Below are 53677 nucleotides of genomic sequence, written 5' to 3'. Positions count from 1 at the left end.
TAGATGGGTGTATGTATGTTAAATATTTATGGGAAAGAATGTTTAGCAGCAGAAGTATCCTGTTTAGGCTCTTTATGACTTTTGTGATCCAAGCTGGAAAAATAAAAAGTTACTGAAGAATACAGAGAGATCAAAAATCATTACAAGTGATTTGGGATATAAGAATTTACAGTGCTGCATCTTTTCCACTTTTTAATTAGTTATGGGTATTACAGAGGGGCATGAATTATTCTTACAGAAAGCACCTAACTGACAAATGAGATTATATTATTAAATGAAGAAATTTTCATTCTTCTCTCTATTACCCATTACTCCTACTTTGAAAGGATGCTTACACTTAAAAAGTCTCACTTAACAGAACTTATCTGGAGAAGAATGAAATAAAAGACAAATTTAAAATCAATGATTTCATACCAAGGCCCTCAGAGTTAGTATTTTACATCTGCACTTAAACAGATAGATAGATTTGTCAGGTGACAGCAAAGAAGCGTCTTAAAAATCAGGTAATTTCTTTTGCTGTGAGAAACAAAGTAATGATCTAACTTGTGACACCCATATCGTACAATGTTCTTCTAAAATTAGATTCCAATTGGATTATTGAATATAATCCAAGAGAAAAAATGTGTAAAAAGCAAGAAGTTCAAATTTTACTTGAGAGGAATAAGAAAAGCATAAAATACACGTGCACACATACATGCACATACACATGCACACATTAGAACATTATATATACACATATACATACATATGTCTCTATATATGTATATATCTATATATACATACGCACTTTATGCAACTAGCATAAGATTTCCTAATGTAAGCATCAGAGAGGTCCTTCTTGTTTTGGTCTCTGCTATACTGGTATCTCTATACTGCACTATATGAAATCAAGTTTCAGATATTCCCATAACACCTTTCACATAAAAAAAACAAGAAGATTTATATATATATCAGATACTGTGTGTTTGGACAGGTACAGTTCAGTAGAATATTCCAATGCTGTGAGAAGAAAAATGTATAGTGTAGTATTAGAATGAGTAAAAACTTTGTGTTAATAACTTTTTTCTTTCTTTCATGATACCTTTAATCTACTTGCTTTACTTAATGTGACTTCCACACATTAATTGGATAATTAGTAATCTCATGAAGGCAAATTCTTTATGTTTTGTGGATTGTACTGAGAAGAAAAAATCTTAATCGCTTGCAAGCCTCATCTCCTCCTCCTTACCACTGCCTCCCTAATCAAAACAAAGTGAATCAAGCCAAAACACCCCCTCCCCAAACAAGGAGACAAACAATAAAATTATGTTGTAATAGTGTTTTAACTAGGTTTGCTGGGGGGAGCGTGGGAGGAGGAATGAATGTTGGTTTTGAATAGAAGTTTAGTGTTCGGAAGAATTGTTTGCACTAAACAGTATCCTTAAAAGAGGGACCAGAATAGGTTGAGTCCCCAAATAAATTATTACTATTCCTTTTCAGACTAAAAATAAAACATTTTAAATATATTGATTATACCTTCATTGGAACATAAGTATTCTATCTAGCCTGTAGTTTCCTAGAATCTCTATTTGGGCTTAACTTATCATCATTTCAAAACAAAACAATGAAATGTGTAACTTTGCACATTAGGATGTTTATAGAGACCACATAAAATAAAATACTAAAAAAAAATAAATCACAGACTCTTAGCCATATATTTCAACTTTTTGTCACAAATTGAAACTGGTGCAAGTTAAAAATAACATCAGTTTCATGCTAGGATTCTTTTTTTTTATTCTTTTTTTATAAAATCAGATGCATTTCTTTATGCTTTTTTTTTTTTCTTAAGAATTTGGACATTTTGGGGCATGCCATGAATGAAAAGGTAATTGAGTAAAAACGAAAGAATTATGCTCAATGAAAATCTCGAGTTTATCATGCCAATGACTTTAAGCCTAACTCAGCACTGATCTCAGGCTACAGTGTGGCTTAGAAATTTTTGTTATGGTAGAGGACTAGCATTACTCTGAACAGACTTTCGGTCATATCCTTCTTCTCTGACTTGAAGTGCTTTTCTTCACCTGTATTTCTGACATAGAATAAAGATTCAGAATTACATTTCAAGTCTCTTTTTTCTTGCCCACTTCCATCTATTTAGGATTTTTTTTTCTGTTGCTGAGTGACAAAAAGTTGAAAAGTTACGGCTAGTTGTATTTCTACTTTAATAAGTATACCTATATAATTGACATTTTCATACGTTAAAAAAATATTTATGCTTTCTTTTATATTTTAGTCAAGTACTTTCTTAAAGAAAACAATAGCACCACTTTGGCATTGTTGGCCAAATCAGTAACAGGTAAAGCAAATATGCATACACTTTTCTGAACTCGTCTTATCACGCACTTGTTAAAATAGAGGGCCAGTCTTCATCAGTCAACTTTAACCATTAATAATAAGTCAACAATCAGCTCATGGGGCAGCTGAACATAGGTACTTATAGTATATGGAATTTTCTTCTGTAAAAAAACCTAAAAAAAAATTGACACTGTAATCTGTCTTGGGCAAAAGGTGCCTGCTTTGATGTATCTACAAGGGCTGGACGCAATATCCCATTATTTGATTCTCTTTTATCTCTTGACTCAATGGTATGAATATGCCTCATATAAGTCTTTCATACAAATGTAAGTGTAGGTTTGTAAGCACGTGTTGAGCAGAATACAGAATTAATTTTCCATTTAAATTTTAACGATTATGGTTACTATGGAGGTGACGATCAAATTCTGCTCCCTTGGTGAAAGAGATGTTAACTTCAGTGGGTTTAGATCTGTAATTATTTTTGAACTAACTGAAAATAATGAGACTTAATTCACATTTTTACTGCTGCACTTCAGTGACATTCTGTGTAATAACTGGATTTTTATGTCTGTTCCAGAATGCAAAAATCTGTGCCTTCTGTCATGTGATTTACATGACATGGAAGGTTGGGACTCGAATTTTCCTTACCACTTAAGTGATTTATGAGAATCAACGAAATCCACTTGGAGCCTGGTTCCTAAATATCTGGAGTGCTTTTGAAAATCCAGGTGAATCTTTCAATTTCTCTAATTAGAAGTTTTACAAGTCAGACTACTTTGTACTTTTGGAAGGGAGATGTTTTGGCTCATGCTTCAGCTTCTTTAAGTAGTGGATTTACTGAGATTGAGCTAATGCAGCCCTTTATCTTTCACACTGCCTGATATATCATGTACTCCCTGCCATATGACTGGAGGTTTCTTATACAACTGCATATTTCCCATGCATGCATTTCCGAACTCTGTGGTGATGAAGCTACTCTCCATTTTGTGATACCATTTATTCTCTAGTAAAGCAGTGTTGCCTTTAAACCTTGTAACTATTCATTATTTATTGTAATTTCTTTCAAGGATTGTTCTAAATTGTTTAGACAATTGTCAAGCTCTCGTGTTAGATATTGCTGTCTGAGTGACATTTTCTAATTATGATGTTTCAACAAGAGAAATATGGCGGCAGAAATGTGAGTGCATGAATCCCAATATAAGACCAAAATCTGAGTTTACAGGAATTAAATAGCCCGATGATGTACGGCTATTTAGTTATATTCACAGTGCACCTGTAAAATGCTGTCTGCAAAGAAACTTGCCACCACAGAGATCTGTAAGTTACTATTTGCCATCACACCTTTCTTCCCTCTTCCCCTTAGAACTTCAGAGGAGATGAGTCAAAAAGAATCATTGGGCATGAAATGGAAATATGTATTATGTATGTGACATCAAAATAATGGCATATTCCAGAATGTGTTCCAGAATTCTTAACAACCACTGAAGTAAAAATACTTCCATTTCCATCCTCTCTGCTAAAAAAAAGTCTGTAAGAGCTGTGACAGATATCAGAATTGCTACCTCTGTTTATTGAATTGGTGGTAAACAATTTCATTTCCCCATCTGTTTCTCTGTACTTTCTTCCATTTCAACATAACTATCTCAGTCAGTGACAGCTGTGATATATTCTTTTTATTCATTTAGTGTTCTGCTTTTACATTGCAATGGCAGCCTATTGTGGATATAAACATGTATCTCACAGAAAATGAAGGGTATAAAGAATTGCACAGGAGTCATAGAATCATAAAACACATTGCACTTTCCTTGTAAAAAAAAAAATCTAACTTTCTACAGGAACCAAAAAGGAACTATAATTACTTGTTGGACTTTTAAGACCTACTTTTCCTGCCTGTTTTACAAGAAACTACTTGAGTAACTGTAAAAAATTCAGCCTTCAGGGATTCTTCTCTTTAGTTTCAATTAAGTCATCTGCTCCCATGGACATAGTAGAAAGAAAGGCAGATTTGAGCCTTTAAAAAGAGATACTTCCTTTACAGCTCTGATCCAACATCTCCCTAATTGCTCCCTTTTCTCTGCCATCTTTGGGGCTGACCAAGGGATACTTTATCTCTTGTCTGAGCTTGCCGTGTACAGGGATTTTTTTTTTGGGGGGGGGGGGAATGAGTAGAACCATGTTGCAGTTTTGGACAGGGTGGAACAGTGAATTCTACCCTGCCTTCTCTTCCACTTTCTCACTGATAAATTTATTGCTCACCTTGGAACACTTGGCTACTTATCACTCCTTACTGTGTGGCTGATCCAGCACTGAGGTGACTTATGAAATGGAGCATAGGACACAGTGCTATTCAAGGTCAAATCAGTGCAGTACCTATCAATGTTACATGGCAGAGATTATCTAGAAATAGGTCTCCCACAAGAGTGCATGAAAGGTGATTGTAACAGTTTGAAGGACATTCTGGTTCATCTCGAGGACTCTTTCTACACTGTAATTTGGTGATTAGATTAGCTTTTGTGATTTACAGGATGATGCAGCAACCTAATTAACAGTCAATTTAGTCACATTTGATTGTGGGAAGAATTAAAATGGCAGAGAACTTGAGTAACCCTCTGTTATGTTTGAATAAAATGCCTGTATTTCAGAAAGATTTAGGTCCTGATGGACTACCCTTTAAAGTCATTTGAGGGTTGTTTCTCAAATTGTCTTCTCTGGGCCTAGGAATCTATGAATTTGTGTTCCACATAACTGCAAATGAAAACACCACCATTCAAACATCTAACAGAAGAAAGGTATCTGACTTCTCTTTTGAAGATGGGAAAGTTATTTCAGTGGTGGAATCTGAAGCCATTTTAGTTTATTTAAACTCAATATTGTTTAAACTGTTTTGTTATTTAATCTTTGGCTTGATCTTTCGATATTTGCTTTTGCTTATTACCATTTTGGCCAGACCCTTTCATGTAACAAACTATAAAATAGCACCGTTGTACTATAAAACAGAGATTTTTACATACTGTTTGATATATGTGTATTATTGATATGCTAAATTTTACATACTGCATTATATGGAGGAAGAAAGAAGTTACCTATACTGTGGCAAAATAATTACCTGGAAGAATCATTAATGGGTTGAGAGCCTATGTATGCTTTAACGGCTTTTAGAAATCTTTTGTCTCACAAACTGCAATAACTTGCATCTTTGCAAGAGAAGAAAAAATAATACTGTCTTAAAACAAATGTATCTATAACCCATATTCTGTCAAAAAGCCACGGATGGAATTAATGGATGTTTAAAACTGTATATGTTACCTTACTGCTGCTGTTACTGGGAATGTCAAACTGTGCAAATATGAAGGGGTAGACAAACAATGTTATCAGACACTGTAAAACAAACAGCCTGTTGCTTGTATAGAAGTGCAAATAAAATAAAAACACCACTTAGACAAGGCTGATGAATGACTCCAGCAGCCTGTGTTCATAGGTTAATTTAGTGCAATTGGATCCATCAAAGGCCCATAAATTTGTAGGCTTTTGAGGGGCACAGGACTTTAAGAGATTTTGTGCAGGACATTTAAAACAGATTAACAAACAGTAATATATCAACCACAGAATTTTTTAGCTCTGGGCTTCTTAAAATATTCTGTTCTCTAAAGACTTAGTATTGGAATGTTTAGTTGCATTGTTCACTGGGAGAATGCCCATTGGTTGAGATTGCATCAAGCTTATTAAACCATAGGTTTTTTTTAAGTCTTCCAATGTTTAACAAATAATTTATTTACAACAAAGTATCCTGCAGATGGCACATCCATTCTTCGTTCTTGTGGACGGCATGTTCTTACATTCTGTAGTTTCTGTTTCCTGTGTTCCCTCTACTTGTATTCTTCAAATGCACTTCCTGAAGGTGTAGAGAAAAAAAATTATTCCAGATAGGTTTTAATGCACTCTATGAAACTTTTATTAGTGGGAAAAATAGTAACAATGAATGGAGAAAACAGGTATTCCTTGACTCATCCGCACTGTTTATTTTCCTTGTGGCAACAACAGTTATTCTGAATGCTGGAATTGTTAGAGCCTTTTTGCCAGTTCACAGAAAACATAACTATACAAAACTTCTGTACACTAAATTCCTTGTTCTCCTAGACATAAATATTTTGATTGCTGTCATTGTTGATCTTGGCAGAAGAAACATCTACATACTGGAACGTGGATGGGCTTAAGCATAAGGCGGGTACCAAAGATTTTCTTTCCTTCAGAACAAGGACATTTGCAAGCAGGATGTGTAGGGGCCAGGGAACTTCAGAGTTGTAACTGCAGGATTTATGGAGCCCGCTGGGCTTTGGTACCCCGTGGTCAGAGGTTTGCAAAATTGCTGAGTAGGACACTGTTACCTACATTTTGCGTAAATCACATACTAGATGTGTAAGGTTTTTGTTGGATAAGGCGTTAGGAGGATAAAAGGTGTGGGTTCACTGCAGGAGCTGCTGCCAAATAATTTGTATTTTCAAAAAGAGACCAGGTGATGTGCCAGGCAAATCAAAAGGGCTTTGAAATGAATAATGCACTGTTCCATGCATAGGTAAGTTTCCAGCAACAGTGCTGGGTGTGGCATGTATCTTTGAGTTTGATTCCATATTTGCCATGCTGGTAAATATTACATGTTCCCAAATCTTTGCACATTTTGTACTAGACTAGAGGCAGAATTGTTAAGTGACAATCTTCATCAGAAGCTAAATTCTCAGTTAACTGAAATAATTTCTGTTGTCCTCAGAAACTGGCAAAGGATCACAAAACCTGTGCTTGCATAGAGCTTATTATTTTTCACTGGTTTGATTGGGTTCTGGTGGATATGAGTCGAATTGTTCTTTTCAGAATATAAAAGAACCTCAATAAACAGTACTAGTAATTGTTAACTATACCACCAACAAGTAAGAACATTGAGACAAACTAAGATTTATCATCATTGACAAGCCAAATTTGTTAATAGCAAAGTATTCATAATGAAAAAATGTCTTTGTCAGGAACCTGCCATTCTAGATGTTCTTTCTCTAAATGCAATACTAAATGAAGATGAGATTAACCATCTAGTCACTACTCCTGTGTTCAGTAAGGTACTGGCTTGTCTTCATCAAGTTTTGCTAATATTGCTATAGAACAGATTCTTTAACATGGATCAAATACAGAAACAAAAATGTCAACAGAATTCTGCTTATCCATTCATTGAAATAGCTTTTGCTGTTTCCATTCCTGTTTCTCTTCCAACTTTTTGAAAACTACCTTTTTTGTCTTTAGTTTTCCTTAAGTTGTTTGTAAGTTTTCACCTTGAAGTACGTATTCTGAATGAAACCTCCAGTTTTCACTAATTTTCACTATAGTCAACATTGCTGCACTTCACAGGAGTCTACCACTGTTAAGGATCCTGCCTTGTGTTACAAACACTTATATTTGTAATAATGAACTAAAAAAACAGGAATTCCCTGACTCATCTGCACTGTTTTTTCCTCATGGCAGAAAAACAAAATATGCTCCTCAATGCTGTTTCTAGGTTCTTCTCTTTGACAAGAGTTTACTGGCATATAGGAAAAATGATATGCTATATTTTATTTGCAAAAAGTCATACATATTTAAACGCTGCACACTCATGACCTATAAAATGGACAGTGAGAGCCTTATGAAACAACAGCCATTGTGCATTACAGTGGCTTAAATTGAAAATTAGCTACATGTTTCCCAAACAAAAATACAAATTCTCTCCACTACTGTTGTGGTCTGAGTTTAAAATGGATTTATTATCCAAAGAAAGCAAACAGTAAGATGTAGCAGGGTTTCAGTTATAGCTTTTAATACTGACATTTTGCCTTGAGACTGGGGGAGGATGGTAGGTTATTTTCAAACACTTCCTTCTCTGGAATCAGTATTTTGATGAATAATTACAAAGAGGTGGCACTGAGGGTGGCAGTAGTAACATGCATGCCAGAAAATGCTTTGACTCTCTTAACAGATTTTTTTCAAGTATGCAGTTTTGAGACCATTGGAAAAAAAATCAAGAAATGTGAATGACTGATTCAGGTTCTCAGACCTGCATTTTTCTAGAAAAGTTTGCCTCATTTCTCAAGTCTCTGAAAAAATGGCAATTAGAAATTAAATTGGTATCTGTGATGCTTATTTCATTATCAGATACTCTTAGCTGATACTCAGACCCACACAAAGACATAATCATTGTAAGATGACATGCAAAATGTCGACTTTGCATTAGTTAGTTAATGAACAGAGAAGCAAAGACTTTAACCTATCACCTTAAGGATGGTTCTTTGAGGACAACCCAGTCTTAAAGTAAGATAACAACTACCTCAGGGATGGAGGGGTATTGGGAAGCATGCAGCAGCATTCTTATCCTGTGAGGATGGACGTTCAAACCTCATATTGGCATTAGAAGATCTTTTGCTTTATTGGTAATAAGTGGAAAACCTAATGTTTGTAGTAACAGGTATGACATCTTAGCTATGAATTCTCTGGGGTCTCTTTGAAAGCTTTTTAGTTCCGTGGGCAGTGTGATCAGTAACATAATAACAAGGCTGTAAAGTAAGCAATGGGAAGAAATAATTTTCTGAAGTGAAAAGGCCAAGTTCTTCTGTCTGTTACGCCTAATGATTCTCTCATTGGTTTGGTAATGTGGCATGGCTGTAACAGAAATTAGGATTAGTGCCACTGTGCATACTTTGGCCTGTAATTGCATCTGTGAGTTGATACTGAGCCAATTACAAAATAATCTGGGAATTATAGGAAGATTAATGACAAACAATGCAACTCTTTTTCCTATTTCTTAGTGGCATTTTGTTAAACTAAAAATATTAATATGTTTTCCCTCTCTCTCTTAGTCCCATGTAGTATTTATTTAGATTTTGAAGAGTAGATGAAATATGAAAAGGATTTTTGAGAAAATCCACTTACTTTATTCTGTTAATACTCTGTTGATACATATTTATGTGTATTTTCCACATATTAGGCTTAAAGAAGAATAAGGACTAAAAATGAGAGAAAGAGAAAAAAATATACCAAGATGCAACTCTAACTATTCTATGATTCTATGTACACCTTTCAGATTCTTTTGCTTGGAGTGCAAGTGAAAGTCATGCACTGTGGGTTTTTTGCTTTCCCTCTTGTTTATTTACTGGACTTTAAAATCAGCCTTACCAGTGTTCACATTCATGTAATAATTTTCAAGACACCTTATAGCCTAAAATTGGTAAGAACTTTGTGCCACTGGTTCTGTGAAACTGCTTCATTCAGAAAGGTCACAGTCTTCCCTCATAAACACAATTGTTGTGGAAATAGCTTAATTAATTCCTTTGCTTGAATAGAGAGCAATTGTTTTTCCAAGTTCTGTTCCCTAATTTTTCAAATTGCTGTTAAAACTTCATTCACTTAAGGGTAAATAGACTAAACATTTATTAGCATTTCTCAGAAGAGAAAAAAAGTGAATGAAAGAAAAGCTAGATGGAACTGTGTACACTGACGACAGAAGTTTAATTCCTCTTCTTTCTCCGGTTTTGCAGTTTAAAATGTTTCTAACTGCAGTTGAGGTAGAATTTTATAATGGGTTTGTATTACGCAGTTGATTAGTTTCTGGGTTTTATCAATCCTGGCAAGATGAATACCTAAGTATCTCTCATATTTCAGTAAGAATTTTACTGAAAGCTTTCACCAGTCTTCAAATAACAAGCTAGTAAACAAAACAGGCTTTGGATGAACATAATTGATGAATGATCAGTAAATGAGTGAACAACAGATCCTGCAGCTTGGTTGGATTTTTTTCTTGATTTCTTTTTTTTTGTGACCCTGTTAATACCTTTAAGTATGTAATAACAATGTGTTTATTTTTTATTTTTAATATACTTTTATATGTATTTGTGAATGCAGGTCTTGGAACAGAAGAAATAATGGTCCTATAGAGAAAGAAATATTCAGAGGTTCAGCTACAAACAAAACTCTACATGTACTGTCTCTGTAATGGGCCTTATAGCAGCAAATAGGCATTTTGTGGGTTCCCAGCCCACATCAATCGTTCATTGTCTGGCCTTCATCATTCAGATTTGTGCATGTAGTGTAGCAACATTTGTTTGTAATACAATGACTAAAGATCAGTATTAATGTAACCTTTAAAAGAAAGAACAGCCCTGCTCCATTGAGATAAGTTATTCTACCAAATAGTGCATAGGACAAATCATCCGCTCAAGGAACTGGGAAAGTAGACCACTTACAAAAACACTTAAAACAAAACCCAAATCCTTGATTTGTTGATTAAAATGGTTATGAAAAGATGCCAAATAAAAACAACATTAGAAGTATGAAGGGTGTAAGCATCTGATTGTGCATGAAATCTGAGAGTAACTGTACATATTATATATTCCACTTAATCCTGCCTTAAATCTTGTACCTAAATAAGAAAATATTAAAGAGGTCATATATATTCACTTTAGATGTATAAGATATATATCTCATACATAACATAATATTAAGAGACAATATTCTAAAGCAGAAAAAAAATTGCTCAACTGAAAAATAACTTTAGTATAATTATTTTTTAATCAAAATCAGTGACACGCTGTGAATTAGCTAAATGCATTCATACTGTGGGACCCTATCCAAAGAAGAAAGTATGAACGTAGCATTGTCTGGTTTAATGGAGGTATGTACAGCTGACTGCATAAAGAAAAAAAGGAGGAAAAAATAATTATATTTCATGCAGTTATTTTCAACATGTACCGGAGCTTTTCCAGATAGAGCTATGCTTAATGAATTCAGTTTCCCTTCTCATCCCTTCCCTGTATTTCCTATCTATTATAAAAATTAATAATAGTTTCTCCTACCCTTTCTATATATTTGTTTCCTCAGTCTAATTCCCTCCACGCACAGATATTGATGAAAATTTCAGTTTGTTTTTCCCATCAGATTTTTGATATTTTATTGCCAAATTCACATCAAGAAGCATTTGTGATTTTTCTGCTTCTGTTCACCTCTCTCCTCCTTTTCACACACATCTTCTTTGAAGGTGCTGGGATTTTTAGGTTCTATTTTTTTTAATTTTATTTTTTCTCCCCTTTTCTCAAAATCCTGTCTTTTCTGTGTGATATACCATGGTTCATATTTCTTATCTTCTCAGGCTCTTTCATCCAATTCTCTCCCCTTTCTTTTCCTCTGCTCTTCACTGTCCTTTTACTGCCCTTTTCACCTCTTGATTTTTTCTCCTTTTAATTTCCTGGATGATTTCTTCTACAGCTAGATTCTCTCAATTACTACATGCTCTATTTTTTTTCTTCTTCCAGTATCCCCACTTGAGCATTACCTCCCCTGCTGCTGCGGAAAGACGCAAGGCCTTTCTTCTGCTCCTTCCTGCTTGTAAGGAAAGAGTTTTCTTGACTATCTTCTGGGAAAAGGACAGCTGCCTGAAGAACGGTGACATCATTCCTTAGCTCTCCAAGGAAATTGGTGTGGAGATCCATCAGAAAGCTGGCAGGTATCTTGTCTCCCTTTGCTTGAAGTTACAGAATGTTTTACCCATCACCTTAGCAACAAGTATGGGAAGGAGCGCACAGATTATGGGCCAAGCCTTTTTTTTCTTTTCCTGCAAGCCTCAAATATATGTGTGCCCAGACAGAAATAAACCACAGGGTTTTCTTTTCTATAGTTAAGCTCTACCTGAAGAGTAGAGGCATACACTTGTCGTGTGTGCCTTTTGAGATGTTCATGGCTAAGTGATACTTCCAAGGAAGAATCATATAGCCACTACTTAAAAAAGCTGAAAACTCTTGAGGAAGAGGTGGAAGGATTCCATTCTATGGATTGACTTATGGAAAAGAAATGGATGCTGGAATGACTACAATTGTTCTTTACAGTTAGATGATATTAAGGAAATAAGTATATAGTGCTGATTTCTTGACTTTCTAGGAAATCTTATAAATTCATGCAATTCTGTTTTGCATAATTTCAGGATTGGGGCCAGCATATATGTAAGACAGACAGGGTCAACAGCAAAAAAATATATCACTTGAGGCTTACAGCAGATGAATGATAACATGTAAAACAGATGTTCAGAACTCAAACAGGAGAGATGGTTGGATGTGAGCTTAATGGTAGCTTGGACTAAAATGGATTTTCTGAGCTATAGGCTGTGATGAGGAGAAATGAGATTTAACTACATATATATACAGTATATCTAGTATGACAAGAACAAAAATCTGAATACCCTGTACTCCACCCCAATGAATATTTGAAGTGCTTGCAGAATATACATATAAAACATTAAATAGTTAAAATGAAGTGTGTAATGATTGCAGTGAGTATCCAGTTAATTTAGTTTTGATAAATAAATAAATAAAACCAAAATAACAAGGAAAGAAAAAAAATAGAATGTTTTCATTTACATGTAAAATTAATAGCAGAAAAGCTGTTTTTTCACTCTTGATCACTCACACTACCTCTTCCAGACAAGGCAGATGAGTGAGGAGGCTTTGGATAGATCAGTTGTTCAAAATTCAGTGTTTGGTTTCTCTTTTGAAAGAAATCTTAGGTGCCATTTATGTCTGGATGATGTGAGTACTTGACATTTACTATCCAGGACAAAGCCTCACAACTACTAGCTTAGCAATTCCATGTTTTATTCAGTGTTCTAAGAGATGAGATGAAACACATAATTTCCTACTTATTTCCTACTACAGAAAATATTTTCCAAAACTCCCGTAAATCTCAGTGTCCCTAGTAGGCAAAACACATCAGTTCTCAATGTTAGCAGCCTAGAGACAATTTTACTTCCCTAAAATAGGTAGGTTTGTTGTTTTGTTGGGTTTTCTTGTGGTTTTGTTTGGTTTTGTTTTGTGGGGCTTTTTTCCCTTTTTTTCCTCTCCTTTTTTCCCCAGCCTGGCCTACCTTTTGTGCTTTTGGCATATCAGTGTGGCGCTGAGCACGTACAGAGCGTGCAGATTTAGGTGGCTTTATTGGAGCACAATACATCTCCAGCCTCCTCAGGTCACAACTCTGGAAGCAGCATTCGTCCACTATTCCCTTGTGGTGTAAGCGTCTACTGCTGGATCCATACCCTGTAGGCTTACCTATTCAAAACACAAATGGAAAATATTTATGTTAGAAAGAAAATGCAATGATCTCAGAAGCAGTCATATAAATTGCATTATTTTAACAGAATCACCAATGACAGTTGTAGAAGCTGCCTGCGTGTCTCAGTCCTAAGACCCTGTTCTCAGATACAACTTTGAAAGGTATTCCTGGAAATGGCCACCTTTGATCTCTGTCTGGTTGCTGTTTAAGCATTTGAGCAAAATTATATCTTCTTACAATAGTATTATTAAAATATTTTCTTGAACTGTCTTGACATTGAAGATGGAGCGGGAGGAAGTTAAAATCTGGCATTTAGAAGCCTTGCAAAGGAAATTTGCTCTTTAGCTTTCAGATGAAAACTGATTGTTGAGCTGACTGAGGTAGCTGGTGTTTAAAGAGCATAGGTCATGCCTGTGCTGTAGGCAAGTATTTTCTAATGAAACATTTATACTGAGCCACTCTGTGAAGTCAGTGTATTCCAAAAGGGAAATAAATACCATATACCACTGCACAGGCTGTAAGATCTGCAAGCACAAAAGCTAGTAGGAATAAGAACTAAAGTAACAAAGTAACCAACGAAATGCAGTAAAAGTAGAAAGATGCTTGATAGAAAAGGTTAAAGAAGAAGGTATTATATTCTATAGCTTTGCAGAAGATAGGAAATGGGAATGGCATAACATGTCCTTTCCTGCATTTTGAGTTTGCACTGGCCATCTGTAGAAATTATTAAATTGGCGGATGTTCGGTATTTTTCACTGAGCTCCCGTAAAGGGTAACATTTTCATTCATAGCGCTTCTACGCTTCTCTTTTTCTTTTTCTCTCAGTGATTTATGATTTCTTTAGCAACCACTGAATCTTCTGCTGTATTATGCAAAGATTACAGACCCATTATTTCCTAGGCTTGTTTGTGTGTAACCCATGTGAATGTGCAGTTGCCCTGCTATGACCAACTAGAAGTGAAGGAACAATAAACTCACAAAAATAATTAGTTTTTTACTTACTACATCTATTTAAAAATTCTGGTAGAATTTGGTTTCAGGCAGTAAAATTCTGAAAAGATTAAATGTTTTGTTTTGACATTTTCAGCATTAAGCGTTTCCATTTACAGAATGATCTGCATTGGTTAAGAACACAAAAATATGGAACAAAGGAAAGAAAATTGCACCAAGAGCCAAAAAATGAAGTAACTCAGATCAGTCATCCCTACCATTTCTTTTTTTTTCCTTGCTTTTTTCTTTTTTTTTTCCCCCTGCTTCAGTTTTATCACTGAAACCAAAAATCTGTTATTCACAGAGCTTGGCAGGAGTTTACATTTTAAGAAATTACTCAAGCTAGATAAAGGATAAGGGTACCAAAAAAAGATGAAAACTCAGTTTCTCTTTGGGAAATTATTGCCTTTAATGCTTATACAGCAAATTCTAGGTTAATAGCTATATACTTGTCCTGCACTGGTCAATTTGAAGACAACATTGCATTTTGCAATTCTCTGTGATTAAAACATATGCCCAGTGGTGAAGAACCCGTGAGGCTTTAATACATCTGTAAATGAAAAGACCTCTAGTGGTACAGTGTGCCTAACATTTTAACCAGCAATAGAGTCAGCTAGGAGCTAACTCTCCCTATGAGCTTGGTAAACCCAGACAACAGGTTTTTAAATGTCCTTTTTTTCCGGGGACTATAAATTAAACACAAAGAAAAACGTGCTTACTTAGTATATTGCAATTCACCAAGGGCCTCTATACCGTGCGTTGTCTGCTAAATTATTTGTTTCATAAGACTAAAGAGAACAGCAAGCCAGGAGTAGATTACAGTAATATTTTGATATGTCTGTGTGTGTATGTTGTTTTCTGTGTTTCACTGGAAAGTGTTATAAATATTAAGACAGAGTTTTGGGGTTTTACTTCCAGACTATTTTCACTCACTAATTCACACACTGAATTATCATATAAAGTACAAGATATTCCCTGGAGATTTTACTGGTCTGTTAATCAGGTTGTCTTAGCCTAACACTTTTAAAATTTAACAGTTATAAGAAAATGTGGAGTGTCCTTACTGTGTAGGATTTCACTTTTTTTCCTACTCCTATATAAGACATGAAAGGGCAAATTCTGTTCCTGGATATGCAGGTCTAACTCTTCCTAATAGATCCAGCTGAATGTTGAAATCAACAAATAGTTGATGAGTTAAGCTTTCCTTAGTCTGCCAATTTTTCATAAGAAAACATACTAAAAACTTCTGTTCAAGAATTTTCCTTTCAATGGTATTTCATAGCAGCCTAACAGGCATAGACATTTGTTTTATTCCTATTTTACTATTGGATACTGCTAACACTAAAAATAAGGATGTACTGTTCATTGGTTAATTTAAAGTGGCTTAACATGACTTAGCATGCTTAGCATCCCTGGCAGTGTTCAAGACCAGGTTGGACGAAGCCTTGGGTGATATGGTTTAGTGTGAGGTGTCCCTGCCCATGGCAGGGGGGTTGGAACTAGATGAACTTAAGGTCCTTTCCAGCCCTAACTATTCTATGATTCTATGACCTCTCTACCTAGAGAAGAAATTACCTATCAAAAAACCAAAATAGCTGTCAGTCCAATGGAAGATTTCAGGATTAGTAATATTTTGCACTTCTAAGAAGCTTAACTATGTTAGCTCCTCATGACATTCATATTGAGTAGCTAATTCTACCTCTAAGTGACAAAATTTAGAATCAGCAAGATAAAATGTGTTCTCCAGGAACTTCTATGATTTAACAGAACTTGATAGAAGAAATCTTTCTTCCATGAGCAGCAAGACTATCAATGTCTAATGACTGAAAGCTGCTGTTTTATAGGATCCATTGATATGGATTATAAGGGAAATAGTCAAATGAAGTGCAAAGTTTGCAAGGCCTCAACATTTTGTTGCTTAATATGGTTAACATTTAGCTTTGTTGTGATTAAAGCCAAAGATGAACTGGTTGATAGAGGTGATTTCTTTTTTTTCTTCAATCTTTCATCTCCTAACAATCTCCTAACAATCAATAGTTCTGTCCAATTTGTCTATGTTCAGCCTGTAGCTATACAGCATTGCTTGCATTCTGAATTTTTAATTTAGCTCAATTATATATTCTGATGTTTTGTTTTCCTTAATTAGTTTTTATTCAAGGCATAAGGTAAAACAGTGACATGTAATGGTTTACATAGCATTCTACCAGATTATTGTTATAATTTCTTTTAAAAAATCTATGATTTATTGGTAAATACAGTCATTTCAACAGGAATATATTTGGGATTTTTTACATACATAAAGTAGAGGAACTAGAGCCATCTAATCTAACTTCTAATAATATCACTCCTTTATTTGTATGTGATGTCTTCCCAATAATTCAAACAGCAATTTACACAATTTTTCTGTTAGTTGTAATCGGAAAATTCTGATTGTTATTCTCATCTAGTTACTATCTTGTGTGATTACATGGAAGTTATTTTGCCTCTTAGTGTTTAAATTTGAACACTTACAAAGTTTACAAAGTGCCCATGACAAAATACCCATGACAAAATAACCCATGAAACATTGTGTGCCTCAGTAGCAACTTTTTGCCTGCACTATCATATACATAGTTAAACCAAATCCTGAATCCTGGAATCTTTCAGATGAAAATCTCAGTTTACTTCAAAATTATCTTTACAGTAGCCATATCAAAGACATCTAATGAGTTGGTTTACTTTCTGACAGAATAATAACTTTATGAAGGAGGATATAATATCTTATAGCTCCTTAAAAAACCTGTGTGGTAAATTTAACAAGTTTGGAATAGAATCACATTCAGTGATGTTGTCAGCAATGAAACTTGCTGTTTATTTACAAACTTAAATATGTATTACATGGCACACTAAATGCTCATCCTTCATAAAAAGATAATATTAGTTTGGTGAAGTAAAATGTTTGATGTTTGGGCTGGTTTTGTTGTTTTGTTTCCCCAAGGTTTTTGAAAGACTAAAGCAATCCAGTATACTTAAAATATGGATGAAATAGAAAGGGAGAATACAGATAGAGCAAATAAATAGAAAAAAATAGGAAAAAATATTCTTTTCCAGTAATCGTGATTCTGGACTCTATTTCTGAGAAGAATCTGATGTTTAAATTAGTTTTAAGCTAGTAGATTTTAGATTGCTGCTGTCCTTGTAAGTCCTGCAGAATACAAAGTACGGTGCTATCACAAAGACAAGAGAAACAATTACAAGGAGATATTGCCACTTCTACAGATATTAACAGTATTTGGCCCATCTTCTTCTGGAATGACTGCAGGGTCAGATGGTCCCAGTTCATCAAGTTAACAAAGTATGCACTTAGTTCTGGGCAAATGTTCAAGCTTCTACAAGGTCTGTTGGACTAAGGCACATATTCAACAGTAAGCACATGCCTGAGTGCTCTCCTACGTAGGGACTGACGTAACTAAACACTTAAGTTAATTTCTAGACCAAAACCCATATTAGCAAATAAATGGCTGGTTGTTTTGCACATTTAATGCCAGTTTTCTGTTTCTTATTTTTTTCTTATGATATTACCTTAAAATACTGACTGGTCCTGCTCTGTCAGTATACTGGGCATCCATATGGTTCTTTCTCATCCTTCTGACACAATTTGAGCGCTGCCTTCCAGCTGTTATCAAAAAGTCCCTTGTATTTACTCGACCTTCAAAGTGCTGCCTGTGGACATGTAACAGTCCTAGGCATTCTTTTTTGCTGAGGTACATTGATCTCCTTGGAGGTTTCTTTCCTTTTTTGTCAGTTGCTGTCTCAAAAGAGGTTTCATATCATGTAGGTCAAAGTTCACTTAATAGAATTTTTGGCTCTCATTTAATCTGCTGAACCAAATATGTGAATGTTTCTTTCCATGTGCTACAAGCAGATACGAAGTCTAGTCACACTGTTCTGAAGTCCCCTGAAAGCAGGCCAAGGTACAGAATCCCAGTAGTTAAACAGCTGGCTTCTATACTAACAGCGCTTCCCTCTAAATAATGCAAAGTCAGTGGAGTAATTCAGCAGGGCTTGTTTACACTTTGTTTCTTTGTTCCTGCAGGGCTTATTTACACTTTGTTTCTTTGTTCCCCCTGCTTCCCTCCAAAATATCTCACTGGTGCTGCCATTGGTTCTGCTGTACCAACGGTTTCAATATAAGAAGCACTGGTGTAGGTGGATTATGGAAGTTTCAATTGTTGAACTATCTAGGCATTCTGTGGAGAATTCTAATCTATTGTTGTAGCATTAATGTTAGAAATTACATGAGAAATAGCCCAGGATAAACACAAAGTTAATCTGCTATTTAGAGGACTACAGGAAGAACTCAGGTAACATATAACGGAACTTTTATGTGGCTCTTTATATTTGTTGTAGATACTGTTTCTTAGCCCAGCAGTAGAACCCGAGAATGCCATTTAACTGAGAAAAACACCACAAATCTGAAAACCAGGGAACTTATCACTAACCTAGTATTACAGTCAATCTTCATCTATAACTGCAACTTTTAAATTTGGAAGGGCTATTGACCTATTACTGTACTATAATATTTTACATGGAAACTCAAAATGTTTCCATCAAAACACTTACTGCTGTGTCCAGTTCATAGCTCATAGTATGTGGATGTATGTAAGAATATTATAAGGCAGTAGGTTGGTCAAACAGAATTTTTCTGTGGCCTGAGCATCAAGGTTCAGAGTTTGTGGTGTTATAGTACAATGTAGTAACTTAACGAGCTCATCCTGTATGCTAGATCCAGACAGGGGGCTGGTTGGAGTGTTTTTGTGTTGCGTGTACTATCTATCTGCCTTCTGGTGGCAGGGAAGACTAGGGATGCTGGGTTTGAGATCCATCTTACACAGCTGCACTATCTGAAAATTAGGGATCTAGTCTAGGATAGTCAAATCAACAAGCAGGTGTGTCTGGAGATGGGTTTATTCCTGTTTTGAATGCTTTACTTAAACTGAAATTAATACTTGCCCTCTGCAGGAGCCTGTGCTCTTTCATCAACTACAGATATAGCTGTTTGATCCAGCCTTAGCGTATATGCACCACTTCTAGCAAACGGAACTCAAAGAAAATGAACTGCATTTAATGTAATTTGTCCTAAATCACAAAATATATCACTGTTGTACTACAGTGCCATTCTCTTTTATTTCCATTTTAACAATTAAATATAATGACACATTGTTCTAAAAAGCATACCAGCCAGGCTGGCTACTGTTTATTTATGTATCTCCATACCTCTTTTACTATATTCTGTATATCAGGCTAGTATTCTTTTCTATTTTTACATTCTAAATGCGTGTATATGCAAAATAAGAGATTGTTGATGTCACTTTTCATCTCCTTGTGATCTTAGAGAAATGTTTTCATGTTATATTGGTAATACTTCTTGAGGGTTCTCTGGAGTTTCTAATCTGTATTTGGAAAATTATGAGTCAATGTTCAATCAGCAGGCAATGTCTGTATTTTGATACTTCAATGAACTGCTACAACAAACAAACAAACAAGCAAACAACAGATCTTGTGAATTGTTGTACAGAACTGTAACAGAACTGTAACAGAAATACCTCAAGGTTTAAACGTTGCAAAGTAGGCAATCTGATTTTAATGTAAACAAGTGTCATGTGTTTTGAAGCCACAATATTTAATATTTAACTTTCATTTTCCTTCAATGTTTTGCTACTGCCAAAGAATAATTATGCTTAGACTGATTTTTGTTTGTATTCATCAAAATGAGCATATATTAGCATTTATAAATGCTCAATGAATGGATGCTCTAGCTCTGAAGTCTAATTTAATATGCATGAGAATAGAGGATAAGCTTTATCAGTATGCACGAGTAAAATCTTTATGAAAGCATATGCATTCGTTAATACTGAGATATTTCACTAGAGCTACTGCTTTGTGGAATACTGGAGCGCCTTAATTACCGATTCTAAGGCAAAAGGATGTTTGCTTATTGCTCTGAAGTTCTAGGTAAGACTGGGAAAACAGGCACCCCATATTGATCTATAAAAGAAATCTATCAAGACTTCACAGAGTTTTTTGCCTGAATAATTAAGATTTATAAGCTTCACCTTATAAAATAATGAAAACTCTGTTTTTCATATAGAGGATAAAATAACTCTTTTACTTCTTTAAAGTCAGTTAGCTGACAAATGCAGATTTATTCCAAGCGGTGTTTTATTTTTTATTTTGTATGTTTATGTTTATTTAGTCTGCCACACAGTAGTATAAAGTAATGTTTTGCTCTAGAAGTATGCTTTCAGAAGCACTTTTTTCTCCATTGTGTATTTAATTGGGAAAAAAAATCTCTTTTCCCCCTAAATTTATTTCCAAAGTACAGCACTTGTAACAATTTCCTCTCACATATAGTTGCACTGTATCTGCCCTTTTTATGGAATGGCTGCTTTGGAGGCCTTTAAGTATACTAAACATAAGATAGAACCATTATGCTTCATATGGTAGTTCCTCAGCCAGTTGCAACACGTGAAGAGAAAGACCTATATTTTTGTGAGTGTTGGGCTGGGAATGAAACAGAAATTTCAGAGTAAAAAATTTCAGAAAGAGTGAGAAACAATATAATGTATTATTTTACACCCGTTCAGTGCTCTAGAGGGTGAAACTCATGCCAACCTAGCACAATTTGCAAGCCTACGTCAGATTCCAGGGCTGGAAAGTGCCAGATGCTGCCAAAAAATATATATACTTTGGCAAAGTAAATGCTTTGCTGGAAAGAAACTCACTATTGCGAGAATAGCCAGGTTTATCAGGGTTTAGGACAAGATAATTAGAAACCAGAAGAACCAGTAGATCCTTGTTACATTTGAATGTTGCCCCTTTAGTGCATCAAGGATGACAACAGTAATAAGAGTCATCCATTCATAATGAGAATACATTCTCTCTTCTTCTTGTATATGTAGTTAGTGCTTACCCTTGTGTGTGGTGTGGAAGGTTGATCAATCATAAGACCTTCCCATACCCTTCTTACCCCATAGTAAATATAAGCCTGCCTTTTATTTGGATTACCAAATTAATAACAATGCCAAACCGTAACTGAGTGAAATCGTACCATCACTGACAACACCAAGAAATATTTTAGTGCAGTCAGGATTATGACCTGATGAATCAGGTGCCAAAAGTTACTTGTTTATAACCTGATCCAAGGTCTATTAAAATCAATGAAAAGACGTCCATTGCCCTTAGTAGGCTTATAAGCATCAGGCTGATAAGAAACTATCACTTGCTTTTTCTTCCAACCTTACAGTTCAGTGAGTACATACAATCTTAATGGCATTTAGAGAGATTTGCAGGGAATGGATGTGGTATGATTCTTCGAAGGGGGTGAGAACAAAAGAATACTGATGTAAAATGTGAAGCCAGAACGACTGCTATGTGGTTAATGGCACTGACCACATAACTATCATTACATTGCTTTTAACTGTGTAATCAAGATTCTTCTCTCTACAAATACTCTTTCTCAGCTGTATTCTGAGACATTAAAACAAGTAACAAATGGCAAACATTTACAAACAGGTACTTTTGTTCCTGCATTTTGGAACCATCATCTGGTTAGAAGCAGAGGGTATGAATGGGTGAATGGCTGTTGACTGAAGTAATTCCTGTCTAATACCTTTCACGCTATCCAGGAGGGTGCTTATCAACATGTTACAATTTTTATTTCTATTTATACAGTAGTAGCACTGACAGGAGGGTAAGCAGTTGAGTGCAGGCCACTGTCATCTTGTCTACTACAGAGGTAGAGATTTTTCATTCCCATATGAGAAACAAGTGTGACAATATAAAAGAAGGCAGGAGGGAGAAATAAGGTAACAGTAAGGGCCCAGCTCACTTCTCACACTAGTTTTGCACTTGTCTAATGCAGTTAACTTCAGTAGATATACTTGAATGTGCTTTAAGTTCTAGAGCTATAAGCTCTGTTTAGTAAGATCTGATATCATTGTTGAGGGCTTTGTCAGCAAGAAGCATCTGACCTTGTACAATAATGCAGCAACAGAGCATAAGGAATAAACAAGATTCAGCTTTGTATCTGTGCAAGTGTCTGAATCTGTTTAGACTTGCAGTTATTCAATCTCGCTGTACAAGTCAGGATGACATTACTTTAATTACTTCAAAAATTACTTTAAGCATGGTAAAATGACGTAATGTTTTTGAAAGAAGTCCAGCATGTAGTTTTCTTATGGCCAACATTTTAAATGTGAATTATTTTCCAGAAAACTTGGTTTGGATTGTCTGCTACTTTTGGCATATTGGGATACTTTTGCTTGTGAAGATTGACTTACGAGATTCCTGATTAACAAGGACAAATTAACCACTACATGAAGAAAGGGAATTAAGACAGAAAGACTAAGGGACAGATTCTTTTGTCTTCACTGACGTTAAACAGTGCCTTATCCTAAATTAAGAGAGCTCTTTGCAGAGAAAGATATTCTTAATTTGAGCAGTATTTCTGGAGTCTACATATCAATTATTTGCACACAAGAAGGCTGTGACAGTGCCAGGAACTGAACCTCCATCAACGTAAGCACCAGGTCAATGCTTTAACTGTATACCTGTCTTGCTTTAAAGTTATTTTTGCATCAGTAGGACATATAAAAATTTAATCTTGAAATGAAACACTCCTTTAAGGTCATGATGCTCCTGTTAAACTTGTCTAATGAGATAAAAGGATTGAAGCTTTCCAGCAGAGTACATGGTTGTTAGGGAGTGAGGATGAAGTCACTGGGATGAGAAAGGGACAGTAAGATGTGTCTGGAAACAAAGCCAGAACTAAACCTAGATAAAATATGCTGTCGTGCTTGATTTATTTTTCACTCACTCTGGTTTTCTACCAGTTGTAGCTCCACTCTTTAGTGATTTAATACTGCAATAGGAGCTAGGAGAATCAGTTCTAGTGACAGGAAGGTAAAGAAAAAGAAGTCACTGCTGAATAATAGGTTAAGCTATTCTTGTTACCCTTGACCATCCAGCTCACCTTTTAATTACTGAAGACATGCAGAGGGATTATAAAGGAATACTGGTACAGTGCAGGGAGAAATTCGTTCCAGTATAACATTTAAAATACCAAATCTATAGTTTCTGTAGGATCATTGAAAGTGGAAGCGCTTATAAGCAGTAAGGTTGGTTTATGAAGCAAATAGGAAGTAATAATATTTTTTACAGGGCTGACAATGCCCTCTCCAGTCACAGTTTTTAAAGGGGAATGTGGTTTCTGAGCAGATTTTTTTAAGTTCTCACTTGCTAAGTTTCAATGGCCTTTTCAGGGAAGTTCAAAGGTTTTTTAAAAGTTCATTTCCATTTAAAGAGTTTTTCTAAGTGCACAGAATTGTTCCTTTCTTTTACTATTTCCTTTTCAACTTGTTTAGACTTGATTAATAATTGAAATATCTTCATCATTTGAAGGTGTTTTTCAATGGCTTCAGTTTTTTTTTGCAATCTTGCTGGCCTTTTGCTTCACTGAGTTTATTTTGTGGATAATGCAGGAATACTGTAAACTGTAAAAGGTTTGTGGCAAAGTTGAAGTTGATCTGGCTTTTAAATTCCATGTGATCACTGACTTCTTTTGAGCCAGAACTTCGTACATGCGTAATCATTTAAGCAAGGAAGTCCAGTTCAGAAGCATGATGAATAAGTATGCTTACAATGGTGTAGACTTTTTCATTTATCTTATTGGCGTACTAATGTTAAAACTTAATGGTGACCCTGTAAGCACTTTTAAATGTGCTTCAGTCTAGCAAATCATTCTCTTCAACACTGGTCCAGTGTTGTTGCACATCATGGCATCCACTTCACCAGGCTGAGCCTATCCCTGTTCCAGAGCTATGGTCACTATGAAAGAAAAAAAGAGTACTGTGGAAGAGTGAGAAAAATACTTGTCTTAAGCATATTTGGCCAGTGGAGGGCTTACATGGTATCTCAGGCTATGAGAAAGTAGAGCCAGTTAATTTTTACAAGGGCATTTTTACAGAATCTCTTTGATTCCTGTATTGGTTATTAGAAATAAGAGATGTTTTTAATTCTCAAGCCTTAACACCTATCGTTCAATATTTGTTCCTTTAAATGCTAATAAATCTCAAAGCCTGGTGGACTTTGAAGAAAGATTTTGATCATCTGAAAGAACAGATTCTGAGTTGTTTCTGAAGGTATTTCTCTGACATTGGCATCAGTATTAAGCCCTTTTCAAATATTTATGTTGTGAATCTTTAGATATTTATTTCTGTACTTACAAGTTACTTAGCTGTATTTGAAATTCATAATCCATTATTCAAATCTGACATTAAAAGTCAATCTGTAAAAAGGAAAATTACATTCAGGCATATTCTGTTACTACCCAAAGTTTGACTTAATAAGGTAATAAATATTTTCAAATAACAATCCTTTAGTAGTTAATTATAATTAATCCTACAATTAAATCTGATATTGATATAAACCAAATAGAATAGGGTAGAAAACAATGCTTCCACACAAAAACCCCACCCCAAAACACCAAAATCCATGTAATTTTTTTGTTTGCTGCTTCTATCTAATTTAATACAACTAAAAGAATGCGCAAATGCCCAGGGGAGGTTAAGTAATTTTCAGGGATTATAGATGCTCAATTCCGAATTGTGACTTTGGGTTTGTTTTTGGTTTGGTTTGGTTTGTTTTTTTAACATATTCAAATTACCTTTGTCATTAGCTACACAAATGTCATTAAAATGTCAATAATCTATAAAATTTCCTCATATTCCTAAAAGTGCTATTACATATTTGTGATAGTACTTGCAACTTCCTGCACTTTTAGTATTTATACACTTTGAATGTGGATGTAGATGCCAGGAGTATTGCTTTCTCTTAGCCTTTCTGCACCAAAACTGTTTAGAGTTCTTTCCATTGAGAGTGATATTTGGATAAAATATGACCATTGCTCTTACTGAATCTTTGGTCAAAATGTATACCAAATGAAAGTTCTCTGTGGTTTGGGAAAGTTGGATTAGGTTTTTTCCCCTTGTTTTTCCTTTTACATTCCTCTGAACTCCCCTTTGCTAGCCAGAAAAGGAGGTGCCAAAATAACCCAAGGAGCCTCTGCAGGCTGTCCAGAAGTGAGAATTTCAGCAAGTTCAGTGAGAGTCACTGCTCATGCAAGATTTCCAGAGTAAAGACCTTAACCAGGACAACACTTTAATTTTGCAGAATCATTTTCCCCATCAGTGAAAGTTTCAGGTCCGCAGCCAGTATAAAATCCTAAATGGAATTGAAATCAAGTCACTTTCACAATTCTCTTTGTATAAAATGGGTCTGAATTTTCTCTTCTTTGCTTCTAAATGATTACCTAAACTGTATCTCTTGTGATTTTGCTTGGTTATTTGCAATCTAACCTCATCTGTCAGTTGCTTATTCCATTCATGCATCACTTCTTGTCTTCTTCTAACATCACTTCATAACTTTTAAAATGAATTTCCTAAACTCATTCCAGCATTCTAGGTATTCTTTGTTTATCCCTCTAGCAGTTAGACAGCAGGGTATTCAATAAGTCGTTATCAATTTAAACTTTATAATTGTTTTGACTTTCTATCCAGCATTATAAAACTGCTATGCAATCAACTGTGATCACTCTAAAGATTAAAAACACAAGCATAAACGATTGCATATGGTTTTCTTTATACAACTTTAGAACAATATTGCTTTTAGACTGGATAAATTTAACATATATCTCATTTAGAATTAGTGACATTAAAATACAATCATCATAAGCATCATCCTTGCTATTTATTTTAATCTTAGTGATACAAAGCACAAACTGAAAGTTTTGATGCAAGAAGTATCTACACATTATGGATCTGTGAGGGGCTGAATCTGTCTTTGACTCTTTACATATCTGCCTCCCTCTACTAGCATGAATGTGTTCTTTTGCCAACAACTACTACACAGTGTCTTCATAGAATACTACCTGTACCATGGAGACAGGCATATCCTGCCTCTCCAATGGCTTTTTGTGTCTTCAACTGTACATAGTATGTGAATATTACATTAATTACATGCTGTAGTGAAATATATAGATTTTTTTCCTCTGTCATATGAGACAGAGAGATGGAGGTGTTGCAATGAAGCCATATCACTAGCAAATAGATCTGAGTGCTAGAATTTCTTGAATATTATTTATATTATAGAGCAAACTGGTTATGCCTCTGGAAGAGTTGAGTGATCAGCACTAAACATATTAAATTTACCTTAGTATGTAAGGTTTACAAGAAAAGCTTTCTGTCATTTTAATGATTTTTATAAATTGTACTTTATGTCAAGGTCTACTGAAAAAAATGTAAAAAAAAATCTATCTGACAGAACTGCAATTTATGTCTGCATAATTCTCAAGTTTTTTGCTTCCTTTTTAAATTAAGACTGGTTTTATGGCTGCTCACATATTAACCCTGAAATCACATTATCTGTAGCATCCATTAAGACTTGCTGTAAATATTTATACTTATTTTCCTTCAGCTTTGTGATCCAGGTTTTATAATTATTGCATCTTCTAGGCAGCGTGTGTTGCCGGAATGCCTGGACACTGACAGGGGCATTGTAGTCATTGTTTTGTGACATTATTTGTGTGTAAAATATGGGTGGTAGGTTCACTTTCTTTTTTACACTAGAGGGCCCCTTCACACTTGGTTAGCAGTGTGGCAGCACCTACAAGTCAGAGCAGTGGAAACTTGCTGCAGTGTGCCTGAACTACAGGATGTAACAGGCTCACTGTGTCTTTGCTTCACAGAAATTGCTTCTGCACATTGTGAAACTGTCACCTCACCTTTGATAATTTTCCTTCGTTCTTACCACATAAGGTGGGAAGAACAGAAACACTCTGGAACTGTTTCTGAACAGAGAAGTTAAGATTCATTCCCCCTTCAGTTTATGAATACACATGAGAATGAAAAATGCCTTAAGCCAGGTGTCAAACTGAAAACCTCACCTTGAAGGTTTCCTAAAATTGTGGTCACCAGGTAAGATTTTTAGGGGCTGTTGAAAACCACTTCAACTTGTCTTTCTGCTGTTGGTGTGCCTGAATCAATCTAATTTCAGTAATGGGATCAGTATTTGTATGGATTGAAGAAAATGCTTATGCTAGCTTTTCATGTTGCAGTAGCTTTTCCTGTCAGTATTTGGACCTTGGACTACAGTGGCTCAAATAACAGACAAGAACTAGAAAGTGAGAAGAAAGCTTAACTGCTGGAGATAGGCACCCCCGTGTGATAATTCCTCTTGACTTTTTTTAGACCAGAATTTCAGATAATTTTGATCTGCAAATACAGTTCTGGGTTTTGAAAAATAGATTGGTTGAGAAGGTGTGCAAATCAGGAAGTAAAACTTTTCTCAGATATCTGTCCCGTACTCTGTCCTTTGCCCTCTTTTTTGCATTTTTAATAGTTTTTTTAGTTGTCTACGCAGAAATTTCTTGGTGTTAATCAGGATAGGCTTTCTTAATTTCTAGTTTACATAAAGTGTTATGGTAGAAAACCAGGAAATTTAGAGACAAAATAGTTGTGTGCTCTACTTTAGTAACCTTTTAAATTTCTATAATAATTGAAGTGTATTCATTGCGGTTGTGTAGTAAATAGTGTTGTCCATTCAAGTAACTATATCAGAAATTTTTCCCAAAACACTGAGTTATGCTGATATTTTAAAGTATTGCTACTGACCTCCACAGATTAATTTCTTAAGCCCTACCCTGCTCTTTGTCAGCTTCATGCTTGGGAAATGTCACTGGAGTGACAGCTGGTGGAGTGAAGGCAAAGAGGAGAGAGAAAGCAATGAAAAATGCTTGGAACATTTTGCTGTACTGTAGGGAGGAAAGATACCTGATATATAAAAAAACAATACGTAGCTTTAAAAATCCACAATATGTTCCATGCTATGTAAAAGACTGATTAATGTTGGTTGTAATTAAACTCATATGCATAATGAGCAGTATATTTACTAGAACTTCTTGTGATTCTTCAATAATGCAGCAACAAGGAAGATTATCCTTTCTCTTACTCAAGGACGACGTCACTGTACTGATAAGTAGGACTTAGGAAAGGTTTATGTTCTTAGCACTAGGATTAAACACTGTAATACTGCTTTTAATATAGTAATTTCTAGCTCTACCAATTTTCAGTGATTATCATGCAAGATCATTAGGAAATTCAGAAGTCATTTCTCTGGTTTGTGAGTGAAAGAGTGGGGTAATCTAAGGATAAATAAACTCCCCACTGTAATGTTCCTGTACCACTGCATCACATCTGGCAAATATCTACAAGGTTTTTCAAAATGATATGCTGTAAAATTGCTAAGAAATGCAGTCTTCAAAAATTTAAACATATTGTTAACATTTTAGTGTTGAAGCTGGTAGTGATTATTGAGTACTTTATTTCTTTCCTAATAGAACAGACGTTCTTAATTTATTATTTCACATTAGATTTTCACATTTTCAGGGTAAAATATCAGTGATAGGACACTTGTTCTTGCTTTCTATTCAGAAGAAACCAGACGTTATTCCATGTCCTGTATCTTGCTCAGATTCGTTTTGACTCATTTCCTTATAGAAATTGCTGAAACCTCTCCAGAGTTCTTCATGGACCATTCATTTGTTATTGTCTCAGTACTCTGGTGCAATAATATAAAGTTGTATTTACTGGATGTAGAAGAAGAAAGATTAAGAGTTAGCTCTTCTGGATGGGCTATATGGCATCTGGTATAGCTCAAGCTGGAATCTTTGAGGGGCAGCCCAATCCCTAAAGAATAATTCATCCTGCCTTATTGCACAAAGTGTCTGAAAATTAAATACTTCTGCATAAGAAAACTAAATATCCCGTAACATTTTCATTAACTGGGCAGCAGAACACAATGTTTGGTAATCAAACATATAAATTATGATTGTTTGGCGCCATAATATTGCCACTGATACTAACAGTTGGAGCAAATAACTACACCTAAACTATACTTTACCTGACACTTTCTGATATTAATCTCTGCCTCAACGTTATAGCTTAACCAAATCTTAACTGTCTGGGTTTTAAGTTTCGTGCATTGTGTGTCTTTGGTACATTTTTAAGGTTTTTTGTTTTCTTCTAGTGAAGGAATGGGACAGAGAAAGTTGCAGCTAAAACCATTGAGTCATTTCCAACAGTAAGATTAGAAGCCACATGGTTTGCCCCTATTAAAACATAACCCCCTCTTCTTTGACGTGTATGGCTGTTTTATTGAATAACCCTTGTACTTCTGCAATGTGAAGGTGGAATTCAGGGAGAAGGCAAAAAAGAATTTTCTTTGGTTCGGATATGTGCACTTGTGTCCTGCATATGGAAATTCACCTAAAATTGCAAATTTCCAAGGTTCTGAGATACTTCTCAGTAAAGGTAGGTATAGCTATTAGTCCCGCATAAGTGTTTACCAGTTTGGTTCTCTGAAGAGCTGGGCTGCAACAACTGGGTTTTTTTTTATACACCCCTCATGATAAGGTCAAGGAGTTGTCACCTGGCAACTCTCCTCTTTAGAATGGCTGCTATCATTTGTTACTGCTACCACAGCTGAACCTGCTGTCTGATACCGACATTTTCCCATCTGAACATTGAGATGAGCGTTCTCTTAATATTTTTTCTTGGACTCAACTGAGATTGAAGGTAAATGAGACACATCTACTTTGTGGTTAGGTGATCTGATGTGAGTATTTCTATAGACATCTTTCACAGTTTCCGTCACAGTCTGCACTAACCAGGACTGCAAGATTGATACTTATATAGCTATTCCCTGACATGCAATTGCTAGTACACAGTACAGTCACCGACCAACCCAGATCTGGTAGGAAAAATTGGACAAAGTTGCATGTGCAGAGCGTTTGTGAGAGGAGAACTGTCCTTGAAACCTGGTTCAAACATGATTCACCCTCAAAGGAATCAAAGTCCTAGTTCAGGTAAGGTAGCTGCCAAATACAGAGCTTTATTAGCAACTTTTAAAAGCCTCTCTGTCTTAAATCATGTTTTCTTCTGACTCATCACTTTTACGCCTTTACAAATGAAATTTTTCTGCCTTGTTTGCAACGCCTTTCTCTTACTGCTAATTCTCGTGTTCTTTTTTTTTTTTTGCATGTAATTCTGATGTATAATGATTGTTTTTAAAAGAAATATACTAGAATAATTAATAATTAATGATGGATATCTCAAAGCTCAGACTAAGGGGTTTTGTTGTTTTTTTTTTCCCTATTGTTCCTGCCTTAAGAATAGTGGAAACTTTTGAACAGAGTTTCTATTAAACTTGAAAGAGCAAAACTTTTCTCAGTGTTTTTTTTCCCAAATCAAAGTTACTTAGCAATTCTGAAAAATAATATGTTCACAGTTCATTAACACAGTATTGACCCAGAACCCACAGATATCCTACCTGCAGGGAAGTCATTGACTTCAGGAAATTAACCCCATGGGAATATTGATAGGAACAGGGTTAGGAAAACAGCATGCAAGGCAAGTGCACTCTTCTCTGAGGCGACTTTTTGATTTATTGCCTCATCTCTGTGTTAGCATTGGCAGAATGTTGTGGAGAATGAAAAGAAATTGCTTACTAGACTCTACCACTTTATTGAGAGGATGCAAGGAAAGTGGTGCGAAAAGTGGAATGTGTGGGGAATTAGAGTGAGAGCACAGTATTTTGCTGCTGGCAGATGTCTGCTAGGCTTCACCATTTTACTGGGGTGGTACAATTCAGTTGTTATGACACATCCAGGAAGAAAAACAGAAAACACGAGCTGGAGGCTTGGAGAAAATTAAATGATGATGACTCAGAACTTACATCCCAAAGTAAAATGAAGATTGAAACACTGCAGTGTTTAGCAGAGGAATCTGAAGCACACATGAAGAAATGAGCTTCCAATTTGCTGAAGCTTTGCACCCATCTTCAGATGAAAAGGGTAATATTAGAAAGCTAGTGTCAAGGTGAAAAGCAAGGATGATTACAAATAAACTGAAAGCTGAGCCTATGTTTTTGCTGCCGTTCCTTTTCAAAATATTCTTTTTGTTCAGTGTGTAGTCAGTCCCACATCTGCTTCTGCTGAAATCCAAGGAAAAGTGTTTCAGCGCCTAGAAGTGTTATTGTTTGACTCGTTTGGCTGGGAGAATGAGTCTCAAGTAACCTATGAACTCTGTGCCATATACTTGCAGTAAGCAGAGGGCCTGCTGGGGTGATCTACTTAACTTGCCGTTAAGTTTTATGTAACTGTTATAGTACTGTTTAAAAATGGTTTGAGGGATTCTCTGCAGTAATATGGCATGCATTAACTTCTAGTTTTAAAGTGGTAGCCAGTTTTTATCCCTTATGTAAATATATCTATTTTTATTGTATTTACTGAACTGTCTTCCTAAGTCAGATAGACTATTACCTATAATTTATCATCCTTACTGCAATGTGGCGTTTTGCTTGAAACTTTAACCCTTCTAGTGGTTGCGTTATATATGAGTTACATATGAGCTTCTGAAAAATAATATTTCTGTGGACCTGAAAGGTTACCTGAATCAGGGGATTTCAAAAGCATTTAAGTGGTGAATAAATATCATTGCTTCATTTTCACACATGGTGAAAGTAAGACAAATACAGATAAAATTGGTTTGTTCAAGGTTATGTAAGCTGGTTAGTCCCAAAGCTAGAAATAGTCATAGCCCTCCCAGCTGCTTTATTCTTTATCCATTGCCTATCTATAGAAGTACTTGATCTGTCCTCTGAAATATGAAAGGTGAGAGAGAGTTTACACCAATTAGGCTTCTCCTATTAGGAAGTCTTATTTCTGGATTTGTCAATTGCATAGAAAGGGAGTGTGTTGGCCATAATTGTGCACTGCTGGACTAATACATTTCACTAATGCATTCACCTTTTTCTTTTTTTAATGAGTGCAAAATTTTTTAATGTATTTTCTGTACATATGAGAAATTGTTTAGGAACGTGATCATCTTATGCATCATATCGAGAAATCAAGTTACTATGGCTTTGATAGTGGAAGTAATCTGTGTCCTGAATTCTTGTGCACTTTAAGTGGCAGTTAAAATTGTGAAGTATTGAAAGATGGGCTGGTGGTCTTGTTATTTATTACCAGAGAAATTCAGGTCCTTTTATCTTTGCCAAAGAAGCTGTAATTCAGTGTAACCCAGATTATGGTGTTGTATGGGATATATCATCCCATATCTTGTGAAAGCATAGCCTCAAACCTCATTGAATAAAATGCATCCTATAGAAAGCCCTTATTTCATATTTTTATGTGTCATTATGTGTTAGTGGTCTCCTCAGTAGATTATTGAGAGGGCAAAGGCTGCATTACACCACTGCTAATGACTGTGATCACATAAAAGGAAAATCAGTCCAACATAGTGTTTCTGGTCTACAGCTCCAACATAGTGATATTGTAAAAGGACAGCTAACAGACAAGAACAGATACTCCCTACTGCATGTCACTTGAGACTAAGGGTATGTTTCATTTCCTTTAGCAGTACCTGGCAATACTGAATTTTGTTTATCACCAGACACTTGGCAACAAAAAGTATTCCTGGTCAGTACTTTGCTGCTGCCTTGCACAGCAGCTGCTCTGGAATTTCTGCAGCTCTCAGGAATGAAGCAATTTCTGTCTCTCCAGTGAGAGTAGGCTAATGATTATTTGGAAGGGTGCTTATACTTGAAGAAAAGGAGAGCAGGATTACATTCCCAGTTTCTGCTACATGCTGTTCTCCATTGCTTATAGTTGTCAGGCCTAATAAGGACTAAATTAACTTGGACTGATAAATAGACCACTTACTCACCAATTTGGGAGTACCATGCTTTTATTTATTGACTGCGTATGTTTATTTATTGACTGCATATGTTTTAATGTAGAAGCTCAAGTTTATTGTCTTCTATTAAGGTGATCAGGACTAGCTGTTTTAACAGACTATACCGCTATGAGTTATGCTGCTGATGAAACTTGTTCTTATTGTGTCTCTTTTCTGAATCCAAGCTTCCAGTGTTAACACTTGCTTAACAAGTTCTAGATTTTCTTTTCCCCTTATAAAACAAAACAAAACAAAACCCATCAACATAAAGGGATCATATTTCAAAATAAATCTCCTGAATTCTACTTGATTTAATATCTTGAGATCTTTTAATCTCGATTTATTTAACAGTTGAGATTTTGAGCTGCTGAATGCACATATTATGCACTTTTAAAAGTGACATTGCTATGGTTATGAGTTACACAACAACATGATGTCAGCCCTTTGATTGGTGCCATGGTATTTAGCAATGCCACTTGGACAGGAAAGTTCACACACAGAAGCATGGCCAGCAGTTCTAAGAATTTTATATCTTTTGAAGTATTCAATATATTTCTTTACGTGTGGAAGCACTGGCCTTCCAAACTCTTGTTTTTATTTTCCGGCAATCTCAGTGAACTTAGGGTCATTGGATTGCTTGCTTTCTCACTAGCTGCACTGAAACCAAGCAGCCATCAGCTAAATTACTATAGTTCAAATGTGTCTGAAAAGAATTCAAAATAGTACTTTAAAAAAACATTACGACTCTGCTTTCAAGATGGCATAAGGATGTAATGGAAACTGAAGAGGTAGACGTGATTCAAAGAAAAAGTGGATTTTCCGTACTGACTCAAGAAACAATGGAACTTTCAGATTTCAACTGCCTACTTCAGCCACAAGCTTTCTGTGATTATAGTTGTTTCAATAAGAAAACAATCTGCTGATGATACAAATTAGGTAATGAGGTCTTAGTTTTCCAAGACATCTCTCTGTCTCCTGAGACTATAGGGAAACAGCAAAATGAAAAATTTACCAAAATATTATCAATCTATACTGGTAATATGGCAACGATGATAGTCTATCAGTTCCTTTGTCTGAAAAGAGTCAAATGAAGGACAGTTAGGACGGTCTCAATCAACAGAATCTTAATTTATCTGTTTAGGTCATTCAGAACAGTTTTCTAAGTAAGTGTTGGGTACAGTATGGTGATGCACAGTGGGGAAAGCAGGAATAAAAGCGAACTGAAATATGAAGTGTTTTTTTTTATTTTGTAGATTATTGTTCATTGCCAACAAAGCTTAGTATGTGAAAAACATTATGTTTTTATAGTGACTGTTGAGAAATGCGCTGGTCATCTCTGCTAACACTCACATCATAAATTACTTGAATGAATTCTTGTCTAGTTGGTAGTTTCAACTGACTACCCATGAATTGATAAGCCTAATTTATGTTGTCATTGCCAAAGATAGGAGTTTACTTTTTCCAGCTGCAGGTTTAGCATGGATCTCTGAGAAGTATCTACATAACCACAGTACTTCATGAGCTTGTGAACAGATACAGGTTTTTTCCGTACCACCTTTCATGAGCTCCTTCATTAGCTGAAAAGGAAAAGAAATGGTTTATGTTTTTCTTAATTGTTTTTAACTTTTTAATCTAAAATCAGGTCTCCTGATAAAGAGATTTCAATCACTCAAAATTCTAAATGATTAGGCACTGAATACTATTTATTACCAGCCACTTGGCAACAAGACCAATTCCTGGTCAGTGCTTTGCTGCTGCCCTGCGCAGCACCTGCTCTAGAATTTCTGCAGCTCACAAGGATGAGGTAATTTCTGTCACTGCAATGAAAACAGAGGCTAATGATTTTTTGGAAAGGTGCTTAGATTTAAACAAAAATAGGAAGATTACATGGCTTTTGTTTCCAGCTCTCCTGGCAAAAGTGCTTTGTTAGCTTAGGTAGGATAGGGTTTATGCTGAAGCTGCTTTTGAGGAAGCAGCACACTTACAGCTCCTTGGTTTAAAATCTACTTATGCCTTTTTGCTTCAGTTTCCCCTGTGTAAAGAGAAGGTACTACTTCACTGTATTTCTAGGTTAAATTAACTGCCATTTGTATTCCGTGTTGAACATAGAAAGTACTAGCAGAAATGTTAAAATTTCTGTGCAAAAAAATCCTGGCCATCTCCAGTTGGACATGCAACTACTAAGGCAATAAAACCTTACAAACACTCAGGGAAACAGGTGAATTCTTGCAAAATTGTAGGGTATAATGTATTTGTTTTAATGTTGGTATCAAATACTTTTACGATGAACACTCTAGGAGAGTTTACAAATAAAATATTAATTCTTATTGTCTGCAATGTTTGAATCTTAGAAATCAATAGGACATGAGACCATCCATTACATAGTGAAGACGAAATAAATATTAGAATGCTTTTTTCCTTCTCAGAAGGAGTATTCATCCTGCATAACCATGGATACAATTTTCGTGTTAAAGACTGTAGTCATTTAGTGATGGACAGTATCATGATGTGAAACTGATTAGCCTGTGACCAAAATTAAGGCTGATATTCCCTAATCCTTAAGATCACAGCTTCAGTCACTAGTTGTTTCATTAAGCTTTTCTGTTTGAGTTGCAGTACATGTTTTAAAAATGCCCATAATTCATAGATTCCTACATTATTTTTTGTTACACAAACTAATACTTTTTAATAAAACCTGCAGACCTACATTTTATATTATAATGTATTTATTTGGAATTATTGCAGTAAATTCAAATGCTGGCAGATGGCCTCATTGAAGTGGAGAGTAGGTCTAAGTCACAAGTACATGAAACTCCAAAATAAGACACCCTAAAGAAGTTTGTGGAATTTTTAATTATATTTTTCTCGTTAGAAAACAAAAAACCCAATAAAATATTCATTGTCTCCAACTTGCTTCAATGGTTATAATTTTTCTCATGTTCAATTTTTATTTTGTATTCTTTGGGATCCACATTTAGACACTGGCATCTTGCAAATCAGGTTAGTAAAAGGATAACACTCACAGTACTTACTAACCACTGTCTGTTTCAGGGTGCCTCCTATAATATTTTTTCAAATTCAGCCTTCATTATTTTTAGCTCACTTGGGAAATTATTAGCTTTCATCTGATGCCTCACATATTTATGCTAGAAATAAGAAGATTTCATACTAAGCGTATTAGTATGTTTAACGTCAGAGAGGAAGTCAAGTCATTATGCCAATTCTTATTTTAAAGAGCTTTTAATAGTGATAGCTTTTTCACAAGCAGTCAATAAGGTCCATAAGCAAAATTTAGACAAGTAGCTAAGGACCCTGACTCATATTTCCAAAGATACTGAAGCAACTAAAAACACGGACTTGGACAGGCCTCTGCCTAGGATTACCTTTCATTGATTTCAGTGGAAATTAGATACATGATAGTTTTTGAAAAATCTCTCGAGTGCCCATCTGCCTCTTCAGTGCCTAAAAGTTGTTGAAAATCTGCCTCATATGCCTTTACAAGCCTCCAAGGTCTCACTGACTTCTCATACTTGTTCTACATTTTGATAATAGATTAACACTTCTAAACTTTCAGTGTTCAGTCTTTCAGATGTAGCCATCTACCTGCCACAAAATCAAGACCAATTTAGACGCTTCAGCAAACACTAAAGTATGAAGAATTGTTAATTTTTAATAGTTTGTACCATGAATGGTAGATAAACTTAAAAATTACATTACAAACCTTTCAGGCTGGTTTAAATGAATGTTAAAAATTAAGTTTTTTGGTGTGCATGTACTCCTTTCAAATCAGACATAAGTAGTATCTATTGATTGCTCAAAAGAGCTTCTATTTGCTGTATTTATAATACAGAAGGAAAAATATCAGAAGTTCAGCTGGTAGTTCTTAGGAAAAACAGATGACTAGTTAGAAACCAGTGGGAATCCAGTCAAGGGAAAATATTTGTGGTGCAATGACACTTATGGCCAAAAGACCTAGGAAAATCAATGATCAATGTTTTCTTTAGTAAGCATAGAGAATTCCTCAAATTAACTCACACTATCCTCAGTGCACTGAGCCTAAGCCAACTGAAGTTAACAGATAACTGTGAGTGAGTAACCCTGGACTCTTGATTGTAGATTATGAAGAAACTCCTGGATAGGGCTAGCCTGAATTACTAATGTCACTAATGACCCCTTCTTTGCTATCATCTTTTCCCCTTCTTTTTATACTACATATAAGCTTTTCCTAGACAATGTCTCTTTTCTCTGCCATATGCAAGTGTAGATACACACTTTTTTATTGTATGACATCCTAAAAATAAAAAAAAAAAAAAAGAAGCCAGCAGAAGCACTCCCTCCTATTTCACTATTCGAAGATAATTGTTTTGCATTCAAAATCTGTTGCAGGTTATTTGATTCTTGATGGGGGGGTTCAAGCCTGGTTTATAAAAAAAAATTGCTCTTTTTCACAGATCTGATCTTCACCTGTTTCATGTCAGGGTATAAATTTCTATTTAAAAAGAGCAGTGGACAATAAAAATATCACCACTTATGAATTCTGCTCATTTTGTTAGTCTTCATCTTAGTGATAACAGGAAATAATTGTCTTTTATTGCACCGAATTCCACTGCTTTCAAAAACTAATGTAAGATGACTATGTAGCAAAAATTATGGTAGTTGGTTTACCACTATTAGAGATACAGTCGCAGAATTTCATTCCACTGTTTGCAGAAAGAAAGCTGAGTGTTAAATTCTACAAACGATATCTTCCTTTTTTTTTCAATGGCCATATTATCTTGACTGTTCCACTTCTTTAAATTATTGTATCTTGGGATAGTTATATTTTATCCACTGTATCTAATTCCTGAAATAGAGGTGGAACTCTGCAAGTGCATGAAAATCAAGCATGTATCTCATACAGGATCACCCTTCCTGACTTTTAAATGCAGAAGTCAATAAATAACTGTGAATTGAGAGAATGCTGTGGCAACATTACCTTCATTTCTACCCTATTACCCTCAAGCCAGAGCAACTGGGAATGGTACAATGCGCAATATTAAGGGCAGCCTGAAATAAACTAAATTGAATATATGGTTTTTTTCATAGAGAATAAAAATAATACTTTCTGTTTTTTTTGTGCTGTACTCTGCTTCAAAGCAATACTTACTGAAAAAGGTTTATCAAGATCTGAACAACCAAAAGTACAGTTCCTACCCTCCATAGCTGGTTTGGAAATTTTAACTACTGCACTGCTGTTCCCTGCAAAGGGGTCACTTTAGAGAAGATTGTGGAGTGTGGTTATCTTTGAAATGGCTCTGTACTGTTTCTATATTGCCTTGGATGAAGGGTCGACTTTGTTCTCCTGATTCAACTTGTTGAACGGATAACAGTTCAGGCAGGTTTTGTCTTAGTTCTGTCGGATTACTGCTTTTATAGATGAGCTTCTTAGATCATCAGCTATTTTCTAAATCTTCAAATTACCTGAGTATCTCAAAACTGTATGTCATTTATATCAATGAGTCTTTAACTGTACTTGAGCATCATTCTGTGTTCTTTCTCCATGATGGTGCTTCATGCACAGTACTCTAACAGAGAAAATGCTTCTTTAATGACTTATGATATTTAGAGGTCACTCTAGGTTTTAAATATTATTGTTGTCTCAGTTTCTTAAAAAGACCCCTGCTGGACCACATATATCCATAGGAATAGAAATCAGTCCATGTGAACATCAGTGTGAAAAAATGTTTCATTATTTGCTCATGGATAAGGTTACCTTGTCTAATTAGACAGTAATAAAACATGAAGGAGTGTTACTTATTGTGGCATGTAAGAGTATATTCTACCTATCTATTGTATCAAAAAAAAAAAGATAGATAAATGTTTCCTCCTACTTTTACTAAGTGCTTTCTCCAACAGGATTCACACTTGATCAGACTAAGGCCTGGGAGTTTGTAAAGGCCAAAGGAGCAGCTCTAACTGGTTTTACTACATAAGGCATGCTCTGTGTCTTTGCTTAACTGTATCATACCGTGGGAGCTAAAAGAAGCTTGGATTTGCTTTGATCTGAAATGTACTCTGCATGAGTGCATGCTTATCTCCACCCTGAAGTTCACTGTATGGTTTTAAATAGATTCATCCCATCAAAATTTAGGCTGTTAATGAAGTGTCCTTTACTCAATTGACTTAACTTACGAGTACAATTACTGTAGCTTCCTTTGTTAGTTTAGTGGAGGAGAATATCCTACTAGATATTTAGTACTTAATGAGAGCTGTGAAAGTTTCTTGCTCCCCTCACTCACCGTAATATGCTTGAGTAGGCTCTTAACTCAGATACTTCATTTAAATGCACCAAAGTAAAAGGAATTACTCTGAACCAGAATCTCCTTGTGTATATTAGATCATATGTGGGTAACTGAAAATGACGTTTGTCACAGACTGTTTAGAAAAAAATGAATTTCAAAGACTTCTGTCTGAAAAGAGGTGAAAGGAACCTTACATTTAACAATATAAAACATAAATTAGAGCTTTTTAATGCATCTATCCTTCTCTATATGACTTGTGAAGGGATAACAACATCACCTATTCTTTTCACACCTCTATTCCTCTATCCTCCCTTGAAAAAAACCCAAAAAACATCAGTAAGAAATACTTTGATATTACTGAATTCCAAAATATAAGTAGGGTCATAATGCAAATTATTACAGTCGTACCTCTGTTTTTATTCAATGCCCACTGTTTTAGAGTAAAATACCTGAAACAATTAGAAAAACAGAAGTGTCCTAAGGCAAATATGTATGGTTTTGCATTTAATCTTAGCTATATATTTCAGGAATAAACATGGCTTTTATTCAGGACATGTATTTGCCAATAATACATCTGATTAAACTAGAAAAATTAGACGTACTATCAGCAGCTTGCTCCCAAATTACACAAGAAGAAATTAGATACATTTTCAGTAGCTTGCTCTCAAATCTCTTCAGTCTATGAGTCACCAGATTCTTCCTGCCAAACTAAATATGTCTGTGAAAGGCTGGAAACTTTAATGGAAAGAAACATAAAACTTGAAATACGTAGGAAAAACTAAGTTTTTTCATGGAAGACCTGTTGACTAGTAATTCAGGAATTCAGGGGATGTAGAAACAAATTATTACATCTTATTTGTCTATGGAAGCTTCAAGGTACGAAATGCATTCAGTTTAAACCTGCTGTGTTAACCTAAAATAGATGTCCTTACTAGCTTCCATGTAACCTAAAGTAACCAATTAAGACTTACAAAAAGAAGTTGTAAAAATTTCAGTATAACAGTAGAAGCTCTTATCCAGTCATTTTGATGGGGCTGAACTAAAAGAAACATTCAGTACTGTTAATGTAAGTCTGAAGAAAAAAAAATAATATTACAGAATCCCTGAATCAACTAGGTTGGAAAAGACCTTTAAGATCATCAAGCTCAACCATTCCCCCAGCACTGCCAAGCCCACCACTAAACCATGTCATTAAGGGCCTTGTCTACATGGTTTTTGAGTACTTCCAGGAACGGTGATTCCACCACTGCCCTCAGCAGCCTGTTCCAATGCCTGAACACCCTCTCGGTGAAGAAATTTTTCCTAATATCCAATCTAAACCTTCCCTGACGCAGCTTGATGCTGTTACCTCTTGTCCTATCACTTGTTGCTTGGGAGAATAGATTAGCCACCTTCTTGCACTATAAATTCAATAAATCCCCCTATTGTAAATTGAATTTGTTATACATACTTTTGATGGCTGTGTTGTACTAATTAGGAATGTACTGATCTTTTCAAATCCTCAATCATAACATGTTCTCTACCATTTTCTCCACAACACTTACACTTTCTCTAGCTTTGCATAAGCAATACATTTGCAAATATTCTTTAGAACTTGTGAAACGCAGAGTGTGTGTGCATAATTTAAGCTTTTATCCGTTGCCTTAGTAAGATATGGCTGTTAATTAATATTCCTTTGAAGTCAGAACAATTTTCAGTAGTGTTTACTTTCCTTAGAAGTTGCTGTTTATAGGAGCTGGGGGTGTTACCTCAGTGCTTTCTTGTTTGGAGATAGAAATACTTAATAAGTATTGCTAGAATATTTATTTTCAGAAAGAAAACAGTTTGTTCACTGAGGTGGTCTGAGAAAACCCCTTCCTATTTCTGCGTACTCAGCCTTGTGGAAATTTCTGCCCAACACACAAAGACAAAAACACTATAAACAAATAGTTCTGTATCGAAAATAATCATACAATTTCAGGTTTGAGTGTAAGCCATAATTTCCTAATGGAAGTGTTTCAACAAGACACTCTATTCCTTCTTACACTCTGTTATGAACACATAGGGAACCAGAAGGGTTTGATCTCTGAAGACATTCTCTTACTCTAGAACAGTCATATTACATAGATGGGAAAACTGCGATCACAGTTGAATTTCTAAAGTGAGATAAATATATGAATATGCTGTAGACTTAGCAAAAAAAAACAAAAAACCCAAACAAACCATGAGCCCTAAATTGTTTCTTTGATAAAAGGAAGCTACTCCAGTTTTCACTAGCAAACAGTTTAACATTAGGTAAACAACTTCCACTCTTTCTTGTAAGATTAAGAACACTGAAAACATTAAACTTGACTGCACATGGGATTCAAACAGAAAATACAGCAAGTATTTCAGACTTGCTTTCCAAACCAATGTACGAGGAATTGACATTGGAAAGGCAATCAGGAATTTAACCTAAAAGTTTCCTGGATAAAACTGACAAGAGAAGCACACCTCTGTAATTTGTCTAATACTTAAAGAAGTCTGAAAAGAACTTTGGCTTTACTTGCTTTAATAAAGTAAGAAAAGCAATTTATCCCATTATTCTGAAAGTTATGTGTTAAACAGTGCCTAAGGTACAGCCTCTTGGTTGAAATCGGCATTTAGTATTTAACACGATTCAATTTTAAAACTTTTATTTACAGTGACAATAAAAAATTTTCTAGAATTTGGAGTGACTATCTGGTCAGTATACAGTATGCCTCTCCAAAGGCTATGGGTTTGTTAAAATTCTTGTTCTCACAACCTCATTCACTGATGCAAACATGAAATATGCTTGTCATTACTGAACTATTAGACCCAGTACTTGGGTATGTCTTGCATAGTGATTTTGCATTAAATGCACCACAAAGAAAGTATGAAGAAATGGCTTTTTCTTTGTTCTGACATGGAAGTTCCTGTGGTTATTACCAGAGATAAATTTAGCATAAATTCTTCAATAAGTATACATTTGTGGTATTACTTTTGTCTTGATTTCTAGACTGAGAAATTACTTAACTGTTGGTTACCCCTTTCATTCATTGTCATATATTTTAACAAGTAAGCTTGTATCACAGGGAAATATTTATATTTGAGTGTGGTTTAATAAACAAGTTCAGATCTATCCTTTTTTTTTTTTTTTTTAGCAGAGTTCTGAAATGGAAATGGCTTTAAGTTTCTGATTTTCAGTGATGTGAGAGGGTTTGAAACATGCATAAGAGCTAAAGTGCTGAATAATCTCTAGAGAAATGGCTGTATGAACTTCCTTCTTTGAATGAGCACTTTGTATAGATTGCCCTAGATGCTCAAGTAGTTAAGGCAAAAGTTTTTAATTAAGAGACTGTGGATTCTGCTAAACTGAGTAATTTGCTTTACAACTCTTGCAGCTGTTGATCAAATGCATTATTAATACCAGAAGAAATGAAGAGGTCCATATGCAAAGGTTTTGGCCAGTTGCATAAAGTCTATGCCAGAATTGAAGTCAGGGTTTTTCTTGGTATTTAAGATTCAGTGGAAAAGTAAGAGGGGCAGCTATGCCAAGAATTAATGCTGATCTTGCCAAGTGCTTCTCTGAGTGACTTTATCCAATATGAGACTAAACAATGTATTAAATACACATATAGCAGTTAAGGAATCAAATGTCAAATAACAGCTTTCTGCTATTTGAGACCAAATTTGAAATTTGGTCTAGTGCATAAATAAAGGCAAACACCATTACAGAGCATTTTCATCTCTAACATCTAACAGCTAATAGGGACACATTTAAATTAAACTTATGGAGAAACTGTACTTATTTGGTTTTGGTAGTAGCCACTTTTTGCAGAGATGTTTCTTGCTGAAATTCTGATCAATGGTTTACTTCCAATCACCTCATTAAAATTACCATTACTACTACAGTCGCTTTTAATGAACAGGTTGAAAAATTATTAAATCCTTGGTGACCTGAGAACTAGCTGTAGAGGAGTCCTGTTTGCAGTCTAAATTTAGTGTGTTTTAGAGGCTAAATCCTCCCAGACCCAGTGTGACCCATACAGAAAGAAGGCAGAATATCTCCCTCTGTTATTACAGAGCTAACTTAAGAAGATTAAACTCACTAAACTAAGGTTAGTCTTTATGAAAATTCCCTAGCCTTACTTAATGAGGTATAAAAGGACAAAATTCTTTGAAAGACTGGCTTATTTTAAGAACTTCCTCAATGATTACCACCAGTGGCAAAAAAAGCACACACCAAACTTAGGTATCATTTATTTAACTATACGGTGATACCATTCCAGAAGCCAGCGCTGTTCTTTTTCTTACAGAGGTATATCAATAATTGTGCCTATAGTTCTGGTTCCCTGAGCACTGACCCTGCAGACTTGGCTAAAGCACATTTTAGTTCATTTCTAGGTTAGCTTTCTTGTAAGAAGAATCTGGGGGTAAAGGAATACACTCAAATCTTCAGTGGATACAGGATTTGGACATGAATGGGGCATGTAGCCAGACCAAGGAACTTAAAAACACTGTCAGATCTTGCTATGTGAACATAGCCAAGATGACCAGCATATGTTTGCAGAGATTTGTAAGACTGTCACTGACACCACAGGCTGTGTGTGTCCATGGCAGTTTTTCAGCTTGCCTCTCCTGGGCTTGTAATGTTAACAATCCTTTGAATCAGGGACCCAGAGAGCTAATGACTCATAGCTCCTACAGGTATGGAGTAGTTAAAGAACCGAGTGTCATGCCATCTCTTGCAATTAGTTGATAGGTTTGACAGGCCTAGAAACTTTAATAGCATCTTAAAAGCAGACTTCCTGAAGTAAACAAGAAGCTATTAAAGGGAAATGGAAGAAACAAGCAGTAATTTCCTAGCACTATGCTGTTTATTTCCTGCTTTGAAAGGCATGAAATCCTCCATATATACCTTAGCTCTATAAAACAATGAGATTCGATGACAGTTCTAATACCAAAAAATGTGTTCACTGTCTGATCCTAATTTTTTATATTTTCTGATGATGTGTGTATTTGGCTTTTTTGGGGGGGTTGTTTGTTTGTTTGTTTGGTTTGGTTTGTTATTTTTGTTGGTTTTTTTGAGTAATCTACAAACTAAAATTCCTGTAATAAGACAAGACTATTTCAAAGAAAACTTCCTCCCTCCTGGGCTATTGCTTTTGTAAGTTTCCTGTAACTTGCGCTTTCAGTTTTTCTAACATTCTCTGCCCTCAGCATTGTTTTGTAATAGCAGTGGCATGGTAGAGCTTTCTAGGCATTCAAATTCAAATGAACAGAGCAGACATCTCACTATGCTCCATGACTGTTGAATCCAAAGTTTTTGAGACCAGAGAAGCATTATTGGGAAGAGTTGTGGAGCCACTTGTGTAACTCTGGCCAGACTCTCTGTTGGCTTCTCCTAAGAGGAGCTAACACACAGGAACTTGAGTGGCACAAATTTTGCTAGAGAGATGTTACTGGATAAAAGATGCCAACACCCTGTTCTTCAGTGGTGAATCATGTGGGAGAAAAAGCTGTCCAACAAATAGCCAGTGTTGGCTGTGGTTACATGTGACTAAAGGAAAAAGCAGATGCTCCATTTTGGGATTTCTACAATGTTCTCCACTAAAAAACTTGGAGAAATGCTCCTTGCCAGTCTACCTCATGAAGAAAGCAAGCAGTAGAAACCACATTTGACTTCCTCTTGAAGTCAATACTTTTATTTCTGTGTGGTAAGCAGCTGGGACATCTCTTCAGAAGCCATAAAGAATATCCTTTTATACCTAGGAACTTGGGCAGAGTAGACTATAGAAAGGAAATTTTTTTCTTCCAGTCCTAGCCATATATATATAGCCTTGTGGTTGTGGAGTACAGAGTTTCAACAGAAAGTAACTCAATTATTTCTATATTCATTTCCACCCACAACTCCCAAGGAATAGTCAGAAGCTTTGACCTTGAATCTGAACCAGGATTTCCACCTCAGCCGAAAGGTATTCTTTATATTTGTAGTCTCTAGTGAAATACAGACTGATGGAAGAAAAACCTTTCCTCAAAGCTATTTCCTGTGCAAGTTAAAGGCAAGCGTTACTATTCATTACATTTTGTATAAAGGAAACAGACTATGAGAATACAAAGCTTAAGATACAATTTAAACTGACATCCTCTTCACAATGAAAGAAAAAATTTCAGTGGTTTTTTACTTCTGCAAATTATGTGGGATTCTTAAAGTCCCAAGAAAGGAGCAACATTTTTAACTTCCAACAATATGCTACATTCTGTAATGCATTTAATATGAGGATCTCAATTTGTTTTACCAGTGTTACTGGACTTACTTTTCTACAGTTCTGTATTTTAAATTAACACTGTCAAATAAGAGGGAGAAGGCTAAGAAGATTAAATTGCTGCCTCATGAATCAGAAATAGTCATGTAGAGGACACACATTTCTTAACATCCAAGGGCCGCACATCAACTTCGTAAAATTGCTGTTGAATATTTCAGTTGTAATCTGACAGACTTTCCCAACACAGGGTGGTCATTCATTAGTAAAACTTTCCACAGTCTTCCATACAAAACAAGGTAGACCTTTATGGTGTCAGCAGTTACATTATTTCATGTGAAAACTCTGAATGTAAGAAAACAATAAAGTAAACTAGAGAGAAATTCTTTGCTGACAGCAGATAAAACTCAAGATTTCAAGGGTAAAGATCTTCAAAACTTCAGAAACCTATCCTGGTATTTTAAAGTAAGGGTGATTTGGCTTAGGGAATATAGAAATTTGAAACAGATCATGCAAACCTAGAATAACTGAGATAGATTGAAAAAGGAGTTACTGTTGATTACTAGCATTTCACATGTCCTCTTACCTTGAGGAACACAAAGAGTACACATAACAATAAGTCTGATTGCTTGGCAGTAAAAACCACTCTTGTAAGCAAGCGTGATAGTTTTCTGAACAAGCAGCAAACATTTTGCCAGGAGAGGCATGACTGGGAAAATGCCTTTGGTTACATGCACAGTAAAAACCAATTGTTGTAGTGTTCTAAGGATGAAGTGTATTGTCTCATTGTTTTCTGGTGCAGAAAAAGGAGGGGGAGATGAAAGTCTTCCTTTACATTTCTTCCAGCCACACAGAGAAAGTGTTTGTATGACTCAAATAGCCCTTAAGTGTAACTCAGCTACTGATATATGTAAGGGATTTGGGTGCTTAAGTGAACACATAAAGAGTTGATAGGAAATAAAAAATTCCTTTATGAGGGATTTCACTATTTTTAATGTCATGTTTAGCACCAGAATGCTAAGTTAAACACAACCTAAACTAGATGCTCATGAATGATAGCTAAATTGTTAAATACAGAAGAGTTCTTCAGTGAATCACTTTGCATATATAAAAAGTAGGCTGCCAGTTTCAAAGGTAAACCTTAATAAAAAGTGCCAAAAAGACAGTGGAAATGTCTGTAGCTTGTATGTTGAGAAAATCAGTATTTTCTGTAAATTAAAGGTGTGAGAATCTGGATTTATATTTTTATCTCAAGCAAGGAGAAAAATATCAAAAGCAAATATCCTATTAATAGAAATTACTAAGAATGGGGTGGGTAAGATCAGAAAAACAAACATAATACTTTAGAAGGCAGGAAGAATTAGGATAAAATGAGGATAACATTAAAAAAAAAGGAAAATTAAATAGCTAGACCTTAGAAAGAATATAGAAATAAACAAACAACCCCTCCCCCACAAAAAAACACCAAACAAAAAACCTTCAGTCAATTTCTTGTCTTTATAGCCTAACCCCCCCCCCCCCATATTTCCTTTTCTTAGTTATATTCTTGTTTAGATCAGTAACTGAGGCCCAGAAGGAGAAGTAACTTCAGACAAGAACTTCATACAAGTACATAATATAATTAGGAGTAAACACTATCTTCAGAGGCTCTAAAAGCACAAATTTTTGCATGTTTTGAATAAACATATTAAGGAATGAATACAGAATTAATACATTCCTAGCTAAAAGTTTCATTAATTTTATGTTATTTGAGTGGCAAATAGCTGAAAATTAGAAATAGATTTCTGTTATTTAAAAGGTGTGCAGTTCTCAATCTTGACAGCACTTGCAAGATGCTAAGATAAAAGGGTTACTTTTCTAAATACTCCAGTTTGTACAACCTAAAACACAGCAAAGGAAAATTATCATGCTGTTCAAAGTGTAGTACTTCCTCCACAAAGTAATTTGAGTACTAATATATCCACACTGTTGTAGACTTAATTTTATCTATTGACTGTGCTGGTGTTAGTTTTTATTGTCTCGCCATGCGTGAGTTTCCCTTCACCTGGATTTAACCGGTCACTGAAGATTTTGGCATCTCCAAGACAGAGGATACTAGTCAAACTTGGAGCTTGGTCTGATCATTTCTAAGCTGCAAACTCCAATGTATTACATGGCAAAGTTAGCTGTTGAATGAAAGAAAGGGTTGACTTACTGAAGTAAAACCCTCTGTCTCCACACACAAACTGAAGAGCATCAACTAGCTCAGCACCACAGAGTGTTTCTGGGCCAGCAGCAGCAGAACTGGTTAAGGTAAGCAAACACAGGCCAAGGTAGAAGAAATGGATGTAGGACACAGTGTGCATCTTCACCTGCCAAGGAAGCAAAAGCAGTGTCAGAATTTCCCAACAGAGCCTTAAAGAGAACGCTTGCTGCAGCCTTGTGAGTTCAGAATGCATATGTACTGTAATTTGTTAGACAATAAACGTAGTATCAGGAAATGCTTCACCATAATTTTGCAACTGTCCACATATTCTAGTCTGTGTAGTTTGTAAGCAGATTTTTTCCTCTGGTGAATATTCTTGGTTCACATTCACACACAGTTAGAGAACCTTGTAATAACTATGATTTATGGTTGCTCCTGCAAAAGGAGGGGATGGAAGAGTGCAATAGACAGGCAGAGGGAAGCCCAGAATTATGAGTAAGGAAGACTAAGCAACATTGAATTATTTTGTCTCAGACCAGATAGGCTAAGAGAGAATATGATGGCTGCTTGCCAATGTACTTTGGAAGATGGAGGTGGCATATGACAGAGAAAAGCTATTTAAACTAAAGAGAGACCACTGGCACAAGAATAAATGTTTATAAACAGGGTGGAAGGAAATTTGGCCCAGTATGAAAAGTGTTCATAATTAGTTCTCCATGGTTCTCCAGCCACCTTAAAAATGGAAATATCAGGAAAAAGCAAAAGTTTCAAGGTAGACTTTGCCAAAGTTACAGAAGAGTTGATGTGGGATCCTCCATAGTAGGGAACTACATTCTACAATTCTCACAATCCTCTGTTACTAGCTAATTAACATTTGGAAGCATTCAGGAAATTAAGAGAAGCACTAGTTGGAATGTTTGTATTTTTACTTGATGGAAGCAGCTATACTTTCACTGACCTCCATTATATCCTCTTAGGTTTGGGTACGAGGTATACACATTTTCCTCATTTACATTTGGTTACAAACTATCTTTTTCCTGCCTTTTTGATTAAAGAAAGGCCAGTCCTCAATGGGTGTAAATTTGCACCGTTCCTTTTAGATCAGTTTATATCCACCAAAGGTTATACCTAACGTGCCAAAGAGAACATTGTTTTTTTTTAAAGACCAGGAAAAGCTAATTATATTTAGTAGCAGGAGAGTGAAGAATGTGTTTAATGCATGTTCTAAACTGATTTAGATGACTTGCCAAAAATGCTAGTTTTGAAAGGTGTAAATTTTATTTTCCTTCAAGGTTAACAGTAGTAGTGCAGTTGGGTAAGAAGTTACAAATCTTTCTTGCACACACAGTTAACCTTCACTTAAAAGTGCTCTGTATTAGCAGACTAGTGTAAAGTAATTGGAGTAAAATGATTAATCTTCCCTAAAGTTTTTTTCAGGGTTTAAGGGACCATTTAATATTATGAAAAAACGATGTAGTTTTTTCTGTAGTCTGCTCATATGCGACCTGATCCAGTGGGGTATTGAGCCTTCTCTAGTTAACAATTTTTAAGAATTCTTATTTTCTTGGCAAAGGATCTTAGTACTTTGCTGGATGAGTCCCCTATTTCAACGTAAGTCAAAGCTGAATAACAGGAAAATCTATAAATAAGAGAATTTATCCCACTTCTTTTTCCTGATATTTCCACTGTGATAATAATGAACAAATCTAAATCCCATGATATAGCATAAAAAGAAAGAATAATTATTTTCCCATTCACAAGAGTCTTTAGCCAACTTTACCATGTACAAACCAGCAAGGTTTAATGCATGGACATGACTTCAATGGCAGATGGAGGAAGATCAGGTTACAAATGAATGACAATGACTCAAGGCATTATTTCCTGTAATGATTCTATATCTTAACAGCATCAATGTCTTTTTACCCTTGCCATATTTTTGAATTTCTAAGATAAATGTAATGCACCTGCACTTTAAGATGGTTCCTGGTTCTGAGGAGGTAGAGCAGAAAGCTGTTCAGCACATGCCTCAGAAGGCTGGAAGACATTACAAATACAAGAACATTATGTATTTAACACTTTGTTCTTGTATAACATTTGGGCTAGAAATAAACATAAATCTTAGATATTTAACAATTCTGTATTTTTCAAGAGTTTTCAGCTGGCAGATAAATATCAGCACTAAACTACAACAAAACATATTATCTACTGTTTTTCCTTTAGTGGAAGCCAAGAAGACTGCACAGTATAAACCACAGAGAATTTCTAACTTTATCTCCAAATTTAACAACAGTCAAGAACTTTCAAGCAAGTAAAAACTTTGGGGAAAAGAAAACAGACTCACATGTTTCTAGGGTTCAACCAATTATTTGTTAAATTGAGTGCTGTTTCATCAAAACTAAATCCAGAGCATAGTTTAAAACTTTAACTTTACTTCATCATTTTAATTAAACATAACATTAGTCGATTCAATATGTTTGTGATAAAAGCAAAGTTCCCATTTATGTCTGAGGGAAATATTCTTCAGAAAATACAAAGTTGTAATCCAATTTTGCTTCAGGTTCTTTACAAACAGGCAGGGTGCTTGCAATGTCCCAGATTTGACTAGAAAGTTGAGAGCTTAAAAGAAAATGCTTTGGCATGTGGGTGGGGTTTATAGAAGCATCTAATTACATTTGGAAATTGAATACAGGTTCAGGATGAGCCTAGTTAAGCACTTCTTTCAGTTGCATAGAATGACTGACTATATTTTCACAGCTGGAATTTCCTCTTTTTTTAGTAAAATAACCAGCTTTTGCTGCATTCCACTTTTAATAGTCCAGAAGAGTGGCACCACAGAGGAATGTCATATACGAATACTCCACATCTCTTTTATTTCTTAATTGTCCTATATAAGTCCTCTTTGGCTAACAAACTATCAGTTGGCACAAGTTATGCACAAGAATTTTTTACATCCTTGGTCATTTTAATAACATATAAGAACATCCACAATAATTAGAAATATCTTGAAGGGGGGGAACATTTTTATGGATAGTATATGCTATAGGTAAAAAACCAAGAGTTATATTCAAAATTGCATTTTGCTATATAGAGGTTGGACCTGTTAACCAAACCATAGTAGAAGTGTGTAATTACTATGTAATAACAGTATTCATTAGTTATTATTATACAAATAGAGCATAGATACACTTTAGAATGGATCAAGATCTAAATACTGCTAACTTTGATTAAAGTATCTGGGCTACTTCCTAACCTAAATCAATATGTTCTATTGATTCCAAGGAAGCTTGGCAGGATGTACCAGCTGAGGAGCTAGCACATTACTTTTATGTCTCTTAGTGCCTTGCACAGTACTTACTTAAAAAAACTCCATCTTTCAAGTATATTGCAAGGGGTGCCCATTTATACATTAAAAGAATGGTTTCATCCATAGTAATTACAGACCTGGTGTTTTGAATCACATTAAGGAATGAGCTGTGTTTTATGTATAAGACACTCAAGAAAAAAAAAAAGTTTAGGCCCTAAACAGTTAAAACAGGAGAATTCTGTCAGCTGCATAAGTGTCCTTGCAAAATATTAAAGAAAAAAGTTCTTGAAAGGTATAAATTTGCTGATAATGGAAAGTTGAAATGGGGCCAATTGACAGAAACAGAGGTCAGTGCACCTACTGAAGCCAAATTCACTTAAAGACAGCTTATATTAATGTGTAGAAATTACAGGGTCATAACATGAAACTTCACATGCAAACTTTCCTGAAACAGCCCTCCCTGGAAGGGAAAACTTGGAGATGAACATGTAGGGCAATTTCCATTTTCTTTATGTACAATTGCTTAAGCTATACAAACATGCAAGGTCAGCAAGAGTCGCAGCTGGTTTCTAATGTAGAAAACAAACTGAACTTCACATTTACTTTTTATTTATGAAAGCAAAAAGCAAATAAATGCTACAGTGCTGCCAGAAAATTGCTGCAGTGACAACATCCCTTAAAAGTTTCCCTGTGAAAGCCTGAACATTTTATCTATCATTATGTATAATAAAACTGCAGAAACTTAACATGTGAATAATACCTTTTTTCTGTAAAACCCTGCACCTGCAGAAAACAGCTAAAAGTTCTTGTTTTCAGAAGCATTAATTAACAGTATAGACAATGATGTAATTGACCTCTTAATAATGACATAACTGAAATATTGCAAAGTTGTCTCAATAGAAGTGAAAATCAAGACATGTATCTGCAATAGTTTACCCTTACAGTTATCTATGTAACTGCAACTATTACATACAGCCATTTTCCAGATCACATAAAATTGCATGTTCAGCAATTTATAAATAATTCTCAGTTCTAAAATAATGTTATTGAAAAGTGCACAATACTCTTCAAACCAGAAGCAGACAATACACAGTAAAATCAAACTAAAAAATTATTTGAAATAGTAATAAAGATTTACCTTCAAGAAATCACACAAGCAGCACTTAACTAATTGTGTTGAAAGACTGTTGATTTTTTCCATTGCTTCTTAAAAGTGCAAAGTCTGGAAATGAATTTGTTAGCAGTAATGATGAGAAAAAAGAAATCCAGAGAGATGTGAGATGTTGAGAGCAATGTCACATTTCAATATTGAGGACTTTATTCCATTGCGCAGGCTCTATCTGCTCTGATTTTAGCAGTGACAGTGAGATTTAGCAAACAGAAGAGGGATTTAGAGAAAATCCTCACATTTATCTACATTACACAGACACTGTAGACAGGAAACAGCTGGGGGAGCATTTGCCTTCTCTCTCTCTCCCTCTTCTGGCAAAGTTACCGAGTAAGGACTTTTTTGGGCATGGTGACAAATAACATCATACCTTTGCATTTTAAAACTAGAGCACAGAAGCATATTTTTTTCCCTTTAAAAGAATGTGAATTAGTGACTGAGGGGTTAGCAGACAGAAAAAAAGCTTGTGCTGCCATGAAAAATAAGTAAATGTATTCTGGTGAAGTATCAGATAGCTATGTTTTCATTTGTATTTACGTGTGTGTGTGTGTGTCTGCATTTTAAATAAGTAAAAGCTTATATGTGTAAGGGCATTGTTTTTATATATGCATACCTTTGTATACATGTACTCATTTTCTTTATGCACAGAGGCACAGGTATTTTACTTATATAGTATATAAAGGCAGTCGGTTATATACTTTTTTCTTAATACATCTTTACATTATTGAACTTGGCAAGCTTATATGCTGACTAACAATTAAAACCTCCAACTCTCAGTGCTATTAACCCTAAAATAGCAGTTTGTAATTTACTAAAAATAACAGAATTGTTGAGCACTACTTGTAAATAGGGAAAAATAGCTTTGTGATCTTTTAACAACCACACAGAAGACGTATTATTTCCTAGAATTTACAGTGCTATGAACACAGCCCAGTTCAGGGGGCTTCCACGACGTTTATGGTAAATGTGCTGTTGTAATTATAAAGTGATTTTCTCCCTTTTTAGTAGTAATCTGTATAATTACTCTTGATAACAATTAAAATTACACTGGGAAAGAGAGAATTCAACTTTGTTCCTTCTGCAATACCTAACTTTTGCCTTTTTATTTTTTCCTCAATTATGAGTATATTATAAATAACACCAGCTGGCCAGCAACATGCTCTCACGGGTTATGATGTCATTCAAATCCCTCAACTGTGTTAGTGGCTTGCAATGTGCTCCAAGCCAGCTGTTT

At 35.3% G+C, this 53677-nt stretch overlaps 1 protein-coding gene across 2 annotated transcripts; it reads right to left on the bottom strand.

The window, feature by feature from the left end:
• Window positions 1-2405: 2405 nt before the first annotated feature.
• IGF1 (insulin like growth factor 1) lies at window positions 2406-52744 on the bottom strand. Of its 2 annotated transcripts, XM_062616356.1 has the most exons (4): window positions 52414-52731; window positions 47981-48137; window positions 13255-13436; window positions 2406-6226 (listed from the first exon to the last, which is right to left on the bottom strand). In XM_062616356.1, exons 1-4 carry the CDS (start codon window positions 52474-52476, stop codon window positions 6167-6169), a joined length of 462 nt encoding a protein of 153 aa, XP_062472340.1. In that variant the 5' UTR covers window positions 52477-52731; the 3' UTR covers window positions 2406-6166. The 2 variants fall into 2 exon arrangements, with proteins under 2 accessions (XP_062472340.1, XP_062472338.1); XM_062616354.1 differs by lacking the exon at window positions 2406-6226 and having other exon boundaries at window positions 12989-13436; window positions 52414-52744.
• Window positions 52745-53677: the final 933 nt, after the last annotated feature.

This window comes from Pezoporus occidentalis, unplaced genomic scaffold, assembly GCF_034315485.1.
Source record: "Pezoporus occidentalis ecotype Australia unplaced genomic scaffold, CSIRO_AGI_Poc_V1 ctg19, whole genome shotgun sequence".
NCBI lineage: Eukaryota > Metazoa > Chordata > Aves > Psittaciformes > Psittacidae > Pezoporus > Pezoporus occidentalis.
The sequence above is the reverse complement of the archived record's forward strand: the minus strand, read 5'-3'. Positions and strand labels throughout refer to the sequence as shown.

Coding starts and splice junctions, on each gene's coding strand:
- IGF1 (XM_062616354.1), bottom strand. CDS start 52,476: ATGGAAAAAATCAACAGTCTTTCAACACAATTAGTTAAGTGCTGCTTG. Junction 48,138..52,413: donor GCTTGTGTGATTTCTTGAAG/GTAAATCTTTAT, acceptor CTTCCTTGGCAG/GTGAAGATGCACACTGTGTC. Junction 13,437..47,980: donor AGACAGAGGGTTTTACTTCA/GTAAGTCAACCC, acceptor TGTTTTGAATAG/GTAAGCCTACAGGGTATGGA.